We start from the raw sequence: 72,089 nt of genomic DNA, 5'->3' as shown, positions 1-72,089 counted from the left end.
GGTGCGTGCTTGTATTGAGCTGTCAGAGGAGGTGGTGAGAGGGGTGGGGGGGGGTCCAATTACAATATTTCCACTGGATCACTGATCCCAGAGATTGGTTAATGTTTCCTCGTGTATTATTTTGATTATAGCTTAAATCAAGCAAAGGCAATAAATTGTGACAAGCATGTTAAACATCATAGCATTAACATGACTCAGCACCAAAAGTTTTCCTTCCTGAATGATAACATCACTGGGGACAGATTCAGCAGAGATGGAGAAACTGGGGTATTGGAATCAAGTCTGTGAAGCTGTGAGGAAGTGTAGTTGAGGGAGCTGTGAAAGTTGCTGGGTTTATAAAGATAATTTGGAGATCTAGAAATGGAGTCAGAACGTTTAAGGAGGGGAACAGAAGCGTCAGAGATGATCCAAAGGATAGAAACAGATTAACTGTCATACTTGAAACACAAGGTTGCCAATGACTTTATTCTGCTATTAACACCACCTGATTTATATCTATGCTTTATCTTTCCTCTACAACCATTAATATTCCTATTGTTCTATGACACCATTGATTTCCAATTTCTCTTATCCTTTTACTTTTCCCCATTTTCCCTTCTGTTCCATTTGCTTCATTTTGAACCCCATAAAACCTGTCACGCTTCTGCAAAGTTCCTAGGAAGCGTCATATTGGACTCAAAGCCTTAACTCTTTCTCTCTCCAAAGTTGTTGCCAAACCTATTGAGTTTCTCCAGCACTTTGTGTTTTAATTTCAGGTCTCCAGTATCCACAGTATTCCTGGGAGACCCAGCAGGAATCCTGTTTGAAAGACAATTAGGACAACACTCTGAAGACTATTCAAATTCTCGAGATACGGGACAAATGTCTTTAACAAAGCAGAGGGGATGAAGATGGTGTGTAACTGATATGCAGCAGCAGAACCTCCGAATTTGTGTGTAGGACAGATTTTCAGGCTTAAGGAGCCTTATATACAGTGAACATAATTACCCACAGAGCTAGTGTGTAGTCAGCCCAGATGCGAGACAGTGTAGCAACGTTGAGGAGGAACAGAAGCCAGCATACAGAGCTGAACAGTACTCCAACTGTGCATGGAACATGCTCCAAAATAAGCTCAGATAAGGAAGGGTGGAATACCATTGTAACAATTAACACACTAATAAACAGGCAAGATTCCAGCACATTCACAATGGGTGGCTCAGTGGTTAGCGCAGCTACTTAACAGCGCCAGGGACCCAGATTCGATTCCACCCTCAGGCAACTGTCTGTGTGAAGTTTGCATATTCTCCCCAGGTCTGCATGAGCTTCATCTGGGTGCTCCGGTTTCCTCCTGCAGTCCAAAGATGTGCTGCTTAGGTGAATTGGCTGTGCTAAGGTGCCCATAGTGTCCAGAAATGTGCAGGCTAGGCGGATTAGCCATGGGAAATACAAGGTTATAGGGGAGGGGAGTTGGATGCTGTTCAGAGGCGTGGACTCAATGGGCTGAATGGCCTGCTTCCACACTGTAGGGATTCTATGATACAACTCAAGAACACCCAAGTGTGAAATCTGTATCTCTGGAAGGTTGCACCCTCCTACACTCCAAAAGAACTGTCTATATTCATTTTATTGGCACTTATTTTTTATTTCTGTCTAAATAGGTTTGTGAATAATGTATGTATATTTTCAACTCAGGAGTTTGTAATTTTACCTTTGAACAAAAGGCATTGGGTGTTATTGCTATAGGATCTGTGTTGCTTTATGAGTTGGATACGCTGGTGAACCACACAAGCAGGCAGAAACAACATGAAAGACAGCATTGCAGAAACAAGCTACATTTCAGACACATACATCGTTACGTGTAACTGCTAGTTGCAGTCTGAGCTGCTAAATAATCCTGTATGAGATTGTCAAGTAAGCTGAATCCAATCTGTGTAATTGACCAAAACCGCAACAACAAAACACAATGGACTATCATAATTTCCAGCTTTCCACAGGTCATTCCATTTCTGTAGCAAGCTTTGACATGAAATGAAAAATTCTTCTGTGTGCCTCTTTTCAAATTTTGGGATGGCTTTGGGAAATTTAAACAGCTCAGCACCTTGGCCAAAGGTCGGGTCGAACCTTCTCAGGGTTCAAGGGATCCTATCCTTTTAGTCGAAACTTTTGAAAATTAAAATGCCTTTCATCACTTTTACTTTTCCTCTCAAGCTATACCTGTAGCCTGGCTTGTTCCCTTTGCCAGTGCTACAATGCTTCCAATTCTACATTCCTGTTCAATACTCAGAGTTTTGGCAACTAATGTTAGAATTAATTGTTTCTTAACATTTGATCCAAACTCTTCCTTCAACTCCCTTTGTCAGTAAACAATGTATTTAAACTGTTCCAATTTATTCCACTCTGTTCGAAAGATGTAATTACCTCAAAATTTGACATTTTGACTAATATAATTTCACTCTAGTACAAATGAAACCCATACCAGTGTTTTTAAAATTGATGTGCCCCTCTTTGTATTAGTAAGGTTTGTCTGTGGATTCAGTAATCAGTGGAAGCACTCAAATATTTGTTTTAAGAGCAACTTAGAAGGAGTGAACTGATTCCTTTCCCTGTCTAACTCCTTCCCAGGTTATAACGCTGTGTGAATTCAAAGGGGTGGTGATTTAACAACTTTTCTGACTACATACAACTCAGTATCAGAAGTGGGTTGGTCAGGCTCCTTAAGTGAGAAAATCCACAAGAGTCTTCAATGTGTTTTGGTCAAGTAGCACTTAAATTCAGGGGAAAAAAAACATTATTCACAGGTTGTCCAAATGTTATTTTGTATTTTGCATATAAGTTGCTGACACTGGAGCAACTTCCTGGATCAGTTATGACTGGCTGAATTAACTTTACTGGAGACAATGGTAGAGATTTTGCATTTGCCATTTGAAGAAAACCTCCCTTGTGGTGATGAAGCCTTCCAGTGAGTTTTATTTTTCAACTCACACACTTTAATAAGAGAGATTTCAGACAAGTGGAAGAAAGGGGTGACAGTTTTTGCTCGGGGCAACTTATCTCCCTGTGTTCAAATCCATTTGGTTTATTGCACCCACTAACACTAAATATTTACAAGGATGACACCAGGGTTGAAGGACTTGAGCTATAGGGAGAGGATGCATAGGCTGGGGCTGTTTTCCCTGGAGTGTTGGAAGCTGAGGAGTGACTATATAGAGGTTTATAAAATTATGAGGGGCATGGATAGGGCAAATAGACAAGGTCTTTTCCACAGGCTGGTGGAGTCCAGAACTAGAGGGCAAAAGTTTAGGGTGAGAGGAGAAATATTTAGAAGGGACCTAAGGGGCAACTTTTTCACACAGAAGGTAATGTGTTTATGGAATGAGCTGCCAGAGCAAGTGGTGGAGCTAGTACAATTACAACATTTAAAAGGCATCTGGATGGTATATGAATAGGAAGGGGTTAGAGGAATATGGGCCAAATGCTGGCAAATGGGGATTAGATTAATTTAGCATATCAGGTCAGCATGGACAAGTTGGACCAAGAAGTCTATTTCCGTGGTGTACATCTCTATGGTTCTCTGACTCTAGGAGGAAACTCTTCAAAGCCTGTCCACCATCTACAAGGCATAGTCAGGAGTGTGATGGAATATTCCCCACTTACCTGGATGGGTGCAGTTCCAACAACACTCAAGAAGCTTGACACCACTGAGGCCAAAGCAGACTTCTTAATTGTTTGGGTCAAAATTGTTTGGGAGGCATGGTGGCTCATTGGTTAGCATTGTTGCCTCACAGCGCCAGAGACCCAGGTTCGATTCCAATCTCGGGCAACTGTCGGTGTGGAGTTTGCACATTGTCCCCGTGTCTGCGAGGGTTTCCTCTGGATGTTCTGGTTTCCTCCCACAATCCAAAGATGTGCAGGTCAGGTGAATTGGCCATGTTAAATTGCTCATACTGTTAGGTACATTAGTCAGGGGTAAATAGAGGGTAGGGGAATGGGTCTGGGTGGGTTACTCTTTGGAGGGTCAGTGTGGACTGGTTGGGCCAAAGGGCCTGTTTCCATAATGTAGGGAATCTAAAATCCTGGCATTCCCTCCCTAATGGTACTGTGGGTCTACCTACTGTAGCAGCCTCAAGAAGACAGCTCACCACCAGTTTCTCAAAGGCAATTACGGATGGGCAATCGAATGCCAACCCAGCCAGCAACATCCTAAATTGTTTTAAACAATCATATCCAATAACTTAACTATTCCTTCTACCTCAAAGGCACAGCAGCATCTGTGTACTACTTACAAGACGCACTGCAGCAACTCACCAATGTTTTGTTGACAGTTTTCCAAACCTATGACTACTGCCAACTTGAAGGGCCAGGGCATCAGAGGCATTGGAACAGAATTACCTGTACGTTCCCCTCAAAGCCACTCACTATCCTGACTTGGAATAATATCATGGTTCATTCTGGGTTAAGACCCTGAAGCCCCTCTCTTAAACATTGTGGAATGGCCCTACAATGGTGGCTCAAGGTCACACTGCCAGGTTCAGGAAATTAGATGCTACTGTTGTCATGGCAGCCTGCTTTCATAGGAAAGTTGGTTTTACCTGGAAAACATGCTGGAAGTATCAGAAACAGCCATACTATAACTTATAGAAAAGATCCAGGTCACGCCCACTGTGATTTTGACAGGTCTAAAGCTCGTTCAGGGCTCTGAAATCTTTGAATGTGAATAAGAGAGATAAGGAAGCAGGAGGTGATGTTATTGGGAAGGAAGATTAAGAAAATAGACTCAGAGAGCAAGTAAAGCAATACAATGGAAGATGTACTTTTTGAATGTGAGGATAATTTGGTCCCAACTGGATATAAAATTAGATTAATGGGAGGAGACAGAGGGTGATGGTGAATGGTTGGTTTTTAGACTGGAGTGGTGTTTCACAAGGATTGGTACGGGGTCCATTTTTGTTTGTCATTTATATAGGTGATATAGATGAGAATATAAAAAGTTAGTAAGTTTGTGGATGACACCAAAATTGGTGGTATGGTGGACAGTGAGGGTTATCTAAAATTACAACTTGATCAACTGGGTCAATGGGCTGAAGAGTTGATGGAGTTTAATTTGGATAAATGCGAGGTATTGCATTTTGGCAAAACTACCAAGGGCAGGACTTATACAATTAAAAGTAGGGCCTTGGGTAGTGTTGTAGAACAAAGGGACCTAGAGATTCAAGTACATACTTCTTTGAAGTTTGCAGGTCAGGTGAATTGGTCATTCTAAATTGCCCATAGTGTTGGGTGCATTAGTCAGAGGGAAATGGGTCTGGGTGGGTTACTCTTGGAGGGTTTGTGTAGACTTGTTGGGCCATAGGGCCTATTTACACACTGTAGGGATTCTAATCTAATCTAATATAGATAGGGTGGTTAAGAAGGCATTGAACACACTTGCCTTCATTGCTCAGACCTTTGAGTATAGGAGTTGGGATGTTATGTTAATGTTGTATAGGACATTGGTGAGGCCTCTTCTGGAGTACAGTCTCCAGTTCTGGTCATCCTTTTATAGGAAGGATATTACTAAGCTACAGAGGGTTCAGAAGAGATTTACCAGAATGTTGCTAAGAATGGAGGGTTTGAGTTATAAACAGAGGCTAAATAGGCTGGTACTTTTTTTCACTGGACCTTGGGAGTTTGAGGGGTGACCTTATAGAGGTTTATAAAATTGTGAGGGGTATAGATAAGGTGAATGGTAGATGTCTTTTCCTTAGGGTCGGGGATTTCAAGACTAGGGGCATAGTTTTTAAGGTGAGAGGAGAAACATTTAACAAAGATAAGAAGGGCAATTCGTTTTACACAAAAAGTGGTGTCCATGTGTGGAGTGAACTTCCAGAGGAAGTGGTGGGTACGGGTACAGTTACAACATTCAAAAGACATTTAGATAAGTAGGTGAATAAAAAGTATTTGGAGAGACATGGGCAAATGCAGGCAGGTGGGACTAGTTAGTTTGGGAACATGGTTGGCATGGACTGGTTGGACCAAAGGGTCTATTTCCATGCTGCATGATTCTATGACTCTAATATAACAGTCTCATCACTTGCCGTTGGTTGTGCTAAGAAGAGCAAGGTCTCCCGGATGGGAAGGATTTAGTTCAATATATGGTTAGACTGGGGCTGAGTCATTTAGAGTAGGGATCAGTAAGAGTACGTTTGATATTGACCAAAGTGCTAAGGGAGCACCAAGTGGTCTTTGAAAGGAGGATCCACTGATTAAAGCCATCAGAAAAGCCTCATGTGAAGATGGAGGACAACTTAACAGCCAATATTTGCAAGCATCATCTGCAAAGTTTGAATCAGTAAGCAAAGAGCTGAATAGATTAGAAAGAACACAAGCAATTAAGAAGGTGAAAGATGGGTCATATTAAACGTAGTCATTCAAAAATTGGATGGCTCTGTTTGGACTAGTGGTGATTATAAACGAACAGCAAATAAGGTGATCAGCCAAGAGACTGACTAACTGCCTACCAGGAAAGACTTCTTTCCTGATCCACTCACATCTTGCACATTTCCATTTCGAATTCACTGCCAAAAATTAGAAATTGCTTTCTGTTCATCTATAGGAAGGGGTAAACCAGTATGCAAAGTCCCTGCTTGGGTGGTATCTACAACTTCTGCAGTGTTCCAGTGTATCCTAGGTCAAAGACTGAGTGGGGTTAAAAAGGAGAGGGCTGTTTCTCAAATAACATTCTCATTAGCATTAAAGGGCGAGCAACTGTGTGAGATTGAACAAGTCCCAGGTAAGCTTGAAGAACATGACAAAGTCAAAAAGCACAAGCTTCGCTTCATGTGGTAAAGTGTAACACGCCTGAGCCACAACTAGATATCAATCCAATGTAGAAGATCAAGGGGGTTTTAAAAGCTATGCGACCAGAGAAAGAAAAAACATTGGACATTCAAAGGGATTTGTTGTGAGTCATTTCAAGTTATACTGCATTTAGCTAGTACAGCCTCGTCACTCTATAAGCTACGATAAGATGGAATAGATTGTGAGTGATCTGGTGAGGGTCAGTAAGCAATGGAGAAAATGCTGACTGATAATGCTATTTTGATCCATGCTGGAAAACAAGTAGGTTTAGTGGCTGATGCCTTACCACGGGGATTTGGTATGGTGTTAGCTCACATAATGGAAGATGGTGTGCAGTATGCTTCAGAGCAAAATTGTGCCAATTGAGAAAGAATCAACGTGTCTGGTGTTATAAAGTTCCACAGATACTTGTACAGTAGGGAATTGATATTGTTACCCGAAAACCTTTGCCATCATATTAGATTCAAAGATCAGAGTACCATCCCTGGCAACAGCACAGTTTCAGAAATTGGCCCGAGTTTTGATGGCCCATCAGAACACTATGAGTACCATAATTCAGCAGACTATGCTCATGTGGATGTCAAGACTTCCCATGAAGACTAATCCATGATGACATATAACCAAATGACATGCCTGAGTCTGTGAAACAAAATCACTGAACTCACAGGGATGTACTGCTCAGTAAAGTGTTCAATTATGTCATTAACAGCTAGTCTAAAAAGTGCGCGGATGAGAAATTATTGGTTTCTCTCCCCCTGTGAAAAGTGATTCAGGACTTGGAGAGAAATTGTTTGAGCAACTTAATGAACAGCACACAGCAACAGTCCTTATTGAAAGCAGCAGCAACAGGCTATTCCTGGTATCCTAAGGCAGAGACATTTATGAGTTGGTGAAAGGTAGTGAAGGTTCCTTCTAATCCATGGCCAAACACAAGAAACTGCTTATTTCTATTAGGTGGAAGGAAAAAAAATGTCTCTTAAGGGTCAAAACTTAAGAGCAAATGGAAGTTAATATGTTGAGTCTGCTCAATACCACAAGTGCTAAAGTTATTGAGGCTTTGAGATTGGTCCACAGTTTATGGATTGCCAGAGGTTTTGCTTCTGGACAGTTTGAAACATTTCTGAGTCTCACTGGTGTCAAAATACACAACACTTAAGGGGTCTGCAGAAAGAAGTGTCCATGTTTTGAAGTCTTCGCAAAAACACTTGCTCAGTGACAAGCTGGGCTGTTATTTCCATAACTTCCCATCCATCACAAATTAGACAGTTTTGAAACATCAGTGAGTATTTGAACACACTCTGGAGACAAAATTGAAGCCGGAAGGCATTTTGTTTTCTTTAGAAAAGGAAAAGGTAGATAAATTCTCGATTGAAAAGGAGGTCCAGGGGTGAGAGGTTATGGGGAATAGGTAAGAACTCAGATCAGCCATGGTCTTATTGAATAATGGGAAAGGTTGAAAGAATCAAGTGGCCTGTCGTTGCTTTTAATTCACATGATTGTAACACAGCAAAGTAATAGTAAGCAAGACAGGTAAAGAGGAGTCATGATTTTTGAGAGCTGAAACTTAGAAAGTTCAGTGCTGGTCAGTAGGTCATGGTGAAAAACATTGAGGTACTGAGGAAAAGTATGTGCGTAAAGATGTATTGTTACGAAGTTGAAGGCATGTACTGTACCTTTACGTGAGCACTTACAAGCACCTGTGTGTATGATGAGATGGCAGTCCCAGAGTATACTGGAAAATTGAAAATATGTAACATTTGGCTGTGAAATGGATACCTGAGTTTTGGTTGCTGTTTTGACACAATTTGAATTTGACCAGTTTAAGTTATGCCCCAAGATACTAAAACCCAATTGAGTTTGAATTTGTTTTGCCAACATCGAACCAATGAGATGATCTGATGTTGGGGGGTTTGAAATGCAGACCTTTTGAAAATTGGTCAGAGAACAACTGCCGTTGAGACAGAAATGCACGAGAGCTAACACCTTGCTCTCCAAAAAATTAGGAAACACTCCCTATCAAAACATACCTTTTCATATGAAGCATACTTGCAGTGAAAAGAAGTATGTAAAGCACTTAGCAATGGAAAGGGATAGGTATACACCAGAGGCCAAGAGATACAGCTGGGGCAAAGGCAATTACGATACTATTAGACAAGATTGAGGATGTATAAGGTGGGGAAGGAAACTGCAGAGGATGGGCACAATTGAAATGTGGAGTTTATTCAAGGAACAGCTACAGTGTGTCCTTGATAAAGATACCTATCAGGCAGGGAGGAAGTTGTTGAGCGCAGGAGCCATAGTTTACTTAGGAAGTTTAATTTCTTGTCAAGAGCAATAAGAAGGCATATGTTAGGATGAAATATGAAGGCTCAGTTAGGGCACTTGAGAGTTACAAGGTAGCCAGGAAAGATCTAAAGGGAGAACTAAGATGAGCATGGAGGGGTCATGAGAAGTTGTTGGTGGATAGGATCAGGGAAAATCCTAAAGTTTTCTATCGGTATATACAGGATAAAAGAATGAGTATGATTAACGCCAATCAGGACAGTTGTGGGAAGTTATGCATGGGGTCAGGGGAGATAGGGAAAGTGGTAAATGAATATTTTTTGTCAGTATCCACACTAGAAAGAGACAATGTTGTCAAGGAGAATACTGAGAAATAGCCACTAGACTAGATGGGATTGAAGTTCACAAGGAGGAAGTGTTAGCAATTCTGGGGAGTGTGAAAATAGATGTCTCCTGGGCCAGAGGGGATTTATCCTAGGATTCTCTGGGAAACCAGAGAGAAGATTGCAGAGCCTTCAACTTTGATCTTTATGTTGTCATTGTCTACAGGAATAGTACCAGAAGACTGGAGGATAGCAAGCGTTGTCCCCTTGTTCAAGAAGGGGAGTAGAGACAACCCTGGTAATTATAGACCAGTGAGCCTTACTTCGATTGTGGGTAAAGTGTTGCAAAAGGTTATAAGAGAGAGGATTTATGATCATCGTGAAAGGAATAAGTTGATTGGAGATAGTCAAGATGGCTTTGTGAAGGTTAGGTTGTGCCTCACAAACATTATTAAGTTCTTTGAGAAGGTGACCAAACAGGTGGACGAGGGTAAAACGGTTGATGCAGTGTATATGGATTTCAGTAAGACATTTGATAAGATTCCCCATGGTAGGCTATTGAATAAAATGCGGAGGCATGGGATGGAGGGTGATTTAGTGGTTTGGATCAGTAATTGGCTCGCTGAAAGACAAAGGGTGGTGGTTGATGGGAAATGTTCATCCTGGAGTTCAGTTACGAGTGGTGTGCCACAAGGATCTGTTTTGGGTTTGCCATTGCTGTTTGCCATTTTTATAAATGACCTGGATGAGGGCGTATAAGGATGGATCAGTAAATTTGTTTAGACACCAAGGTCGGTGGAGTTGTGGACAGTACTGAAGGATGTTGTAGGTTACACAGGGAGATAGATAAGCTACAGAGTTGGGCTGAGAGGTGGCAAATGGAGTTTAAAGCAGAAAAGTATGAGGTGATTCACTTTGGAAGGAGTAACAGGAGTGCAGAGTACAGGGCGAAAGGTAAGATTCCTGGTAGTGTAGGTGAGCAGAGAGATCTCAATGTCCAAGTACATAGATCCCTCAAAAGGTGCCACCCACATTGATAGGGTTGTTAAGAAGGCATACGGTGTATTAGGTTTTATTGGTAGAGGGATTGAGTTTCGGAATCATGAGTTCATGCTGCAGCTGTACAAAACTCTGGTACAGCTGCACATGGAGTATTGCATACTGTTCTGATCACTGCATTATAGGAAGGATGTGGTAGTTTTGAAAAAGGTTCAGAGGATGCTTACTAGGGTGTTGCCTGGTATGGAGGGAAGGTCTTCTGAGGAAAGGTTAAAGGTCTTGAGGCTGTTTTTGTTAGTAGGTTCAGAGGTGACTTAATTGAGACATAGAAGATAATCAGAGGGTTAGATAGGGTGGACAGTGAGAGCCTTTTTCCTTGGATGTTGATGGATATAGGACAGATGTCAGAGGTAGTTTCTTTACTCAGAGAATAGTAGGGGTGTAGAACTCACTATCTGCAACAGTAGTAGACTCGCCAACATTAAGAGCATTTACATGGTAATTGGATAAACATATGGATGATAATGGAATCATGTAGGTTAGATGGGCTTCAGATTGGTTTCACAGGTCAGCACAACATCGAGGGCCGAAGGGCCTGTACTGCACTGTAATGTTATACGTAAGACGATGCAGGGAGATCTCCAGCTGGAATACGACAGACACCGAAGCAATGGCAGCTATGTGGTTTCGAAATTAGGTTGATGTAATTTTAATCAGTGTTTTATTGGAACAGTATAACAAGCAGTTAAGAGAAAGCGGGCTTAGAGCTGTGAATAGTTGTTTAATGTTCACTTTTAAAGTTAAAAACTAAATTGATGTTATTTTCTTTGAATAGTGGCATTTGGGAGTTCTCTGTCACTCATATTTTAAGATTACAAGGCAAGGTGAGCTTTTCTGGGTTTATGTTTAATTAACTGAGGGTTTCACCTGTGTCATAACAGTATTCACATATTTTGTTGAGATTGGAGTCTCCGTCAGTATCACCTGGCTTGAAAAGAGGATATCCGACAAAGGGACAGTACAAGAACTCCCCCGATGGTCAAAATGCCTCTTACTGTCCCAGGTGGAAGTCAGAAGAAACCCAGCATTTGCTGGTATCATAGAATGCATCATCAAAGCAAACCCAGCCAGGGTCTTTGATGACGACACACCAACCCATGCCAGTTCAAATATTAAGTGAAGTTGGTTGACAGGGCTGGCGCATTTCAGAGGTGGCACAATCAGAAATGGTGAGAGAGCAGATTAAAGTTAATTGGAAATAGCACAGGAAGCCTAGGTCGAAAGAGAAATGAATCTGAAAGTAACTAAGCATGTGGAAAGGAAGAAAAACCGTTCATTATCATTTATCAAATAATGATATTTTGTAAAACACATATTGGTACAATTTACTAGGGCATGTTGATTATCTCTGTTTTGGTTGGGATTTCAGTAACAACGCATAAACAACTGATTCAGCTAAAGTTTCAGTGATTTTTGAGGTTGGTTTAGTTACATGGTATTCTGCAAAATGATATACAATCACCATTCCACATTTTAAATGTACATGATTTTATGTGGGAAGGCAGTGAAGTACACTGTACAAAGATGATTGAGAGGTGTACATAAAGTTGTTCAAGAATGACACAGTCTGCAATTGAACATGTGTCTTATTCAATGCAATCCACAAAACTAAAGGAACTAGCGCAGAAAGTTGCCTCATTAGTGTAGTGCCAATGGTTTACAAGAGGCATCTTTTTAAATAAAGCACACAAATAAACTGAAGCACCAAAGGGAATTGCCAGATAGTGATATAGTGACAGTGAACATGAAACTTTTATTTAGTACTGATGACCTAATCCATGTATTGATCCCTAACTGTGACATTACAAATGCAATTGCAAACATGGTACAGATCAGGTAAAAAAAAAAGTCTATATTTTACAAGTAAAAAATAAGTTCTGCAAAATACAAATATGTTAAAGCTGGTTTAAATCACACACATGGTCCAAAAAGTGACTTGCGTTGTATGTTTCCTTTTGATCACCCTCTATGCTCATAGCACCAGTATAAGATTACCTTAAAGTAACATTTATTTACATTCAAAATGGTTACTTGTTGATCATAATAGTTTATACATTAAAAGAAAAAGAAAAACTGAATGGGTTAGGTCTCAGTATGAATGCAGATTCTAAAGAATTCTCCTAGAATAATTTGGTGCTCCATAGAGCACACACTTTGTTTTCTCTGTCTACACCTTCATTATACAGAAATCTTAAATAATCTGTTTGATAAGACTTTTTTCCTCTATGAAAGCATGATCTTCCACAACGCACATAATCGGGCAGGGTGAGTGAGGTAAAGATCAGACCCTGAGGACCTCGCATTAATACTGGGGTCCCGCAAGTCCAGACCCGCTGAATAGTGAAGTGATTATGGCAGGATCTGTGGTTCTGAAGCACATTAACATGAACATACTTGGGAATAATTGAGACCCAACAAGTCTTGACACCTTCCTGCACAGAAACACCATCTAACCTCCTGCAATCCCTTCTGCCTTCACAAGAACATCCAAATGTCCCTCGAGTTCCATTTATACACATCCAACTGTCCCTTTTACCTCATTTTTAACTATCTTTTTTAATGACCTTCCCCAGTGCTTATTACCGATCGAGACATAGCGGTTGTTATTGCACACTTTTTAAAAAAAATCAGGAGCTGTCAGTTTCTCTCAGATATTTATGTTCAGCTCATTATTGACCAGAATCATTTTAGGAGAATGGCTTAAACTGCATGTGCACTGCCACTGGCAGATTTAGATGTTTAGGTGGCCTCTAAACTGCTAATTGCTTAAATCACACAAATCAGCCTTCCTGCTTCTTTATTCAAAGCCCAAATAGCCTTAAGATCATGTAGCCTGAACTCATACCACATGACCTGCGCTCGGCGGCTCGTAGAAAATCTGATCGTCAATGTCCTGAAAGGCATGTCGACTCGGGCTGTGTTTCACAGATGACACAGGGACAAGCATTTTTAACTGGGGTGCTGACACAAGTTTGCAGTACTACAACACAGATTGGCAGCGATCTAGTGGAATAACTGTTGAGCTGCTGGTTTCATATTACGGAAGTTAGTTCAGTGCCATGGCCCAGTAAGTCAGCTCGCAGTCGTTCCTTGCCTCGCCTCAGTTAGTGTTAACCTTCTCCTAAAGCAGTTCACTCCAAGATAAGTTGTGCACAGAATGTCTCATCAAGGGTCACCAAAGAGTTTGGAACCCATAGGGACAACTAGAGAGAGGCCTTCCTATCATATCTTTTGCTTCAGATTCTAAAGAATGGTTGCAAAAGGGAGTGCACAATGAGTAAATGAAGGATCGTTTGAGAAGGTAGCAACGGCAAGGCCGCAGGCTTTAGATATGTTTCGTAGGCACCTCAACAAGGGCGTGAAGGCTCCAAGTCAGGGATGAGGCATGTCTGGGCTTGGAGGACCCAAGGCCTCACTGAAATCGGGGCACCCCTGCCAATATCCCCGGGTGTCGGCCTCTTTGGCAGTTTCTCACTGAGGTGGGGGAACTTGGTGAACAGCAGTGATCAGGGTGGGGGACCACTGGCAGAAGTGCTACGAACTTAACATTCTCGGAGGCAGACATGTAGTAGGCCACATCTGTGCCAGGAAATCCCGAGGCTAGAGGGCTTATGCTGCTCATTCTCTCTCACACACACACACACAGTAGCCCAGTTTCTCAGACAATTACCAAGAGCAGGCCTTTCACTGACAATTTGTAAGGGGGCTGGAAGCTGACCAGTCATCTCCCTGAAAACGGCAAAAAGGGGGCTTTTTGCAGCCATTCAGTGAGTACTGCAAAAATGGTCAACTCCCCATCCTTCCCCATGCCCCCATTTTAGGGTCCAGAGAACAGGCGTAACAATGGCCAAAGTCCATCGCTATCGTGATTTCTAAGGAATTCAAAGGCTATCAACAGGAACATGTGAAGGAACCCACATGGACTCACCTAAACCTCGGCTGGAGCGCCTTTTTGCTGGCTGCAGTAATGGAACAGCAGCGAGGAGGCAAGGTTGATGTACCCCCCCACGCGCTCCCACCCTAATCAGAAGAGAGCCCAAGAGGGATACACATGGAAGAGGTGGGGAGTGCGTGTGGGGACAGTGGCCGGGGTCACAGAATTCCCGAAAGCAATTATACATCCTAAGAAAGCAACTTCCCAAACGATAGTAACCACCTTAATCGAAATGCGTAACATACAAGAGAGAGAGCTTAGAGGGGGCCGGGTGCAGGAATTTCTCTGTTGTTAATCAAGTGACATTTGCTTGGTGACTGTTTGGTAAAACACGCCTTTCAAAAGGCTGGGGTAGTCCTTCACCCGGAAAAGATGGCGGGAGCCGCGATCTACATCATAGTCAATGGCTGTGCCTGATACCAAGGCCCGCAGATTGTTCTCGTGGACCTGATCGCCTACCGCTATGACGTAAACCTCAATGTTACGGGCTTGGGCAGCTTGCGCCTGCTTTTCTATGTTGTTCACCAGGTCTCCCTGGGACCTGCCGTCAGTGAACAAGAGCAGCTTCTTCCTGACGTTCCGGCCGCTGCGCTGGAAGTGGGTGTTGACACCCTCCAGGGCACGGCCCACATCCGTGGCGTCGTTCATGAACTCCATCTGCTCGATCCGATCGGTCACCTCAGTGTAGTTGTCCGAGAACGGCACCTCGATGACCTCGGATTTGCTGTACTGAATCACTGACGTGCGCACTGTGGTCCCACGGGCACGCTTGGCATTGAGGAAGCGCTCGGCCAGCCGCTTGACAAAGGTCTTGCTCGTCTCGAAGTTCTTGCTCCCCACGCTGGTGGAGCTGTCGAGCATGAGGGCGATGTCTGTCGACACGTTGAACTGAACTGTGGAGGAATCGGATGCTGTTAGCCACCATCACAACAGATAAAACAATGGCTGCTGCTGAATCTCTGGGATGCCAAACTAGTACCCACGGGGTGTTTGGCAACCTGATCTACAAATCTGAGGTCCCTCGGCTTCTGTCTCCTCTGTCCCGTCGGGGACGTGAAAAGTATTTCAGATTACTTAAAGAGAAAGGGCACAGATGAACTTTTCAAAATGGCTTCCACTGCCAACCCAAGGAAGGAAGGAGCCTACTAATTGCAGCAGGGGATAAACTACATTTATTGGAAGAGCTGAACTGAGAGAGGTCTCCTTGTGGTCCAGCAAGGGGCAGGAAAATTCATTACCCTTCAAGCCCCACAAGGGGTTTAACAACACGACAATGGCTGTACCTCAGCATTTTACACTGTGCCCCACAATGCTAAACGGCCCTGCCATGGATCAAGGTCAGCCTCCCTGAGTCACCATTCATAACTGGGAGGCCCAATGTGTTGTCTCTGTCCTATTCCCATTTCCCCAAAGGCTTTCTAACAACATTATTTGATTGTTGGCAGAGGATACAGATCACATCATCCAAGAATGTCCCCTCCTTTCAAAGCAGCCGGAGATGCCCACAAATTGACCATAGGCCTGGGTGTCTACCGTGGGGAACTCTGCTCCAACATGGCTGAACCGACAGATGTTAGCATCTCCGGGTCTCCCATGTCTCCAGGGCTGAGCCCTTAACTACTAAGAAAACATGTTGGAAGCAAACTTACTTGGACAGGAGTAGTCTGGGCACTTCTTTTCTGCAGGAGAAAATGCATAACATTAGCAAAAAGACAAGAGGTGATAAGTGATTGTTTAAAAACCTAATTGAGGTAAAGAGCCTCAGGCCATTCTCTCAAGAGGAGGCTGGTTGGGGTGAGAGCACTGTCCACTTACCTCTGCAGATGAACTGAGTGACGTTCTCAAGGAAGGCGTCCTCCAGCAGCTCCATGAAGTTGTCTCGTTGCAAGCTGAGCCCAGGGGTTGGAGCCGACTCACAGGCAATCTGCCTCAGGCTTTCGGCGGCGGGCTGGTTGCGGAAGATGTCGCTCACACCAACCGAGACAACCTGGAGCACAATGAGAAGTGAGTGAGTGGCCTAGGCAGAAGCAGGGAGCAAAGCCCGGTCTCTCTGGGTGGACCAAGAAAGCCAATGTCAGTTACGAGAGTCAGGAATGAAGGAAAGGAGCCGTACGTTGGCTTCATTGCAGAGCGACGACAGCGACTTGGGGTCTCTCGAAATGTCTGACCGCCCGTCAGTCAGGACCAGGGCGACCCGGACTTGGTTAAGTGACCCCTTGAAGGCTGTCTTCGACCAGTCCAGCGCAGTTCCAGTGAAGGTACCTCCTGCAATCCACTGGAGGTTCTTGATTGCACTGCGAATGGAAAAAATAAAGAATTTCACCCCTCTGACCATGCGACTTTCCACCCCCCCCCCCCCCCCCCCCCCCCCCACCCCACCCGCCCCCAACCCTGAACATACTTCTGATTGTCCCATCTGCTCCTCACGCTGTGCCGAAGGCTAGCGTTCAGCTTCATGGATACAGCCATTCTCCGATGTCATACCCAAGTGGGTGCTTGTTCATTCCCCCCACCCTGCAGGCTTGGCACTGGGAGGGGCGGGTGTGCTGGCAGAATGCCCAATTGCAGAGGGCTCCACCATCACCTCTGGTTGGCTGTACAGCGGCTCAGTGGTTAGCACTGCTGCCTGGCAGCACAGGGACTCAGGTTCGATTCCAGCCTTGGGCGACTGTCAGTATGGAGTTTGCACATTCTCCCTGTGTCTATATGGGTTTCCTACCACAGACCAAAGATGTGCAGGTTCGATGGATTGGCCATGCTAAATTGCCCTGTAGCATCAAGGGTTGTGCAGGTTCGGTGTATTAGCCATGGGAAATTCAGGGATAGAGTTTGGGGGGGGCGGGGGAGGGTCAGGGTCTGGACAGGAAGCTGTTCAGAAAGTCGGTATGGACTCAGTAGGCTAAATGACATGCCTCCACATTGTGGGGATTCTATAATTTTTTGACAGCCCCAGGGGACATCCAGCAGTAACTGAGAGTCGCACAATGCCACCCTAGATGGGCAGATGAGGTTGGGAATGTAAATGGTTCCCCATTGAAGGACCGCCTCTGGGAATAATGCTTAATTGTGCTTGGGTCACCTGAAGGGCTTGTCACGTGAACATGTGGAATAGCAACAGAAGTAGACCATTCGCGTCCCTCGCAGCTCCTAACCCCACACAAACCCTGCTCTACCATTCAGTAAGATCACAATTGATCCATTTATGGTCCAGTTCCACACTGCTGTTTGCCCCCTGAGAACCCTTCATTCCCTGCCCAACAACATTCCATTTATCTTTGCCTTATAAATATTCAATGACTGCACCCCCACCCCCTTCTCAGGTACAGTCACACTACCCTTATAGGGAATAAAAGTCTCCTCTCTGCCATGCAAAGGTAACCTCTGGATTTTTAAACAGTGTCCCCTAGTTCTGGACAGTCCCACAAGAGGAAATATCCTGTCCACACCTACCTTCTTCAGACCATTCAGGATCATGCATACTTCATATCAAATACCACTCACTCTCCCTCTCTCTCCAATAGAAACAAGCCCAGTCTGTCTGACCTATTCTCAAAACGCCAAGCCACTCGTTCCAGGCACCAATCTAGTAAACTTCTTCTGAACCACCTGTAATACATTCATATCCTTTCTGAAATAAGGAGACCAAAACAGTACATAGTCTCTGTAATGCAGTCTTAGTGATGCCCTGTATGACTGAAGCATGACGTCCTCATATTTTATGTTCCAATTGCTCTTCTAATTCCCCTAGCTCGCTTCAGATAGCCCAGCTTTCGTGTTGACATAGTTGGCCTTATTTTAGGTTGAAGTGCTAGTTCTAGACCCATTCTTCTCCCTTTCAGATGGATGTAAATTCATATTGTGGTCACTGCTATCTAAGGATGCCTCAACTCTGAAGTTATTAATTAATCCTGTCATAGTACACAATGCCAAGCCTAATATAACCCACTCTCTGGTCAATTCCAAAACGTGTTGCTCGGAGAAACTCTCTCTAAAGTATTCTATTTGATACTCCTGCTAATCTGATTCCTCCAGTCTATAATGCAAATTAACCCTAACATTAACTCCGGGTGCCATTTAAATTGACTGTCCTGATGAATTGACATCTTACATCGACAATGGCTGTACCTCAGCATCTTACACTGTGCCCCATAATGCTAAATGGCCCTGCCATGGATCAAGGTCAGCCTCCCCAGAGTCTCCATTCATAACTGAAAGGCCCAATGTGTTGTCTGTGTGCTATTCCCTTTTTCCCCCAAAGGCTTTCGAACACAATATTTGGTTATTGGCAGAGGATACGTATCACACTGGCATGTTAACCGCGGAAGCGGACCACCAATCAAAACGCGTGACACGTACACTTTTAGTTCTGGCAGAGTGTTAATGTTGGGATCAGTCATTGAGACCAACTCCTCAGTCCCTGCGTGACTGTACTGGACGACTCCAATGTTGGACTCCTTGCCATCAAACTACAAGTTGCAAACAGAGAGAAGAGTTGGTACGCAGTTAGTACATAGAACACAGGGTCTCTCAAATCCTTTCTTCTGCAGTTCCTAGCTCCTTGCTATTTCAGAGATTTACCTTCGCTTCAAAACAGGCTTCGGCCACTAGGCTTAGACAAGGTTAACATGAACAGGGTACGCGCAAGATACAGTCCAATGAGTGCAGGGGTGAGGCCTACCATATTGGAGTTTCAAAATGGCAAGGCGCTAGGAAGTGTACAGGAAGAGGTTTGAGGGTCACCAATCATTAAAGGCCAGCTCCACAAATCAGAAAAGGTCAAAGGAATGCTGCCAAACAGGGGCACGACAGGCAGAGGGCAGGAGGTTCCACTCCACTGGTATTGATGCTCACCAGGAGATCGGCTTTCAGTCCTGGTCACTAGGACCTGCTGTCCTTGGAGGGAGTGCATTGCAGGTTAACCAGATTGTTCCTGAGGCTTAAGAGAATTAAACATGATGCACAGACCTATATTCCCTTGAGAAAAGACAATTCAGGGCTGATCTAATGAAACATATCGAATGTTAAGAGATTCAACAAGGTTAGGGTTAGATAGCGGGGAGAATTTACCACTGGCAGGGGAGAGTTCGGTCAGCCAAGAATAAACTTGGGAAGCATTGTTTTCTTTCTGCAAGGTCGTGCAGGTTGGACAGGCTGCCACTGCCTTCCTCAGATTATAGTCTTAAAACCATTGACTGGGTTTGAATGTAATTTGTTTTCAATGTTTTGTTAAGGATGACTTGCTTCCTGACCATAAGGGGCACATTTTACATTCCCAACTCTGTTCAAAATTACTGTTAGATCTGTTGGCAGCATGTATCATGTGAGAAAATATCAATAAATTATATAAAGCCAGAAGGTGCCAGAGGTTGGAAGGTTTCCTCTGTACTGTTTTTCATGTATTATTGCTTTGAACCTGCTTCATATTTAACTAAGGCATAGAGAATAACAGCTCACAGCTATAAAATGATTTAACAACCCTTAAAAGAACATTACTAGTATGCTGGACATTATAACTACCACCTTCACTTGTTGTCTGAAGTAAATCCAACAGTGTGCTTTCCTTTATATGACATCCAAATACAATTTCACTCAAAGACTTGTACAACTTCAAACCTAAATCTGATCCCACCAGAATCATAGAGTATGGTGCTGGAAAAGCACAGCAGGTCAGGCAGCATCTGCGGAGCAGGAGAATCGACATTTTGGGGAGAAGCCCTTCATCAGGAATGAGAATGAAGGGCTTATCCCCAAAATGTCGATCCTCCTGCTCCTTGGAGGCCACTTGACCTGGTGTGCTTTTCCAGCACCACACTCTTCGACTCTAACCTCCAGCATCTGCGGCCCCCATTTTCTCCCACCAGGATCACCATTTCCTAGCTTTTAGCTTGCTTTCCCTCAGTGCCTTAATATTCAAACCTATTATTAGCCTCCTCAATAACATGGTGGCTCAGTGGTTAGCACTGCTGCCTCACAGCGCCAGAGAACCTGGTTCAATTCCAGCCTCAGGCAACTGTCAGTGTGGAATTTGCACATTCTCTCCGTGTCTGTGTGGGTTTCCTCCCACAGTCCAAAGATTGGCTAAAATTGGCTAAATTGCTCATAGTGTTCAGGAATGTGTAAGTTAGGCACATTAGTCAGGGGTAAATATAAAGGTAGGGGGAATGGGTCTGGGTGGGTTACTCATTGGTGTGGATGTGTTGGGCCGAAGGGCCTGTTTCCACACTACAGGGATTCTATAAACTGCCTATTTGTGGTCTGTTCTGTATTTAACACGTGTACCATAATTGAGGTTTCCTTTTCTCATGTCTTGTGCAGTGCACTTGGAGATGAGACAATCCGGTTTCAAATTAAATTGCAAAAATGGCAGCAAGGAAAGGAAATTCATCTTGGTGATCACTGTACTGCCACCCTCTCCCACTAAACTTTGGTTTAATAGAGAGCTTGCACAACCGCTGTGCATCTTGGGATAGGCTCATCTCCATGATCATCTCTTGCAACCAAAAGAAAAGCACTCATTCTTCATACCATAGCTGGGAATCCTTTCAGGGAAAAATAACTACACCTTATTCCTGGATTTGGATTGTGGCTTTGTACTCATTAGCATAAACTAAATTCAAGTCGATTTGCTCCATTGATGGAGGGATCGGGATACAGATTTAAGGTAAGGGCAGAGGTTTAGAGGAATTGTGAGGAAAAATATTTTCACCCAGAGGCTAGTGAGAATCTGGAACTCACTGCCTTTAAAGGGTGATAGAGGCAGAAACCCTGGGAATGTTTCGGAAATATTTAGGACATGCAGTTCTGATGCCAGGATAATGCAAGATTATGGGCCCCGAGTGCTGGGAAATGGGATCACATTGGTGCGGTGGCTCTGAACAGCAGAGATGCAATGGGCCAAAGAGCCTGTATCTGTGCTGTCGATCTCGGAGGCTCCATGACATCCAAGGAACAGGGTGAGGGAGGAGAATTCGCCCTCTTTTGAAAACGCACGGATTAGTTAATCACTGGGCAGCACGGTGGCTCAGTGGTTAGCACTGCTGCCTCACAGCACCAGGGGCCCGGGTTCAATTCCTGCCTCAGGCGACCGTCTATGTGGAATTTGCACATTCTCCCCGTGTCTGCGTGGGTTTCCTCCGGGTGCTCCATTTTCCTCCCACAATCCAAAGATGTGCTGGTTAGGTGAATCGGCCATGCTAAATTGCATATAGTGCTAGGTGCACTAGTCAGGGGTAAATGTCTGGGTGGGTTACTCTTCAGAGGGTTGATGTGGACTTGTTGAGTCAAAGGGCCTGTTTCCATACTGTAGGGATTCTAATTAATGAAAAGGGGCAAAATCCCTTTCCAAGCTGCTTTTATAGTCACTCATTCACTGATTTTAAATTTAGTGCTAATGCTCACTATCAGGACTGCATCTAACTATGTGACTTTGCCGGAAACGTCTATTCTCCCGCTCCTCGGATGCTGCCAGGAGCTGCTGTCCTTTTCCAGCACGATCCTCTCGTCTCTAACCATGCCCTGTTCAGCTGGGACTGTTTAACACAATCCCTCACTTATTTGCGGAACAAATTTGCACAACAATAAAATAAAGCTGCATTGCAGATGACTCCTTTTGTTTTAAAAATACAAAACACAAATGAAGCAACATCAAAGTCAAAGATTAACATCTGCTCAACCGGGAAATCCAGTCGGCCCGTCAGTCTTGTTGGTAGAAGAGCAAACTTAAAAGATTTTGTTCTCACCCTGATTTTCTCATCTCTGCTCAGCCTCTCGATCACCGTAATTATGAACTGCTTGGCTAGAGCGAAATTTTGGTCGCCGATACTCTCTGAGCTGTCCACTACAAACAGGAGGTCGATGGGCCCACACTTGCACTCTGCAAAATAGACAAGGTTGGGTGGATTGACTGTGTTAAATCACTCATAGCGTCCAGGGGACGTGTAGGCTAGATGGATTAACCATGGAAAATGCTGGGCTACAGGGATAGGGTAGGGGGTGGGTGGGACGCTCTTCGGAGGAATGGTGTAGATTTGATGAGCCAATAGCCTGCTTCCGTATTGTGGAGAATCCATGGAAAAGTGATCCGTACAACTCCCCATGAAGTGGCTTGCAATCATCTTCACCTTTCTCATTTCTCCCACGCCTTGGGTGCAGCCTGGATCTTCCACTGATTTCACCTCAGGCGTGTTAGTGCTCTGTATTTCTTAGGGGGGACTTCAGTTTTTCACCATTGCTGTAGGTGCTGGACATGCAGCCAGGACAAGTAAATGGTATTAACATACATTAGCCAAGATCAAATGGAATATTGGGATAGGGTCAAGGGGCTGAATGGCTTCCATCTTCCTGGGTAGACAATGATTAATGGAAGGTGCCGTGTTCATTAATCCTCAAAATGGCTGACTCCCCTTATCACATCATTCATTACTTTAGTTATAAATCTCAGTCCTAAAATTGCCCTGGTGTTTGGAAAAACAGGAAATAAGCTCTCTCAGTCACATTCCTTTGTAAATTGACCATGTCAGTGTATTATCTTCAATGTACCAGAGTTGTTTTGTTTTAAAATGGTCTCAGATGTCCCACGGGTCATTGACCTTTCTATGAAAGGGACTCCAAACAAACAGCAGAAACCTGTTTTTGAACCAGCATTACAGAGCATTGAGCTACGAACATGGACAAGGAGTTACTCTGTTAGAATCCTGAAACTTTAATGATGGTTCTCCCACCGCTGCTAATAGATCGCCATCTTTCAGGGCACTGTCTGAAACAGTTCGGTTCACACTGCTTACACGCTAACACAGACTGATTGGTAGGGAATGTCTTTAAATTACTGTCAAACCAGGGTGAAGCACTGACACTAACTAAAGTGAGGGAACATCAACAAACACTCAGGCTCAAGGGGAAAGTCAAGTAAATTTGACAAAGGATAGAGTTTTCAAATATGCAGCAATCATATCAGGTTTATCTGTATCAAATAAAACAATTTACTCACCACAGCAAGCTGTGAAAAAAAGGAAAGATAAAAGCGAAATCAGCAATAATTGTTCAAGGGATTACTAATAAGTTATTCATATTTTAAAGCATTCTGCATCTAGTCATATAGTCACCTCAAGGTTGAGTCTTGTAATTCTGCATACATTTTTCTAATAAAAATAATTCATTCACAGGACGCCAGTGCCAATCCCTAATTGGCCTGGAGAAGGCGATGGCGAGCTGCCTTCTCAAACTGCTGCAGTCCCCCCGTGGGTAGGCATACTCACAGTGCTGCGTGACAGTGCAGGGTTAGGAAGGGTAGCTCTACAGTTTGAAAAATTACCCCTGTGCCTTTTTGTTGAACGTGAATAATTGATATGGCACTTTGGATGTGACTTAAAGAATTTGCCGAATGCCCCTGCTGATGCCATCCTTTGTCACACCAACGATTGCAAGGTTGCTGTACAAAGGCTGGTTAAGCAGTGACCATGGGTATTTGGTTCGCTGTGCCGAGCTGTTTGGCACATGAATAAGGAAGGATGGAACAAATTTGAAAAGTCCAATGTGACAAAGCAGTTGTGGGCATCCGATCACAACCTGAACGGGAATCTTAGCCGACCCGTTAACTGGTTACTCAAGTCAACTGGAGGATCCTTACTGCCACTCTGCCTGAGACTCAAGGTCAACTGAGAACCAGATTAGACCAGCGCAGCTTTCAGCTGAGCCTGGACACTCAGACCTCAGAACCTCCAAATGACGGTGTATTGACAACCAATTCGCTGCTTTGAGAAGGTCTGCCTGATGGTTCACTTACAGCACATACGCTTGATGATGTCCAATATTTCACATTCCTGTTAAAGAAGAAGAGGAGGGTCAGGAATCTTAGGCCATACGCTCCAACCCCCAATTCCCTGGGGGCTGTTCAAATCTCTCTGTTGGTATTAGTGTGTCAAAAGCAGTTCTCTGCATACATACCGAAGGCCCGGGAAGTCCCGGGGGTCCAATGGGTCCCTGAGGGTGAAACAGAACAAGTAGGATGGTTATTATTTTGTTGGCTTTGAATTTACACACCACTTTATCCTTGAGGAATGAGAGGAGGGGGACTATTAGTGTTTCAATTGGATATGTCCTTTGAGCTTCCTTAAAGGAACCAGGGAGATATTGGCGTCGAAAGGGGGAAACAAATGAAAGCAATGTGAAAGTAAAATAGAATGGATTCAAAAGGCAGTCTTCCCCGAAGCCACCGTCACTGGATCAAACGTGCACAAGTTCTCCCACTGTGATTAAACCCCACGCTTTGCTTCCTAATGACCATGTACCTTGGCGTTTGGATCCTGCTTAAGTTTACAAAGTGCCTTTCATATGGTGCTTTGTGGTAAATGGCAAGCATCCTTCCGAGGAACCACAAGCAGCTGGAATGTTGAACTAAACCGGCCTCCATGGATTTCAGTGGGCTGAGCACCTGTTTGCATTATGGGATGGCTTGTACCAACAAGGGGTGATGGGAGTTGAGTGATGGTCAGATGCGACTGATGCCAACACCCAACGTCAGCCCTTTAGCCTATGTGCTGCCTCTGCCCATACCAAGTACATCTTTCCCCAACCAATCTAACGTGCCAACATCCTGGCACGCACTCTGCCCTGGCACACATGCAGTTATTTATTTTCCTTTGACTTTTCCCTCTTGGCCCTTGCCCTGTGGCAGACGCACTGAAGGCTCAGGAAAAGGGGGCCAACAGTACCTTGCCCTGGAAGAAAACAAAAATCCACAGAGTTGGCAGCCACCATGCTCAGTCAGCTCACCTGGAGCTGAACTCGGGAATTTCGAAAAGCCACAGGTTGCTGGTCTAAAAGCAGAACGGCCAAACCAGCATTGCTCCTTCATAAGTGCGTTCAGGAAACCAAAGACAGCACTTAAAACCTAATTGCTATCTTTTGCTAACGCCAGCGAATCTTCTGCAACATTGCACATCATCAGCAAAAGGGGAAGCAAGGAAAATCATGCAGATCATGGTTCTGTTAAGCCGTAGATTTGAAGCCTGTAACGTCAACCCAATATTAATGAAACTCCTGGCAACTTTGATCAAAGGGACATCGGGGGAGTGAGACGAAGGGTACTTTTAGATAGAGCTCTCAGGGAGTCACAATGTTCACAGCCTGCAGACGTTGTGGTCCATGAAGGACCTTGTGACATGGCGGGGCAGCTTTCTGACCAATCGTCCATTGAACCCTGATGAACACTTCCAAGCTGGGTCAATTTGTATTCTCAGGCAGCAACTCCACCAGCGATGGGGAAGGGAGGAAGTGGCAGCTGCTGTGGGCTTTGAATGGTTACAAGTTCTTAGAGGTCCCCCATTCCTTTGGCTTTGATGTCAAGGATGAGGCTGCCTCCATTGTGACGGGGTCACCGGGAGCTTAGGGCAAGCTGCTCCCACCTCCACCCACCCCCTTTCTCAGAGACACTCGCTTCAGCAGAACCCACTGGGAGGAGGAGGAGGCCACCTGCTGCAATTGCAGGCAATCCCTCACACTGAGGAGGCACTGTCAGAAAGTGAGGGAGGGTTTACTGCCATTGGTTTTGGGAGGTTGGGTTGGGGGCACACAGGCCAATTTATGGAGTGTGGTGGGGAGATGGGGGGCAAACACAAAGCACATGGAGGGTAGGTATCACCCTTCCCTCATTGGGAATTGCAACTAGTGGTATGTGATGGGCTTGGGGGTGATGTGTGTGGCTACTGGACTGTTGGTGAGGTGGGACTAAGATAGGGGTGAGGACTGATGGAAGGCAACACGTCCTGAGCTGGGGGTGGAGGAGGTGGGTGGGGCAAGGTTTGTGGATGGAATGACTGTGCGATGGAAAACTTAAACTGGGTTGGAAGAGACTACGGGCTACTGATGTAAATGCAGAAAATAAGCAAGGGCTAATGCAGAGAAGGAACCTCAGCCAAATGGCCATGGGGTACGGGGTGGGCAAGGAATTGGCTGTCATTGAGCTGACTTGGGAAAGGAATTGCAGCAATTGGGAGACCATGGATGGAGAAGGAGGTGCTAGTATGATGGCTAAGTGGGCCAATGGGAATTCTAACCAGCTTCTGTTGTTTCTGGAGCACCATTGACTATTGCATGCCGATCAACCTTCGAAGCCTGGGAAAATCTCCCCAGAAATGGCGGATTGACGTATACACTGGGTATAAAGGTGGGGCTACCATTAAATGAAACATCCATTTGGGGTGGCATGGTGGCTCAGTGGTTAGCACTGCTGCCTCACAGTGTCTGGGACATCCCACAGTCCAAAGATAAGCAGGTCAGGTGGATTGGCCATGGGAAATTACCCAGAGGGTCCAGGGGCTTGCAGGCCAGGTGGATTGGCCATGGGAAATGGGGAGTTATGGGTAGTGGTAGTGGGTCTGAGTGTGTGGGGAGTGTAGGTCTGGCTGGGATGCTGTTTGGAGGGTTGGTGCAGACTCGATGGGCTGAATTCCTTCGTTCTGCACTGCAGGGATTCTAGATTTGAGAGGTGGGAAATGGAAGCTAACTATAGGTGGTTCTTCCATAAGATGATGGGGGCATTCTTACGCAACCCTGCATTGTAGAAAAGCCACGCTTTAGAAACAGTGCTTAAAGTGTTGGCCATCTAATTGTGTTACAGTCAACACACGTTTGCACTTTAGAAACAGCGTCTCCAATTCAACAATCGCATTACAGTGAATTCACGTTAACAAAATGCACGTTACAGCAGAACGACCTGTACTAATATGTGAAGCAAGTTATGGCCAAAAAATAGAGAGGAGATAGTGGGAGTTTGATTTATACACCAGCATTTGCAAAAGCTGGTCTTTTGGATCAGAGGAAACAGGGTCTCCTTATACACTGAGAGGACCTGTTCATCATGATTTAAAAAGTTATTATTTAATTTGTTCCTTTCCAGTCTTTCTGTTCCCTCTCCTGGGTCTCCCACGTAACATTCCTTACTATGCCTGTGGTCAATCATCTTGAAATCAGTTGCTTCCCATTGCCAATAAAACAGATTTCCTATGATGTTCTCTGCCTAGCTTACTTTGAGTATTCAATCACAGCCCCGGGTCGTCGGCCAGCTGTTGTCAGACATTTATCAACTCCCTCAACACTCCCCATACTCTGGGAGTCAGGCATGATGGGGGGAGCTCCCTTCATACCCCCTGGATTGTAGTCACATTAACTCTCAAAACTTCAGAGGCCTAGATCTTACCAAGCAATGTTAGAGCAAAATGTTCCAGGAGAGAGACACGGCCAGAACTCACGGATGAGACGACTCCGGAGTTGCTTCCTGGCACAAGAGTCCGCACTTTTTAAAAATTTATTTTTAAATTAAAGCATTTATTGCACATCCCTAATTGCCCAGAGGGCAGTTCAGAGTCAACCACATTGCCCTGGGTCTGGGGGCTATAGGTAAGCAAGACTGAGTAAGGATGGTAGTCTTCCTTCAGGGACATTACTGAACAAGGTGGGTTTTTCAACAATTCAGTCATCATTAGAGTCTAAATTCTAGTTTCTTTGTTAATTACTGAATTCAAATTTCACTATCTTCATTGGTGGGATTCGAACTCGGGTTCCCAGATCATAAGCTCGGTCTCTAGATTCAGTCCAGCAATAATACCACCAGGCCATCGCTTCCCCCATTCCCTCAGAAGGCAAAGCAAGCATCAAACCTTGCACTGGGCACTTAGGAGTTGGTCGACTTACAGATGAAGAGACAGACAGACATGACAGCAGAACTGATGTGCTACACAGGATCAGAGACAGGAATGACCAACATCAACTTATCAGGGCAACAACTGAAGGCCAGAAATGTAACGTCCCGGTGAATTAGGACAATGGGACCATGAGAAGTATACGACTTCATCCCCAGAGCTCTATAAACCTGATATAGGGAACCCTGTTTAAGGTAGCAGGTAAGGAGTTTTACCAACAGCAAATAGGTCAAGTGGGGAAATTGGCATTATAACTGTACATTGCTGAAAAGAGAGGCTATTTGATCAGGACACACACAAGAATGCCAAATTTCAAACAAGTTGGATTTCCCAGGAAGACTGTGGCTCCCTCTTTGTTTCCTCCATGGCAATATCTCAGGCAATTAGAGTCAACTTACCAGCAATCATCACGCTTCTCTCAAATTCTTCTGATGGTTGGAAATTTGGTGTTCTTGCATTGGTCCTGACGCAATATTTCATCAACGCGCTCCACTTTTCAACAAGGCCTGTACTGCTGAGGGACCGGATGTGTATTTTGTGACAATAATAAAGTACACAGCCACTGAACTGCCCACAGTGAGCTGGATCCAAGGGATTTTAAGAACACGAGCCCTGGTTGTCCTGGGATAAGGGTCACGGTGGCCACTGCCAGTGTGCACCCATATCCAGGGGACTTACAAAGACAGCCAGGTGCATCAACAGACCTCCAAGGTGGGCACGGATGAAGGAGATGTTACCAGTTAGAGTCCATCCTTAGCAGAATTGCTCACTGGGCAACCTAAAATTGAGGAACTGGGGTGCTTCACTGGACACGCAAGACTGATGGGTCCCAATAACAGTTGGATCTTCGGCATTGGCATTCGGGAGCATGCCGTGCTGTATAGGTCAGAGATGGCAATCTATCAGGCCGTGCGTGAGACCTCACACGGTGGGCAATATCACCAATGGCTGGGCAGAGCCACCCCCCCCAACAGCCAAAATCAAATGGAGTGTCACATGAGCTTAGTACCAAAGAGACATCAGCTACAGTGCGCGGAACAGCATCAAATCCCATCACCCGTTTACTGGGCTGCCGTTCTAACATACTCAGCTGAGGTCCAACAGCGTGTCCAACTCCTTACCGGTTGGCCCTCTGGACCTCTGTAACCCTTGGCTCCTTTGCGACCTTTCTCACCTGGAACATCGTTCTGAGGAAGTAAACACAGAGAGGCGAGTTTGCACAGTCATCGGTATATATTTTTTACTCTACAAATAAAGGCCACTGAGATGAATCCCTGTTGCTTTTGTAACAAATGCAAATGACTCTGATGTCTAGAGACTAAAACAATACTTCTGTATCCCCTCCAGCCTCGAAACGGTTTTCTGGCATGTAATGCAGGTAACCAGACAGCTTGCGATGGGAGGGCTGTATTGTGCTTGTATTATGGTTTAATCAGAACGACCTGGGTTCAAGTCGCAACCAAAGGACTCAATTACAAAATACAGGCTGACCTGCCACTGCAAACACCGAGGGAGTGCTGCATTGTCAAAGACACTTTCTTCAGATGAGGCATTTACCCAAGGTCCCCTCTGACACTGTTTTGAAGAAAAAGTGCTCTGGGCAACATTCATCGTTTGACCAAGATTGTAAAACACGTTTCTGCTCGTTACGGCGCTGTCTGCGGGAGCTTGCTGTGCACAAACCGGCTGCTGTGTTTTCCACATTACATCAAATGGGCTTTGTGTCCGTAAAAGGGGACAGTGGGAAAAAAAGGGGGTCTTTCCTCAAATTTTCTAGGACGAGATAAGCCCGCACCTAAATTCGCATTTCCCTGTGTGAGCTCTCGAACAGAATATGCTCATTGCCTTACTGGGCTGGAGTACACTGTTGAACTTCTCACCCCATCAATTTTCAATCCTGTCACATTCCTGGTATTTCCAAACAGGGCTTAAAACATCATTTGGCGCTCACTGCGAAGGGAGGCTGTTTAAAAACTCAGGGCTGATCGTTTATAGAGCTGTCACCACAGTACACGCATTTGGGATGTTATACATACAGCGTGTGCAGGTTGCTTTGAGTTATTGGTAGTTTGTGCGTCGGTAAAAGTAGATTAACTGGACTAATATTGCTGCTAGACTGCCCACGTATCACAGGCCAGATTATCAACTGCATTGACACTGACTGGGGACTACCTATGGGCTCAATGGGTTCTTAAAAGCCAAGCCTCCAAAACTGACGTTGAACAATATTCCAGTGCTTCGATGAATGAGGAGTGCTGACTAAGTTTCAGGGAAGCCACCAAGTATTAAGGGCTTCCAACCTTCCGAGAGTTCACAGTGTCTTTTGAAAATGCCATGTGCACATTCGGCCAAAGTTCTGGAATTCTCTCCCAAAGCCTCCCTAGTTCTTTATCTCCCTGCTCTCCCTTCCTTTGACCAAGCTTTCAGTCACCTTAAGAACACCGTTCGTGGCTCAATGTCAAAACGTGCCTGGAAATGCCCCGACCACCCCCCTGGGGTTTGGTTTATGGCACTCAATGGCACTTGGGGAATGCAAGGCGAGTGAGCAAACATTAAATTAGTTAAAAAAAAAGCACTGTCCTTTTGCGACATAAGGAGACCAGTTTCCAAGTGAGCAATGGAGCTCTAATTTGGTCAACTTTTCGCAAAGCAAGAGTTAAAACTGGCCAATGACGAAAGGGGACAGAGCAGAAACAGCTGCTTAAAATGATTCACTTGATCCGGAGAACATCTGGTACATGCAGTTTCTGTTCAGAACTGTCAAAGAGTTGTGGGGAGCAGTGATCCTAATTTTGTTTTGCTAAGGCTAGAGGACTGTCTGGGAACAAAAGGTCGATCTCCTGGGAAGAGCTCCGAGGCTGACGTGGCTTTATTTAAAGGAAAGCAAGGGCAGTTCAACCTCACTTTGGCCAACTTTCCTCAGTCAAGCAACATCACAAAAACAAAACGATCCGGTCATTTATCCCACAGTTGGCCGAGAGGCCTTGCTGACCACAAATTGACCTTGGCACTTCCTCTTACAGCGGTCAGGTAGTTTGGGACTCAACAAAGGTGAAGAAAGACATGAGGAAAGCTATTTCCTTCCTTTTTGCTCCAAAGTGGTGGGATGGACAGATCTCAGCCGATTGTTCATTCGACAAGCAATAGCCAACAAGGGGACTGCTAAGTAGGTGAAATAAATGTTTTTTTGGGGGGGGGGGTGTTGGGGTGCAATCAAACCAATTTTATTAATCCACTTCTGGTTTAGAGTGCCCATAGAAACATGCCCACTGCTTGACGGGCCATTGCCTGGCATCAGGAACCTTGGATAGTGTCCTTGTTCCCCTTGCTTTTCTTGGCAAAGCGATACCAGTCAAGATTCACAGAGGTAAAAGGGAGGACGGCAGATGCTGGAAATCAGAGTCTGGAAAAGCACAGCAGGTTAGGCAGCAGATTCACTGAGGTCCTGAATCTGGTAACCAGGCACTGGATAGTAGACAGAGGCCGGGGAGGGGGGGGTGGAGGAGGAAGGTGGAGGGATGTGAGGGATGCAAGTTGAAGTGATTGTTTCTGGCCATGCAATGATTGTGGAAAAGAGAGAAATCTTTGGACTGTCCAGCCTTCTGGGTCAAATGGCTGGGCCGAAGGAAGGAAATATGTTTTTTTTCTGGAATCCAGCCTCCTGGAGCCAAGGCAGAGAAGCCAATCTGGGACATCTCAGCTGCTTCATCTCCTTGTTTACAGCTAAGAAAAAAAAAAAGCAAAGTCCAGGTCCAGTTTTTGGGGCCCACTGGGCCTGGTGCTCACAACCACCCCCTCATGGATGTGTACGCTACTGAACCACCCGTGACTGATCTCAGCCAACAGCTGCACTTCACACTTTGGGCTTCTCAGGAACGCTGCCCGACCAAAGACAGACATTGGGACACATTATTGGGAGGCAGGACTGTATGCTGAGGCAAAGAGCTGGCTTTTCACAGAGTCTTCAAAGGAGGAGAGAGGTAGTGAGAGGGAGAAGTGGGGGCGGGGGGGGGGGGGGGGGGGGGGGGGGGCAGGGGGAAACAGGGATAGGGTTTAGCCTTAGACACCAGGTCCAGGCAGCTGAAGGCGTGGGCACGAAAATGGAAGGAGAAAGGAGATAAGGGGTGCACAACAGGCCAAAAGGTAAGTCCAGCTCTCAGAGGGTTGTCAGACAGTAGTAGCTAAGGTGAGATTACTTACAGTGTGGAAACAGGCCCTTTGGCCCAACAAGTCCACACCGACCCATCGAAGCGCAACCCACCCAGACCCATTCCCCTACATTTACCCCTGCCCCTAACACTACAGACAATTTAGCATGGCCAATTCACCTGACCTGCACATTTTTGGACTGTGGGAGGAAATCGGAGCACGCGGAGGAAACCCACGCAGACACGGGGAGCATGTGCAAACTTCACACAGTCAGTCGCCTGAGGCGGGAATTGAACCCGGGTCTCTGGCGCTATGAGGCAGCAGTGCTAATCACTGCTGCCTCACAGAGTTAGGGCTTAAGTCATACGCTCCCCAATTTGTGTCAAAGGTGGTCATATTGGGAGTTTGCCACAGCCTAAAGAGGTCTGGGTGTAGGATAGAGTCCTGAATATATGTACTTTTACTGTATTCACTTGATCTTGATGTGACGTTTTGAGCTCTATTATTACTACCGGCTCCACATTCCAAGTTCATCGCCTCCCATTAGCTGAGAAAATACTTAATGTTTGGGTCAGACGTGGAAACAAGTGACATATTAGACCAACACCACCACCAGCCCACACCTCTAGCTCAAGATGGGAGTCTAATTCCAAGAAAACGGAGAGGGCAAAAGGATGGGGACAGCTGCACTCTCAGGAAACGTAAATAACCCAGTGACTGTCAGTTGGCTATTCCACTGGGGAGCTGTCACCACTAAGCACAATTCTCACCCTCCGCTACCTAGAGTTGCACTGCTTGGCTTCTCTCTGTAACTGAATGTTTCTCACTTCAGTTCCCATTGGAGACTCTCAGACCCAGTAGGGACCAGTCAAGTCAACAGGACTCAGGTACACACCAACCAAAGATCCGATTGAGTGACTGGTGATGCCTGAATGGCCTCCTCCTCCTGTACCTGTGACTGGACATTAAGCCTGGATTTGTCCGCTCTCTTATGGTGGACCAAGATGCTATTGGACCCACTGGTGGGAGCCCGAAAGATGCAACATTTTGATCAATGAAATAATCGCAGAATTATTAAACAGCGCATTTTAAAACAGAGGCACAGATCTTAGTAAACCCACAAAACATCTAACCACAGCAAATCTAGCCACAGATATCTCACGCTTCATTACTTCTCCTGAAGAGTTGTCGATTTTAATTGGTCACATTGTCAAAGGTAGCATCACTTCCTGTCACCATCCACCAGTCAACACAAATGCTTTTGGAATTAATAAATATCAGTGATAAATAGAAAACAGCACACACACACACACACACACACACACACAGACACACACACACACAGACACACACACACACAGACACAGTTGCTCTTTTCTTCCTGAGGGCTAAAAATTGAATGCCTTCTTTCAGGCATTATGCAGCCTCCTTAGGTTACAAATGGCTGCATAAAGCCCCAAACAGGCATCTAAGCAAATCTCCGGGCTACAGTCACCACACACAATCACTGTCCCCAACAGAATTGAGTTAACTACTCTCTACACCCCCTGCCCGAGTTAAACCACCACCTTCAATTTAGACCAAATGACAGTGAGGTTAGAGTGAAAGTCCTCCCCCAGTGAAACAGACAGGAGGCAAAACCACTTCAAGGCATCACTTACATCAGCGCCAGGGTCTCCGGGCTCACCATCATCACCCTTCGGACCTGGGAAGCCTTTTGTTCCCTACGTGAGAGGAGCAGAGATGGAGAGAAAAAGAAACATGAGACACGGAGGTGGCCAAATCTCCAATTCCATCTTTGGAGAGGAGTTTCTGACTGCCTGATGGAGTCTGTCACTTTACACCTTGAACTTGAGGCAATTAGCTGTAAGCAAGTAAGGGGAGTCGGTGCTTTTAGTACTTTTCACCTTTTATTTTGTTTGTCGTGAAAGGGTGGGAGAGGGGAGGGAAACAAATGGGCTTAATGTTCCCATTCCCCTTGGGTTGGGGGAGGCGGGGGACGTTGGGGAAGATTAGTCGATTCTTAGATCTTGATGTTACTCCACTGCCTGATGGGCTCTCATCTTGGATTTGAAAATCTCCTTGTAAAGCTGGAGAAAATAAATTCTCAATTTTGTCACAGGCAGGATCTGGCTGGCATCCATCAGGCAGCAGTGGAGTGCTAATCCCGATTCACTACACCCCGTCCTTGAGGGCAACTTGGGGTGACCAATGGGATCTTCCCAACAATGAACAGGAACACACCCTCCATCTGGGCTGAATCCTAGCCTGTGTGCTGGAGCCAGCCTCCAGGAACATCGGCTAAAGGTGCCCCATTGTGGGATGGGTGAGGCGCCAGTTTTCGTTGATGCTCAGCCTCCTGACTTGACTTACTCTCTGCTTTCTTCTTGTTTGAAGAAAATTCCAGAGGGATTGCCACCAGGCTTCAGGAAGATGGCCAAAAGTTGGGAGGGAATTGCGTTCGCTGTCAGTCTACAAGTGCCAGTCTCCCTCAGCTTAATGAGTTCTGGTGTGTAATGGAAAGACCCAAACCCTGGGGTAAGGCAAGCAAAAGGGACTGGCTCCTCACCGTTTGTCTGGGGGGACAAGGGGTATGTACTTGACCCAACATCACTGGGCCAATTTCACGCCAGCTTTGGTCCCCTGCAAGGAACGCTGGGATACCCTTGCTTTGCCCTTTAACTGCTTTTGTTTCTCTTTTGATCTCTTTCCCAGACATAAAAGATGGTGTTAACTGACTGATGGGATATCAAGGAGATATACAACACTTTCCAACAGTAGCCGAGGAATTAGGAAGGACGGCTTACATTAGATCCTGGAACTCCTTGGATACCGGGAATACCCTATCAGGAAGGCAAACAAAACATTTATTAGATTTACCACTTTACATTAAACTGTACCAACACAGAAAAAGACTATCTCGTCTAGTATTCAGGTAGCACACGTTTAAACTATTCCCATTTCACATTACGATAGATCAAAGGAAGAGTTACATTTACCAGATGTCTCAAAGCTCTCTACAACCAAAGAAGATACCTTTTCTTTTAAATCATGGTCACTGCTATCACGCAATGTATGCACAGGAAGCTCCTATTAACAACAAGGTGATAATCGCCAGACAATCTTCTTTTTGTGATGTTGGGTGAAGGAAAAATATCGATCAAAGCACTCAGGGAAAACTCCCCTGCTCTTCAGTCAAAATAGGTTCAATATTACATTAAACCCAAGCAGGCAGATGGGGTAGGTTTTGTTTAACTTTTTCTCTGAAATACAGCACATCTGATGGTGCAGCCCTCCCGAGGTAGAATTTGTGGTGTGTTCATGTTCAAGTCGGGACTTGAACTCAGAATCTGCTGAGTCAGTAGTGCGTTGTCTCAACTCTCATTCAATGCTTGATGTAGATCAATAGGAGACCTGCCAGTTGGCAGAGGAGGCAGCACTTCTGATCTGGAGACACCGTGAGTTGTAAAGGTTTTATGGACCTCACCTACCCTCTATCATCAGATCACTTCCCCAACAGCCAAGAAACAATAGTAAGAAGCTGTGACACCCCTGAAGACCTAGCATGTTTATCCAACCAATAAGTGAACTGATCCAGACAGGGATGTCCCATGTTCGATCCTTGACTCATACAATGTCGGCTGGCCTGAGAGCAGCCAATTATCTGGAGCAGGACAACAGGCCTTGGTGCTCCTGAGCTAAGGGCAGTGGGGAGTGAACTCCACTGCTGAGGAGAGATAGGTTCTACAGTGTGTGGGTTCATTCTGTTCTGTACCTGAAGTTGTCGTCATCGTCGTCGTCATCATCATCATCATAGGCGGTCCCTCACAGATGACGATGACTCCCATCCACTCTCATGGTGGCTGTACAGACCAACTCCCATCGGCTCTGTTACTCTTGGGGCAGAAGGTGGTCATGGGAAGGGGTGAGCGAGGCATTGGTGTGGCCGCGCGCTTCATTCACCAGGCTTCTGCTTTTCCCCAAAGGCAAATCTCGAGGTGCTCGATGCCTTCCTAAATTCTCCTCCTCCGTTTTAGACGATTTAGGGCCAGTAATTCCCAGGTGTCTGTGGGAATGCCACATTTCACCAGTATCCCTGAAGCGCTTGCTCTGTCCCCTCCCAGAGCTGGGCGCCACGATGGCACAGTGGTTAGCACTGCTGCCTCACAGCGCCAGAGATCCGGGTTCAATTCCCGCCTCAGGCAACTGACTGTGTGGAGTTTGCACATTTTCCCCGTGTCTGCGTGGGTTTCCTCCGGGTGCTCCGGTTTCCTCCCACAGTCCAAAGATGTGCAGGTCAGGTGAACTGGCCATGCTAAATTGCCTGTAGTGTTAGGTAAAAGGGGTAAATGTAGGGGAATGGGTGGGTTGTGCTTCGGCGGGTCGGTGTGGACTTGTTGGCCCAAAGGGCCTGTTTCCACACTGTAAGTAATCTAATCTAGAGCACCCACTTGGGGAGTCTTGTGTATGTCATGCAGGCAACACGCCCAGCCAATCAAGGGCCTCAATGCCAGGGATGCTGGGATACCTGGTGGTGGCCAGGTCGACAACATAGAGCCGCACGTTCACCTTTTCAGGTAAAATTTGCCGAACTAGTTCACTGGAAATGAGAGCGTGCCAGCCTAAACTGATCCTCAATCTCAAGAATACTTCCCCACAGTTGAACAGTGTTGAAATTTTATGGCTACGACACATAACAGTCAGGGATGTATGTCGTGACACTGTGGCATCTTCAGTGGGAAGATGGAAATGTTCAAATATGGAAAGGAAACCATGACCTATTCGTTCCCTGTCAGATTTTTTTGACCAGGAATTGCCAGATAATAAATTGAGAATGTGGGGGAGGTTGTGAAAGCAACAGTGAATCAATTAACTCAGGCCAGAATTCAGGCCTGACATCAGCACAGAACAGTGCCTTCATCCATAAAGACATGAGAGAAGGAGATTAACTTCAGTGAAATAGATAAGCAGTGTGTCAAAACATTTAGCAGCTGGCCATCTTTACCTCAGAATCAGAAGATCATGTGCTCAAGTCCCACTCCAAGGCTCAGCCAAGGCTGACACTCCAGTGCAGTACTGCAGAGGTGCTGCACTGTCAGAGGTGCGGCCTATCGCGCAAGATGTTAAACTGAGGCTCGACCCGTGCGCCAGGTGGATGTTCGAGACCCTGCAGCGTTTCCCCAAAGTACGGAGGAATTCTCCCTGGCTGCATTCATCAACCCACATCGCTGAAGCTAATTAACTGGTCGCTCCCAGGTCAATGCCTGTGGGAGCTTGCTGCGCACAAACATTACAACAGTGAATTTCCCTCCAAAGATCTTCACCTGCTGTCCTGGCATCATGAATGACACCATCAAAACACAGCACTTTGACAACCATATTCAACAAATATTGAAGTAATGAAACCAAGAGATAATGCAATAATAATGACGCTGAATGAAGCAAGTAGTTTCAGCCACTTACAGGTAATCCAGGCGGGCCCCTGGTCCCGTTGCCTGGGCTACCAGGATCGCCCTGTTATCGATAAAGAAAAAAAGGTGAGAGAGTGTTAGAAAAAAAAAGAGCCCTCTGTTCAAGTAAAATATAAATGGTTTTCAAGTGAAACATCAATTTAGGTCAAGTCAGAGACTGACCTGACAATCTGGTCTGTGTTTGTAGAGTGTTACACTCCACCACTGAGCACTTCAAGTCACATTTCTGTCCAACTGAGGTACTTAGTCTAACCCTGTGCTTCTGCTTGCTCTCCCAAGCCCTTCAATAACCCTTTTTACCCACCGCCCCCCACCTCCCCGCCCCCCCCCCCCCCCCCCTCCCCCCACTCTGCTCCCCGAGAGGATTTCAATTTTAAAGCATTGGAATCACATTCTACCTGATCTCCCTAAGCTGTCTCCAAATTCAATTTCTGGCTTAGCACCAAAAAAGCACCTTCTGGGCCAGTTCCCAAGTGATTAAATTGCTGAGTTCCTGCTTGATTGACACGAAATAATTGGACACATTGACAAATTTGTTTTGTGCTCGTCCTAAAATATGTATGTGCCGATCTATGTCCCAACTGACATGCAGGCTCCTTTACGAATGTTGCAATGTGCTCACAAACTTGTGACTTCATCTTCCTGAGGTAAGTCATTAACAGTGTACTGACTAGACTCAGATGTACAGCACAGAAACAGACCCTTCGGTCCAACTCATCCAAGCTGTCCAGATATCCTAAATTAATCTAGTTCCATTTGCCAGCATTTGGCCCATATCCCTCAAAATAGGTACATTCCTGTTCACATACCCATCCAGATGCTTTTTAAATGTTGCAATTGTACCAGCCTCCACCACTTTCTCTGGCAGTTCATTCCATACACGTACCACCCTCGTGTGAACAAATTATCCCTTGGGTCCCTTTTAAATCTTTCTGCTCTCACCTTAAACCTGTGCCTTCTATAAGTTTTATACTTCCCTACCCTGGGGAAAAGACCTTGACTATTCACCCTATTCCTTCCTCCTGATTTTACGAACCTCAATAAGATCACCCCTCAGCCTCCGATGCTCCAGGGAAAATAGCCCCAGCCTATTCAACCTCTCTCTCCAACCCTGCAACATTCTTGTAATTTTTTTCTGCATCCTTTCAAGTTTGACAACATCTTTCCTGTAGCAGAGAGACCAGAACTGAACACACTATTACAAGCGTGGCCTCATCAATGTCCTGAACAGCTGCAACATGACATCCTGACTCCTATTCTCAATGCACTGACTAATAAAGGCAAGCGACTCGTTACTTTCTCCTTCTAACTGCTCTGTCACTTTAATCTTCCACACAAAGGAAGTAATCTCCCATTTCCCTTCCTCCCGTAGCTCTGCAAACTGCCTCATGGCTGATGTGCGAATCTCTTCTCAGATTGCTTCTGAGATTCCCGACGTGGGGATCCTGGTCTCCCTCGACTGATTTCTTGAGGCAGGAGGGAAGATGACTGTACTCACTGCACAGCAGAGCTCAGGACCCCAGCAATGGGCAGGGCTGCAATCCAAACTGCACTAAATCAGAAGGGTGACAGGATGAGCCTCCACTTGCTGGGAAGAGTGCAACACCGTCCAAGACAAAGCAGCTTACGTGATTGGCACCTCAACCAATGCCTTAAAAATCTAACCTCTTGACTGGAGTGTATCCCACTGACAAGATGTACTCCCCAAAGGCTCCCCTGGCAGCCCTTCCCAAACTCGGCGAGCTTCACAACTTAGAAAGTGGAAGGAACAACGTGATGAGTTTGCCTATGTCCCAATGTGACATTCACATTCCTCTCCGAGTGACATAACATCCTCCGCTCAAAACACGTGATGATTCCTTCACCATTGCAGGGTCAAAACTCTGCAACTCCCTCCCTAACACCTTCACCACACTGGTTGAAGGAGAACGGTCCAACAACTAGCTTTGGAGGGGCAACCAGAGATGGACAATAAACACTGACCTTGTAATCTATCACCACATCTCAGAACAAAAAGGTGGAAAAAAAGCAGATTTTGTATTAACACACAGGAGCCTGGACCTTTCATATTAACAGGCCCCGCCCCCCCCCCCCCCCCCCCACCCCCACTGCGAGGCTGTTAATTCTGCTGAGGTTGAAACATCTCTAGCTGAGAAATGAACGTGACTTTATCCTCTTGGGTACTGACCAGCCTCAGAGGTACGAATGGCATTTAATGCCTCTACGACTGGTTACTGTGCATTTTCTTACCATTTCTCCCATTGGGCCTGGGTCTCCTGGGTAGCCCTTTGAACCTCTGGGTCCCCTCGGTCCCTGCAGGAATGGATGAAGCATCAGTAAGCCCTTCACGGTCTCGATTACAAATTCAGAAAAGGCTGAACATCACAAAGGAAAAGATGGTTGGAGAGGTGCCACTGACTGCATCGGTGGTGACACTGGTCTTCAATGGGTTTGTTGCCCATAACGTTCACTCAGATGTTAAGTTACTCAGGTCATGGGCAAGCCTGACTTTATTGTGCGTCATTTGGCAAACATTCCCCTCGTTCTGCATTGGTGAGGATATGTTCGGTTCAACACTGGATGATTGATATGCCCCAGGGTGCACAGAGGTTCAGGATACTTCTCCCTGTACCCAACATCCTCTGTTCAAGAGAGAGCCAGCCAAGTGGCACTAAATCAAAGGAGAGGAGGTTGGGGGCAGGGTTTGCGACAGAGCACAACAACAACTTACATTTGTATGGCATCTTTCATTTAATAAAACAACAAATGCGCACCATCAAATAAAGTGCAACAGCCAAACTCGAGATTTAGAATTAGGTTTCATTGTCAGGTGTGCTCAGGTACAGGAGTACAGTGGGAAGTGCCACACCACGGCACCATCTTAGGTACAAAGGTGATAAACCTTAGGTACCAAACTAGATTAGGAACAAAACTAGGGAAATAAAGAAAAAAAGGCTGAACATTTTAATTACAGCTCTTCATAGCATAAATTAGGGAAATAAGCTCAAAGTTCTAAGAAGATGGTATTTGGCGAGCGATCCAAAACTTAATCAAAGGGGTAGGTTTTAAGGAGACCCTTGAAGAAAGAATGAGAGGTTGTGGGATGGGGAGGTTTAAGGATGGGCTTCTTGAGGTAGGTGCCCAGGTGTGGCCGTCAATAACAGAGTGTCCCTGGTCAAGCATGGACATGGGGCCAGATGGAGAGGACAGTAGGTTATCTCAGAGTGTCACAGGACTGGAGGGCATTAGGGAGAGATTGGAAGCCATTGACAGATTTAAAAGCTGGGAGCATTTGAAACTTGAGGTGTTGCTCAACCAGGACCCAGTCAGCAAGCACAGGGAGGTGGACCTGGAATCGAACGCAGTGCAAACTAAGACATGGGCAACAGAGAATGACTCCAGTTTATGAAAGGCGTAGTTCACAACCAGGAAAAAACACAAAGTGGGCATTGTCACTGGAGATCTGAGGCATTCTCAAAGGGGTCAGTGTGTTTCCCAATGCAACTTACAGCTGTTAGCATCTGGCCCAGATGTAGGTATGTCCTCGGGGAAGAGAAGACTTGTGGCCGAAGGGCAGCATGGGTCAGCAGTCAGTCCATTAGTAACCCCGGGCTGGTCTCTTTGGGGGAAAAGGAACTGAACCTTTCAAATTCACAACACAGGTAAATGTACCTTCAGATTCTATTTTGAACATGGTCTAGGCCAGTCCAAAAATAGCAATCACTTTTTCTCGCATGTGATCGGGCTCCGATCCGTGTCTGAGATGGCTCTAAGTGCCTGATCCACGTCACAGACAGGTCTAAGCACCCTATTCGTGTTGCATGCTCGGAGTGACCACTGCAGACACTCCCCACTATCCCCCCCCCCAACTCAGAATCCAAGGAAGGCAGCTGCCTGAAAACTCACCTCCTAGTGTTTGCGGAAAACAGGTCAGAATAATTCATGTTCAGGGACAGGAGCAGTGTGACCATCAGACAGGCTATCCCCTGCCATAGTACACGAGCAGGTCCACTCACTGAGATCAGGCCCCACATTTCTGGGGGCCCAGCAGCAGACTCCAAATACTGTTCAAAACCTCACTTTGGTTTAAACTCTGAACAAAGACAGCACAAACCTCTTGTCCTGGGCGTCCCATGTCACCTTTAAATCCCATAGGTCCTGGTCGGCCAGGTTCACCCTGAGATTAAAGAAAGGAATATGCTAAGGAATTGCTGGCAAGCACAACACAGAATGATCAACAAGAGTCATTAGTAGTAACTCTTGTACAGAGTTAAGAGTACCACATTGATAGTTCAACACCAACTTTCTCATGGGCAACTGGCAGTGGGTCATAGATGGCCCAAATCCTGACAATACGTTCGTCAACATGGGGAGACTGTGACCGATTGTTCCAAATCTCTCTAACGCTGAGTCGAATCTCAGCACCTCAAACTACTACACCTCTCAGTTCGCCATCCCCACGCTGACCAGATACTTACACAAGCAGAACTGCCTCCCAAATGTCAGAGATGTAAACATCTTAACAAATCGGGAACAGAGGGCAAATTTAAATACAGAAGAAACCGCCACCACTACTAAAAATCCACAATCACTGAGTGACATTGTTGACTCTTACAACCGCCTTCTTGAATTTCTATTAAAAACGTACTGCTAATAATTTTGGCTAACATTTGAGCACATCCGCTCCCAGAGAGTTTTGTGCATCTGGTGTGCGTTATGCTGTTCAAAATTCCAAAATGGTTTGGTTGCTATGGTTTCTGGTCATAATTTGCCTACGGTGCTGTAAATCATATTTAAATACAAGAGAGAGAGATCTATTCTTACTAGGTCATAGAGGTGGTGTCGGGTACCCTGGGGGCAAGCGAGGATTCTGGTCCATTTTATGTGTGGCATGCCTTACACAGTCTCACCCACCCCATCCCCCCTCCACGGATAATGAGGCACAAGGCCTAGTTGAATCAGGGGCTTGTTTGAAATTATCTGGACAAGTGCTGACTAGTATAGCAGTTCACATACCATTGACAACTCCCACCTTCAATGGGTGTCAGAGTTCTGCTGTACAGTGAGGCTACAGTACAATAAAGGAACAGCCAATGTTGGAGATCTGAAATGACAACCAGACAGCTCTGGAGAAACTCAGCAGGTCTCAGCGTCTGCAGAGAGGGGGAGAGAAAGCAGAGTTGATGCTTAGAGTCCAGCTCTGAAGAAGGAGCACTGAACTCAAAATGTTCCTCTCTCCACAGACCGGCTGGGTTTCTCCACTTTCGGCTTTTCGTTTCGGGCCGCGCTACAACTTTCTTCCCTTGGCCGCACCATCAAAATCAATTTCCCAGAGGAAAAGAGCAGGAGTCCATAGGGATTCGGAAGCCCGCTGGAAAGGCTTTTCCCAGAAGGAAGAGCCAGTAAAAGGAAGAGCCACCATGGGATGGCCCGGTGGCTCAGTGGTCAGCACCGCTGCGTCACAGCGCCAAGGACCCGGGTTTGATTCCACCCTCGGGCGACTGTCTGTGGAATTTGCACATTCTCCCAGTGTCTGAGAGGGTTTCCTCTAGGCGCCCCAGTTTCCTCCCACAGTCCAAAGATGTGCAGGTTGGGTGGGCTGACTATACTAAACTGCCCATAGTGTGCAGAATGGGTGGGTTAGTCAGGGGAAATGCAGGGTTACAGGGATGTGGTCGGAGATGGGTCTGGGCTAGATTGTCTTTGGAGGGTCAGTGTGGTCTCAACGGGCTGAATGGCCTGCTTCCATATTGTAGCGTTTCTATAATACTTGTGAAGAACACATGCTGGTCTTATATACTTCAGAGCAGTGGATGGGTACATTCATTTCCATACATTATTGTTTTTTTTGTGTTTTTTTTCCCTGTCAGGATTGGGTTGGGTTGCAGCAGGGCAGGAGAACGAACTCTGGTAGGTGAGAAAGTTATCTATCTAATGGTGTTAGCGTACAGCCTCCATTTTCCTCACCACACATTAACGCCGGGTGGGAACCTGAAACGATAATGCTCATTTGAGAGCCACAGTGGGATGCGCTGGTGAATGAGGACAGCTCCCATCTGATTAGCCCTCTACTCCAGTGAAGGCTGCATCAGCCAAGAGTATACTTACTGGTTCACCGCTAACTCCGGGAGGACCCTCGTGCCCTGGCTGTCCATTGGACCCGACGTCCCCCTGTACAGGGAAACAAGAAGGAAAACACATCATGTTGCTGCAATTTATACCAGAGCCGAACCCCCACTAGCTCTCCTTCACTATCTCTCCCTGCCTTCTGTTATCCTTTCTGAAGAATGACATAATGCCAAAGAGGAGGGAGGAAGGAAAAAGGCTTCTCTCTGTTACAGAGATAATGGTAACCTCACCTGGATTAATAAGCTAACAAGCCAGGTTAACACCCGGGGACACTGGTTCGTTTCTCACCCCGGAATTCAACACAAGTCTCAGCAACTGTGAAGCTATCTTTGACTGTTTTCAAAACGCACCCAGTTCACAGATGCCCTTCACAGAGGGAAGTCAGACCTCATGTCTCTCTCCAGTGCACACATGGCTGACTCTCAACTGTCCTCTCGAATGGCCGAACAAGCCAAGGGCAATAAGGGATGGGCAACAAAACGTTGACCAGGCTAGTGGCGCCCACATCCCACGCAAGAACACGAGGAAATGGAATGGGCAGGCCCTGTTTCTGACCAAAGGATGGAATGGTGACATCCATCGCCAGCTCCTTAGCACCTACATTGCTAACTCGTTAAAGTCTGTGGCAGCCAGGCCACATGTTCTTTGAGATACCAGAATGGGAACTCCCATTCAACCCATTATCCACTAATGGAAACACGAAGGAAGGATGAAGGCCGAATGAGATAGCAGCAAAGGGAATGGTCAGCCATAACCTGTGCGACAGAATGGCTGCAGGGGCTGAAATGGCTTTCCCTGTTCTTTACCATCAATTCTTTCCAGTTCCTCTGAATATTCGTTACCTTAGGTCCCCTGTCTCCTCTTGGGCCTTGAGGACCAGGCAGCCCTGGTTCGCCTGGAGGACCCTGGGGAATAGCAGAAGTGGGTTACAAGAACAATTCAGGCAAGTATCTTGGACGATTAAGTATGACCATTGTTTGTTCATCTGTACATCAGTACGTCATTAGCCCAGCACCTTCCTACCCCATCTCAGTATTGAACATGTAAGGGTACTTGACTCAGATTATTTGGGGAAACTTCTGGAAATCGCACAAATTGCCTCTCAGAGAAACCCAGCACTAAAACCATTAATGGTTGAATCTGCAGTGGGAGGTTTGGACTAGACTTCAGCTTGGTAGCAGGGGTGGAAAAGCTTGTGGGGGCCTCATCTTAATCCTTTCGTTTTCTATTCTCCTCAGAAATTGACCACTGCTCCTCTGCAGACCTCCCACAAGCCCCTTTGCAGGTATAAATCTCCCCGGCTTGGATTCCGTTGGAGTTGAGGGGGTTGGGAGATGGATCTCATGGGGCATCTAGGGAGGTCATGCATAGTGACCTCCCCACAGCCCTTTACTCAGTGTTGGAGAGGTGAATAGTGGAGTTTAATCTCAAATGGAATAGAGTCTTGACAACACCAACAGGAAATACCCACTTTCAAGCCTTGGTCTCAATCCAAATTATGTTTATGCTTAAATGGATGGATCAGGTGGGACTGGGAAGGGGTTGGTCGAAGCAGACAGCACCTTTAATGTACAATCAGACAAGACCGATTTTCCAAATGGAGTTTTCTAAGTAAATGTTTCCTACACAATTGTTTAAATTCCTCCAGACAAGACTTCTAAAAACCACGGCCATTAATCCATTTTATATCCAGTGTGGCGTGTGTTAGACAGCGCTCTGAGGGTATTAGCAAACACACATGGAGAAATTCACTTTTGTACTTGTTCTTAAAAAACAGTTGTTTCCAATCGCTTATGGGAATGCACAAACCAGTGTACTCTCAGAGGTAATTAGACTCCTTTGGCTACATATCATAAATAAACTTCACAATTTCTTCAGAGGACAAAGATTTGTTCTTATTGTCAATTAAGAGATTTCCAGAGAGTCCCTGCCAACTAACACAAGGCAATACACAACAAATGTGCAAAATCTGACATTGAATTATGGGAGGAACTTAACATAGAGAAAAGGACAAATCACTTTTGCAAACAGAAAGTCAAAAGTTTTTGACTGTCAGTGTTTATACAGTTCTCTGTGTTGTATTACGCAAATATACCAGGGATTGATCGAGTTGATCCTTTGGTCAAAGGGCTCCTCCATGTATGCAAACAAAAATTCCAATTACCTCCTCGCCAACGTCACCATCATCTCCCGCAGGTCCCTATGGAGGAAAACAAACATTCATCAACAGCAAATCGTGCGATTAGGAACTAGAAAAGAATGAACTGACCTTCCTGTTTGTGTGCGGCTCTTGCTAATTGTGGTCCAATGATGGTTTTTGCTGTCCTTTTTATCTACACCCTCTTCCCAAGTCGAGCCTGATCAAAAGGCCTGTCCACAATTCCTCTCACAGCCGTAAGCGCTGGCATACCAGTTGTAGGTCAGTTACGGCAACACAACTCCTTTACAATGGACCCACCAGACTGGACAGTCATCCAGGCTGGAGGTCAACCCAGCATTCTGAGCAACTGGGGCCAGTCTGGTGATGTCCACTGAGGGCTCTAACTCTGAGACACTTGGGGCTTAAGCTCACCCCTGCTAAAAATCAGCTTATTTTTATATTGTCACCTTTTATTCTGACCATGTCGGTCATAGAGTTCGTCAAAACTATACCAACAACACTACAGGATCTCAATGTTTGGCATGGTGGGTTTCAAATTTCAATTCCACCTCCGCCCTCCCCCCCCCTCTCCAATCCCCACACCCCCACCATTCCCTAAATCCCCTGTTACTAAAGATAGGGTTCATTGGTATTAACAACTCCCCAGTGGCCAATGGTGATCAGTACAATCGCATATCATCAGTCAGACAACATGCAGCTCTAACCCTGGAAGATCACAAACACAAGGCAACTTTGAGCCAGGATTCTCTTCTCCATGGCAACTCAGGAAGTTGAAAAGAAGCATGTTAAAAGGGGAGAAGTTACTTACTTCATCACCTCGCTCCCCGAGATCTCCATTACTTCCTCTGGGGCCTGGATTTCCCTGTGAAACATCAAACCGCCATATCTCAGTGTCTGCCGCAGTTCAACACCGTAACAATCCTAATCATTAGTTTAGCAACCTTACAAATCTGCTGCTGAATATTCCCTCAAAGGCCAGGAGTGAAGCCATGAGCTTCAGGAGGTTGTAAATCAAGAAAGGAAATGACAGTGTCATAGGGACTGGGCTTACTTTCTCCTCCTTGTTAACCAATCAATTCCCTTCTGCCTGAGCTCTCAGTCAGAGACCCATCAGTCCTTGGTATTTAACACTCAGGGCAAAACTTCAGTCTTAATCTGCGCAATACTGGCTACTTGCCAATGACAAGAGACATGAGATGGTAAATCCTCATGCTCTTAATGCCCTCTCACTAACAGCAAACTGTTCACTACACGAATAGGGGAAGAATGACAAGATGGTGAACAAGGCGTTTGGCACGCTTGCCTTCATTGGTCAGGTCACTGAGTATTAGGAAATGAGATGTCATGTTGAGTGACCATATAGGACATTGGTGAGGCCCCTTTTAGAATTCTGCGTGCAATTCTGATTGCCCTTCTCCAGGATGTTATTAAACAGAGAAAGGCTGTTGGCAGGGTTGGAGGATTTGAGTTATAAGGAGGAAGGGTTTTTTTTCCCCCCTGGGGCGTAGGAGGCTGAGGAGTGACTTTATAGAGGTTTATAAAATCATGAGGGACATAAATAACATGAACACTCAAGGTCTTTACCCTAGGGTAGGGGAGTTCAAAACTCGAGGGAATTGGTTTAAAGTGAAAGGGGATTGATTTAAAATGGACCTGAGGGGCAACCTTTTCACACAGAGAGTGGCCCGTGTATGGAATGAGCTGCCAGAGGCAATGGTAGAGGTGGGTACAATAACAACATTAAAAGACATTTGGACAGGTACATGGAGAGGAAAGGTTTAGAGGGGTATGGGCCAAATACTGGTAAATGGGACTAGTTCAGTTTAGGATACCTGATCAGCATAGATGAGTTGGACCAAAGGGCCTGTTTCCTTGCTGGTTTTGTGCGATACAAGGCAACATGGGATTTTGGAATCTTCCCCAGTGCTGTCACCAAGGGCCCGATTTCAGCTCCACTACGATATTGCAGAGGCAAGTGCAGCCTCAACTATATGTCTCTGTCCTAACAGATCAGAGGATCCCACATACTCTCAGAAAGAGTATGTCTGCTCTCTCTGAAACAGAACATCAAATCAGTGCCAATTAACAGCACTTTTAAGCCATTTTAAGCATATTCAAAGTGACCAGGCAAGAGGAATAAACCAGCCTCAGATTGTACTGTATGAAGATCATAAGAAGCAGGGGCAGGAATAAGTCATTCACTCCATTGGAATTTCAGGAATTTCTGACGAAGAGCTAATGCCCGAAACATCGACTCTCCTGCTCCTTGGATGCTGCCTGACTTGCTGTGCTTTTCCAGCACCACACATTTCGACTCTGACTCTCCAGCATCTGCAGTCCTCACTTTCTACCTGACTTGAAAGGCCAGCCTCTGTCGGGAACAGAAAGAACAAACCTTATCGCCTGGTCTGCCAATATTTCCAGGTCGGCCTGGTTCCCCATCTAAGCCGGGTTCACCCTGTATAAAGAATCAAACACACAGTTATTTCATAAGCAGACTTTTGTTTTTTCTGATTTAATCATTGTGCATTTACAAAGTAGGTTAGCTTCACACGACATGCTGATTTGTTGAATTTATTCAATGCAGAGAGCTAAACCTGACTTCAACTGGATCACTTCAAGATGGGAGGCAAGACCCCATTAATGTTAGTTAAGACCACAAGGATCTGGACTAGCTTGGGTCACCTAAGTGGTCAGCAGTGAGAAATTTTCCATATTTTATTCCTTGGAATGGGCTCAGCTTTTAAACAATATTCTTCAATTAATGCAGAGAGATCCACAATGTAGCAGACAGTCTCTGTGCTGTGATACAGAGGTCAGCTATGGGACAGGTCTGGATAGGTAATGCATTGTTTTCTGACTGTTCCTGTAGCTAATAAAATGGTTCTGTCCAAACGCATCACAAAGGCTCAAACTGACAGCAGTGTGAAGTGAACACAAGATGATTATGTCAATGCCTGCTGTACCATCCAACTCGGGATTTCTATTACCTTTTAAAAACTTCCTTCACATTATCGACAATCTCTAAGCCTCTCAATATCTCCAACTACACCCTCATTCTCACAGCATTTTCATTATCCCATTTTCAGAATTTGATCAGCTCTACTCAGCCTCCCTTCAGTTGGGTGGATTGGGAAAGCTGGTGGAGCGGAACGTGGGTGACACTCAGCAAATCCGTAACATTTTCACACAGTGGCTTGGCATGAAAGCAGTCACGCCTCTAACTGTCCCGCATTAAAAGACTTTCAAGATCCTGTAGTTTGCAAATCGCTCCATTAGTGCATGCAACGGCCCTATCCTCCGTCAGTTCATTCAAATTAGGTTTATTCTCATGTGTACTCAGGTTACAAAGGAACAGGCCTGGTGCCCGGGAGCAAGCAAGGGTGGTGTAGAAAGGGCTGTGTAACAATCTCCCCAAGGAGATCTCTCATCCTTTAGCTTCATTCCCAGCATCTCATGGGGGTTAAGGTACTGGGCCCATGCTGTCAATGTCGACTCAAATGGTGGAAGAATAATAGTGAATCCATGACCACAAGTCACTTGGGATCCCCCATCATCACCAGTGAAGGAATAAAATGACTCAAATTTAAATAACTTTGCAACCAGATGAGGTCAGGTTTTAGGCAGCTAAGACAACAGTTGATGACTGATCATATTGAAGACATTGTTTTCCAACAATATGCATTATTCTCCTCTTAGAAACATCGTACCTTCTGTCCTTTACTTCCAAATGGGCCTGGATCACCCTTAAGGCCCTGGAGTCCAGGTGGTCCCTATGAGGGAAAAGATTTCAAAAAAATTTGCAGTCAATTCCTCTTTTGCTTTTAGATGACTGGAAAACTAGTACCACACTTCAATTTCCATTTGTTTAACTCCATGAGAAACAGGAAACACAGCAATATTACGGAGATAAATCCAGCTGGACTTAACAAGATTATAAACTCCATTTTCAGGAGGTTTCATCACTTGATCTCAATGCTCAACCTCCAGCACATACCTATTGGTCACCTCATATGTCCATCTTCATGAAGCAGCCAATCAGAAAGTGAACAGAACTCGATGACCTAATAGAATGATTCTTGACTTTGACCACCTTCTCATCTTTGATATTTCAATAGTTAGCAAACTAAACACAAATTTCACATACACTTTTAGCATTCCTATGGTTTTTCTTCATGCAACAGTGCCCTAGATATTAATCTCCAACTCCTGGTAACACTCGGGCAATCCTGGAGGTCAGGCAACTCTCATATCAATGTGTAAATGCGTTCTTGCTGTATTTCTGAGCACAATCCTTCTTTCAGATACAAGGGCTTGAGATGCTGCTGCTTGACAATGTTGAACCTTAAACTTCAAGATGGCTTCCCAGTCTACCACACAGAGGAGGATATACCTCCTCTGTGGACGGTCAGTGCGGGCCCAGTGAACTCTGGGTAATGTTTGGTGTTCAACAGATGGGAGTTATCCCTGGAAGCTTAAGTATGTTTGACAGGGCTTGACAGCATGACAGAGCAGACTTCAGTGTCTGCACAGAAGTGTGAGTTATGATTGAGCTTTTTGGGATGGAGACATTAGCCAATGGTGACTTTGCAAATGTCAATATGGGTCTTGTATCCTAAATGAATTGATGGAGGAGAGAGACAGATTGTACCCTTCAAAATTCACATTGCCCAAGCGGAAGGTCTCTCTATGGGGCAGTTAATAGTCGAGTTGTTTTCCCCAAATTGGCCAATTAGTCCCCGTAGTCACAGTCAATTTAAGCCTGGACAGAGATGGAGCCTGTACTTCAGGCAAGGGGTGTGGGTTGGGAGCCAAAATCTTGAAGTGGGCTTTACATTTTAAAAGCATTCTTCTGTTGTTAAATGGTCACAGGAATCAGGACACCATTTTGGGAGGGATAACAGCTGAGGGCAAGGATGTGCTCCTTAAAATTCTTAACGGCATCAAGGGATATGGCATTGAGCAAGATGATCCGCCATGATGTAGAATGGCAAATCAGGTTCGAGGGGCCAAATAGTCCACTCCTGCTGCTATGTTCTTTTGTTTCAAATCCTGCCTGTAGTGCTGGTTCTTTGGTCTGCCACCAGGAGCCCACATTAAGGCAATTGTCCTTGTCCCTAACACCTTGAAGGGACCAATGGCTGACTGCATCAATTCAGCTGCACTCTGGCAATAGGCCTTCATAGGCCAATTAGCCAACTGCTTGCCACTTGTGGTACATACCTTCGTGGCAGACGCTCCTCCATGCAAATTGCCAATGGGATGGGGCACAGGATGGAATTGACACAAAACTGAAATTGGATGGAATTGGCACAAACTCGCCTCCCTACCCAGAATCCACCTGGAGGGGCATTAGTCCTGTGCACGCTCTCCGGACCATCAGCCCCAGCCAAAAGCTGTTTTACAAACCCAGCATGGCCCAACTTTTCCTGTCACTGGGGCAACACCCAGATGTCAAACAGGGGCCTGGATCACATAGCACAGTATTGAGGTCTTTATTCATAGGACTGGAGTTCAACTATAGCTTGGATGCTGCTTTTAAATTCCCCCACAGGCAAAGAAAATGTGATGGGCGGGCAAGAGAAGTAAAATAAGTATTTACCAAATCCCACAGATGTTTCCACAATAGAACAAAGTAGAGTACAATACTTACAGGAAGTCCTGAAGATCCAGCACAGCCTGGCAGGCCAGAGTAGCCAGGTTCACCCTGATCAAAGAAAGAGCATGAAAAGGTTCAACACCGTGTCGTAATAAATGTTTAAAAAAACAAAATCGCTCATTCCTCATCGCGAAGCTGGACCTGACCTGTCAGACCGCAGTTGGTGAACGATTTGAATGACACTTGACGGTTTTGTCGTGATTTTTAAGGGTACTGACATTTTTTATGCCGATTTTGAATTTCCAAACAGCAATGGTGCGGCAGGGACTGCCAATTCCCTCAGATTGGTCATTCAGGTCTCCGGATTTCTAACTGCCACTCTATCACGTGTCACTTATTGCACAGCGCACAGCAGGATCCCAAAACAGTAGTGAGCTGAAAGGCCAGCTCATCTTCGTGTTAGAATAAGAAGCTTTGCCAACATCCTTAGGCAATGGGATTCCCTAATGTTCATCTGATTTAACCAGCAAGACACTGGTTTAACATCTAACACTAAAGAATGGGTTATTCCAGTAATGGAGGACTCAGTCAGTATCAGGTGAAATTAGCTTCAGTCCTGAACAGAACAACTGGCCAGATGCAATTGCAATTTCTCATTCCAAGTCAAGTGGACCACCCCTCATTATCTAATGTCTACAAGAGGACTTTTTCTTGTAAACCCATTCACAGGATGTGGGTGTCACTGGCTGGCCAGCAACTAATTACCGTTAAGAAGGTGGTTATGAGCTAATTTCTTGAATCACTGCAGTCCTTAGGGTGTAGGCAGACCCATAATGCCCTTAGCAGCAAGTTCCTGGGTTTTGACCCAGTGGCACTGAACAAACAGCAATATATTTCATGGTAGAATGGTGAGTGTTTTGGAGGGGAACATGTTGATGACCCTCCAAATACTTGCGGTGTCCTTGGATGGCAGAAGTTATGGGTTTGGAAGCTGCTGCCTAACAAGTCGTGGTGAGTTTCTGCAGGGCGTGCTGTACGCAGTACACACTGCTGTTATTAAGTGTTGGTGGTGGAGGGAGTGGATGCTTAAAATGGTAGATGTGGTGCCAATCAAATGGGCTGCTTTGTCCTGGATGGTGTCAAGCTTCTTGAGTGTTGTTGGAGCTGCACTCACCCAGGCAAATGGGAAATGTTGCCACTGACTTGTGCCTGGTGGATGGTGGGCAGGCTTTGGGCAGTAGTGGGTGAGTTACTCACCGCAGTAGTCCTAGTCTCAAAAACCTGCTGTCGTAGCTGCTGTATTCATATGGCGAGTCTAGCCCAGTTTATGGTCAATGATAATCCCCAGGATGTTGATGATGGGGGATTCAGTGATGGTAATGTTTCAACAGATGGGCAGCTTAGATGGTTTTCTTACTGCGAGTGGTTTTAAGGCTGATTGGAATGTTAAACTGGGCAAATGCAATTGCGACATTCCACTCAATCCCAGACTGGGTTAGGGTGAAATATTTCTCTCCACTTACGCAATTGTTCTGATTCTGTCCTCCTAGAAACATATTTAGGTGGATTCTATGGGTTGACAGAATTGGGAGGATTATAACAGCGTAGGAAATTGATATAACACACAATATGATGCGTGCTGTGCATCATAATACTACACAAATCTGACCTGCCTAGAGAGTAAAGAATGCTGCTTGATAGTCAGTGGGCTGACCTTATCGTGAAATGCAAAACATCAACAAATTTAAATCACAGTTAACTCTAAAAGGGGATCTATCAAATGCAAATCTCTTTCTCTTCAGCTCACAGTCACTTCTAGAATCAGGGCTGCTTTTAATTAATGCATCGACGGTGAACCCGGTCTGTAAACACTGGCTGGGCCTCACCGACAGTCAGTGGTTCTCTCAGAATGGAAACATTCGATGCTTCAATAGTTCTTCTCTCTTACCTTCTGACCGTCTTTCCCATCTCTTCCAGGGAATCCCTTTGCACCCTAAAATCATCAGGCAGAGAAGAATGAGATATTAGTGAGTGGTGTACAGGATAGACACTGGAGAAACTTCCAAAAAAAATTCTGACTCAAATTGCTCTTACCTTGGATCCTTTGTGTCCTCTGTCACCCTGAAAAACAAAAGATACGATTCAGCAACTGTATCCGTGTGTTTGTGAACTGCCATTTTATTTCATATCCTGATGGGTGGAACACTTTGCCATAGATACCAACTCTCTCCAGATGATATAGGCCCCTCTCCCCTGCCAATACTGAGTTTCCCCCACCCCCTGCTGATACTGAGCTCCCTTCCCTCGTATTTTGGGATTCCCTACCCCTGGGGAGAGTGGATTCTGCGCCTCCTCTGGTGATTCCAAACTCTCACCTTCTTGGTAATGTGAATGCCCCCTCTCTTATTCATGCCCAGACCCATAGCACATCTCCCTCTGTCCAGTTAAGGTCAATTACAAGACCTTAGCCTTGAGTGAGGGCAGGATTTAGTCTCTCTGCCTGATGGAGACAGGCTGGCATTGGTCTGCAGATGGCAGTGGTTCACCCTTAACATCCCCTTTACGTTAGCACTTCCATCATCACCTTGGGCAGAAGGGTGGGCAGAGGTGCTGCCTGGTTTAGACCAAGCACCTTCATAACACAGTATACATGAGAGTGTCACGAGCTGGCAACCTGGAGGACAAATGAATGGAGCATAGACAGAGTGAGGCAGGCACGTCCCTCTTCACTGGGAATTTCATGACGGAACCATCCTCACTACCTGCTGCACTTGTAAATCATGGAGACAGGGAACACTACTGGGCCAATGCGGCCTGAAGAATAGGTCATTGTATAATGACCCCAATTCGGGTTCATGAGAAAATAGAAGCACGCAGCGCAGAAGGTGGCTGTTCGGCCCATTGTACCTATTCTGGCTCTTTAAACGAGGTCCTCAATTAGTCCCACTTCCCTGTTATTTCTTCATGTACTTGCTTTCCAAGTGGTTATCCAATTCCTTTTCTGTAAATCACGCCTGGCACTCCGTCCCACTTCATAACTCGGTGCGTATTAAAAACAAAACTCCTCTCTTTCCCCAACCCTTCTGTTATTCACCTTAAATCTGCGTCCTCTCATCAGAAACTTATTCACTGTCAACATCCTAAAACCTCCTCAATCTCTTCCCTGCTCTTTGTTTTATTCCAATTTATACTTGGAATATAGACTAGAAACTCAGACTGCTATATACGTAGAAAGATTATGTTTTATGTGCTCTTTAACATCTGTAGTGAAAGTTCAATAGACACTAAGAATGAAATTGTGATTTTGTGATTAAAATCAATTGGCAGCCTTACCTTTGGACCACGGTCTCCTTTGTCACCCTGTTGGTTTTAAAAAAAACAAAGGTTGTGTTAGTGAAGACAAGGCTCAGGTGTCACAGTCAGTAATCAGTTATATCACCGTAGCAACGTAATTCAGATAGTTACCTTCATACCCGGATGACCAGCTGGTCCAATGTCACCGGGTCTACCCTGAAATGAAGAAGAAAGAAATTTGTCGTCAGTGGCAATGGAATAAATTCAAACTAATAATCAGCAGAATCAAAAGCAATGAACTTAGGACGTTCAGCTAAGAATGACGACGTAAGTGACAATTCAATATGCGTCGATTCAAAATACACAAAGACAAAACATTTCTCCGAATGTAAGAAGGCTGATGAACAATGCTGAAAGAGAAGGGCTGTTCCAGGCTGAGTGGACATATTCTGTTGACAGCGTTGTTACAGAGGAAGCCACAGAGTAGACTGAAGCAGTTTCTGTACTTACCAAGGGACCGGGTGGACCTATAGGACCATGAGAACCTCGACGTCCTTCTGAGCCCTATGTGGAGGAACAAGACATTGTCCATTTAATCTGTCAACACAGCCACTGCAGAATGCAACACGTCACTCAAAATGAGAATTACACTGTTCACGTGCACTATGTACACCCTATTAAATGTGAAATCACTTCCAGTGGTTGGGAAGCTGAGAGGGCTTTCATGATCAAATAGGGCTGGCACTTTGTCACATTTGATTGATTTTTGACTGCATCGATCTTTTGACATGTTACATCTGATATTTTCAAATGGCTGAGATATGAGGGCTTTTGTACTCTCGAACACTGGCAACGATGCAGTAATCCTTGAATCAAGATGCTACTTTTGCAGTGCCAATATTCTAACTGTTTGGCAACCCATGCTTACTGGAGTTTTTTGAGGATATAACTAATAGAATAGATAAGGGGAAACAAGTAGATGTGGCGTATTTGGCTTTTGATAAGGTCCTATAGAAGAGGCTAGGGGGCAAAACTAAAGCTCATGGCATAGGAGATAGTACATCAGCATGGAACGAGAATTGGTTGACAGACAGAAACATGAGTGAGAACAAATGGGTGTTTTTCCAAATGGTGACCAGTGGTGTACTGCAAGGATCAGTGCTTGGGCCCCAGCTGTTCACGATATATGTAAATGATCTGGATGAGGGTACCAAACAGAACATTTCCAAGTTTACAGATGAGGCAAAGCTCAATGCAGTTATGTGGAGGATGCAAGATGGCTTCAGGTTGATGTAGACAAGTCGAGTGAGTTGGGCAAACACATGGCAGATACTGTACAACGTGGCTAAATGTGAAGTGTATACTTTGGTGTGAAAAACAAAAGGGAAATATTTTATTTAAATGGTGATACATCCGGAAGTGTGGGTGTCCAAAGGGATCTGGGTGTCCTTGAATACTAATCAGTTCAAGTAAGCTGTCAGTTGCAGAAAGCAATCAGGAAGGTATATGGTCTGTTGGCCCTCATCACAAGATGATTTAAATTCAGAAGTTGTTATGTCTTACTGCAGTTATAGAGAACCTTTGTAAGACCACACCTGAAGAACTGTGTGCAGTTTTGGTCTCCTTATCTAAGAAAGGATATACTAGCCATAAAGGAAGTGCAGAGGACGTTTCTGAGTCTGATGCCAGGACTGTCCCATGAGAAGAGATTGGTTTGATTGGGCCTGTATTCACTAGAGTTTAGAAGGATGTCATTTAAACATATAAAACTGTAATAGTGCTGGACAGTCTGGACGGAGGAAGGTTATTTGGCCTTGTTGGGGAGTCTAGCACCAGGGGACACACTCAAAGGGTTGTGAAGGTGTGGAATTCTCTACCACAGTAGGCAGAGGAGACCAAGTCACTGAATACATTCAAGAAAGAGATTTTAAAGACATCAAGAGTATGAAAACATAGTGGAAGTATGAGACAGAGGATAAGCCATGCTCATATTAAGGAACAGTGCAGAGTCAAAGGGCCAGATGGCGCACTCCTGCTCCTAGTTTTTATGTTAGCTCTACTTCCATTCGCTGTATGCATCAAATAACCTGTGACACTAACCTTTTCTCCTGGATCTCCAGGCAGCCCAGGTGATCCTCTTAATGCCTGTAAGACAGAGAAATAAAACGTTTGTGTGTGTGTAAGTTGGTCCCCTTAAAGAAATGCAGCAGAAAAATAATGCTGAGATTGCAAAGATGCTTCTCTTGAAGGCAACTTACATGGCACTCAAAGGAGCAACACTGCGGGTCGAAAAGAAAAAGAGAATGAATACAAGGTCATAGCAACACAAACTACATGCTCAAAAAAGCCCATCAAATAATTTTGAAATCAAGTTTGAGTTCATGCAACGTACCACTGGTTCCACTTCACCATACTGTAAGGAAGAAAGAGAAGAGATTAGAACTCTTTGAATATTTAAATAGAGTTTATAATACATTGAACAAAGGCAAATTGGTGACCCCATGCATTAGGTTAACATAAGGCCAGAGTCCAAAATGATCAAATCTTCTGGTTATATATTCTGGATTCTGGAATCAAGTATTTGGTTGCCTGCCTTTGCTCATTCTGAAGCAGTAAGATCGAAAACATTACAATCACCTCCGATCCCAATTTCGTGTGAAATAATACGCTCTTTTCTCTTTTGGAATGATTGAATAATGGACTAGTTGATAAAGCCAATAATGAAGATTGGGCATGTTGAAATTACTAAACTAGGAGCCAGTATGTGTAGAAAAAAAATGGGTATACTTGACAATGAGATTTGCAAACATTGGGAATGGCATTAACAAGGCCTATAAATGGCTTATCGTGATAATAACACGTATAATGTTTAACATATTGATTAAAAATTTGTCTATCTGCTATTTTTACATGGGTGAGATCACGTGAACAGATTAACATTGCTGCTGAAGAGTGGACAGTGGAATGCATTAAGAATGACATAGTTAAGGTGAACTCCCAGCCAATAGAGTCTTGAGGGCATGTGCCCTTGTAGAGGCTTCATCCCCATTGGCAATCTGTGACACTGAATGGTCAATGAATAGCGATATCTTATTGATTAGATTACTTTAGATTAGACTGGATTACTTACAGTGTGTAAACAGGCCCTTCGGCCCAACAAGTCCACACCGACCTGCCAAAGTGCACCCACCCAGACCTATTCCGCTACATTTACCCCTGCACCTAACACTACAGGCAATTTAGCATGGCCAATTCACCTAACCTGCACAGCTTTGGACTGTGGGAGGAAACCGGAGCACCCGGAGGAAACCCACGCAGAATATCGATCACCATGCACTCAGCAACGGCACATCAAGACCCTTTGAAAATGAAGTCCAGCTCTGTCGCCATGAGATGAGAAAAGTCCATCCACTTTGGAGGAGTTGATTTTCTGAATAGGCCCTGCCAGGAATCTCAATGGGAACTTACTGAGAGCGCTTAGTTATTAAGTCCAAACTGAAAAGTTCTGTGAAATATATTCACCAATGTTGTACAGAATGTGATACTCACAATATCTTGAAGGATGCTATCAATGGTATTGTTCAGTTCCACATCGTTGGGAATGGTTGCTGTGAAATTCCGTCGATATTTGGGACTACTTGCAATCAAATTCAGTCTTGCTTCCTAAAGAAAAACAACATTTAGTTAGGAACGGAAGGGAATGAGATATTGATGGTGCGTTGGAGAGGAGTTGGCAGGTCGAGCACAATATAGGAAAAGATGAGATTTCTCACTTCGGTGGGAAGGATGAAGAAAGCACAATTTCAATGGAGAGGGGTTTTGGAACATTGCACCACAAAAGCATCACAAGCGCCACACCTGCATGTCACGCAATCTAGGTCACTGCATTCAAATAGAGTTTACAATATATTGAACAAAGGCAAATTGGTGACCCCATGCATTAGGTTAACATAAGGCCAGAGTCCAAAATGATCAAATCTTTTTGTTATATATTCTGAATGTGGTTGCAATGTGGTTGCCTCTACATTGAAGGAGCGAAGCAGTACACCTACACTCTGCAAAAAAAGGAGCCTGAGCTTCCAGTTGCCTGCAACCTCAACAACACCCCCCCACCTCCCTGTTCCCTGGCCAACATCTCGGTCTCAGGCTTGCTGCAGTGAAGTACCTGATTTTCTGCTGGGCAACTCTGCAGCCTTCCGGACTCAATTTCAAGTTCAACAATTTCAGGACTTGATGCATCTTCTGCCATGTCCTTACCCCACACACCAGGCCTTATTATCACATGGTCTACTGTTACACACAACCCACCTGCTGCAACTGATAGTCCGCATTCGCAGCTGCTCACTCTCCCCAGCTGACCGTTATCCACTCCTTTGTCTGTCCAATATTCTTTTCTCTCTTTGGGCTCTACCTCCACCTATTGTTTCTGCCTTACCCACTACCCCCTCCCTGCCTTCTGCATAAAAACCAACTTCTTCCGAGCTACCATCAGTTCTGAGGAAGGGTCACTGGAGCCAAAACACTAATTCTGATTTCACTCCACAGATGCTGCCAGACCTGTTGAGCTTTTCCAGCAATTTCTGATTTTGAATCAGAGTGTTTTTGTAAGGAATAGCAAGGAGTTAGCTTGTGGGCACAGCACATCATTAGGAAGGTGAATAGAATTTTAGGCTTCATAGCTGGGGGAAGGTTAGGTCTAAGTCTAGGGAGGGATATAATTGCATCGCATGTAGTTTAGGGGAGGTTCACTGGGCTGGAATAAAGGAGCTCTCTGGTGATGAAAGGTGAAGCAGGTTGGGCCTGAATTCTTTGAAGCTTATCAAAATGAGAAGTGAAACACAAAAGCTTCTGACGGAGGGTTTGGAACGGGTGGATGCTGTGAGAGTTGTTGAGGAAGTTAGAACCGGGGCCGCAGTTTCCAAAAGCAGATGTCCCACCTAAAAAATGGAGCTAAGGGGAGATTTCTTCCCTAATAAGGTCTTTAATCTTTGGAATTCTCTCCTCCAGTGAGCAGTGAGGGCTGAGAGAAGACCCAGATAAGAAGTCGAGATTTCAATCTTGCAAAGTCGCATATTTCCATTCATTCATCTTTCATTACTTGTCCTTGGAAGCTTGTATCCTCTTCCTGTTTACAAAGTCTCCAATTTACATCCGGAACAACTTTAGCACGCAGCCCCTCAGGCCAGTTGAAATAGTGTTTGTACTGGACCTGCATCTCATCTGTAGCCAAGCAATGGGTCCCTGTTGGCACATTCTGACCACAACATATGGAGCCCATGTTTCCTTTGCTAAATGGGAAACCAGTGTTCTCCTGACAAAGTATTAGCCAGGACTCCAAACACAGTATTATATGTCATTGTCTCAGTGCATGGGAATTAGCACTTGATATCCCAAAGATCCCTCTGCCGGCTGCCAGGAACTGCAGTATATCTTGTGAGTGCAGCCACCGTCAAGCCACCAAAATCAATCACTAGAAGTTTCATCTCACAGCTAGGCTGAATCCCTCCTTTACACATTGCCCAAAAAAAGACAGATGAGGTTATGGCTTTGTACCCTACACTTGCAGACCTGACTGGGGGTTAATGATGGCAGGGGTGCTAGCTGGGTTTAACATCCTCCTGGTAGGTTTTACATTTATTTCTCCTGTGCCATCCAGAAATCACCAGATTTATTGATTTTTTAAAAAAAAACTGTCTGCCCACACCCGATCAGACAGGTTAGCGTTTGCCTTGAACGCTTTGTGTTTGTTTCCTGCTTTATCACATCTTGCCATACCATTGCTCTTCATTTATCACTAGTATGAGCGAGCACATTTAAGACAGTTTTAAGACTTTCAAGAATGATACCAGAACTGAGAGGTTATAACTCTCAGCGAAGATTGAATAAGCTGGGGCTCCTTCAAAGTAAGAATACTTAGGGATGTGTTAGGTCTTTAAGAATAGGTAGGGTCTGATAGGGTAGACTATTTAGAAGTAATTTCACTCGTGGGTGGGTTCATAAATATAAGACAGTCACTCATGAATCTAATAATTCAGGAGGAATTTCCATTACCCAGACAGTAGTGTGAATGTGGAGTTTACTACAATGTGCTTGTGGTTGTTGGCGGTCAGTCATCTCAACTCCAGGACATCTCCACAGGAGTTCCTCAGGGTAGTGTTCAAGGTCCAACCATCTTCAGCTGCTTCATCAATGACCTTCCCTCCATCATAAGGTCAGGAGTGGGGATGTTCACTGATGATCACACAATGTTCAGCACCATTCACCACCATTCCAATACTGAAGCAGTCCATAGCCAAACGCAGCAAGATCTGGACAATATCCAGGTTTGGGTTCACAAGTGGCAAGTGACATTTGTGGCACCCACGTACCAGGCAACTCAGACAAGAAAGAGTCTCGCCATCTCCCCTTGACATGGCATCACAATTTGGTATCCTTAACTATAACAGCCTGGCAGTTACCATTGAACAGAAACTGAATTGGACTCACTGTATAAATACTGGAGCTACAACAGCAGGTCAAAGGCTAGAAATCCTGCAGTAAATAACTCACTTAATGGTTTCCTAAGCTTGCCCCATCATCTACAAGGCACAAGTCAGGTGGGTTATGGAATACTCCCCACTTGCCTGGATGGGTGCAGCTTGACAACATTCAAAAAGCTCAATGCCATCCAGGACAAAGTAACCTACATAAATGTCACCCCACCCATTGCCTCAGATATTCATTCCCTCCACCACAGTGGCAAGCACTGCATGTCATCCACATAATGCACTGCAGAAACTCCCCAAGTAACTCCAAAACCTGTGACCTCTACCACCAAGAAGGAAACGTCACGCAGATGCATGGAAACACTACACATTCACATCCAAATCACAGACTATGTCACCATCCTTCACACCTCAAGGACTACAATGGTTTAAGAATCATCGAATCGCTACATAGTGTGGAAGCAGGCTGTTCAGCCCATTGAGTCTATGCCAACGCTCTGAAGAGCATCCCACCCAGAGTCAAAACGTGTGGTGCTGGTAAAGCACAGCCAGTCAGGCAGTATCCCGAGGAGGTGCAGAGCCTATATTGCGAGCATAAGTTCTTCATCAGGAAGAGCTTCAGCCCACCAAGGCCTACCCTATCCCCCCTACTCCTGCATTTGTGGGTGGCACGGTGGCACAGTGGTTAGCACTGTTGCCTCACAGCGCCAGAGACCCGGGTTCAATTCCCGCCTCAGGCGACTGACTGTGTGGAGTTTGCACATTCTCCCCGTGTCTGCGTGTGTTTCCTCCGGGTGCTCCGGTTTCCTCCCACAGTCCAAAGATGTGCAGGTCAGGTGAATTGGCCATGCTAAATTGCCTGTAGTGTTAGGTAAGGGGTAAATGTAGGGGTATGGGTGGGTTGCGCTTCGGCGGGTCGGTGTGGACTTGTTGGGCCGAAGGGCCTGTTTCCACACTGTAATGTAATGTAATCTAATCTAATCTAATCTAATTTCCCAAGGGCAATTCACCTAGCCAGCACATTCTTGAACACCACATCATGGCCAATCCACCTGACCTGCACATCTTTGGATTGTGGAAGGAACCCCATGCAGACGCGGGGAGAATGTGCAAACTCCACACAGACGGTCACCCCAGGCTGGGGAATCGAACCCGGATCCCTGGTGCTGTGAGGCAGCAGTGCTAACCACTGAGCCACCATGCCATCCAGGAGAGCAGACTGCCACCAGGCTATTAAGGACGAGAAACAATCGCTGGCCCAGCCATTGACTCCCGCAACCAATGAATAAATTTATTTTTAAAATAGAATGGTTCAGGCGTTGATGCATTTAAGGGTAGATGCTGAAATGCGTGTAAGTGTCTGGAGTCAGCAGCACAACAGAGATGGAAAGATCGTAGCGTGAGCAAATGCAGACATACCAGGTGATCTGGCATGATGGCCACTGAAAATATCTTTATCCCTTGATTCTTTGCATCGGATGCTGCACTGTCCAGGCCTCCGCACGGCTCCTTGTACCCCTCAATTGGGTGCCCATCTGTTACCACAATCATGTACTTGTTCTCTCGGTGATGTGAGCCACTGGAATGAAAGACATTTTATGCGGATTGTTTGGTTTTCATGATCATTCATAGTGTATTGTCTGTTCACCTATTTGTCAGCACAAAATACAGAGCAGCCTAAATCACCCAAGGCTCCCCTGAGCTGCCAAGCCATTTCCACCAGAACTCGTTAACAATAATTTAATTTGAAATAGAGACTTTCATAATGGAAGTTGAATGAACCATTGACAGACCATTGATGGGGTGGGATGGGGGTGAAGAGAGACAAAATGACCTCATCGCAAGGTGTCAACTTGAACAAACAAATCTTTGACCAAAATTTTAGTTCTTTAATCTTCCATGGGATGGACGTGTCACTGTGAAGGCCTGCCTATTTTGCTCATCTTCAAACTGGGTGGCATTCTCAGCTATATCAGAGGGTAGTTAATTGTCACGCACGTTGCTGTGAGTCTGGAGCCATATGTAGGCCAGACCAGGTTAGATTTCCTTCCTTAAAGGGCATTAGTGAACACCATGGCATATTAGAACCATCAATGATGGTTGTCATGGCCACCATTAGACAGACTAGCTTCATATTCCAAATTTAATATTTTGAAATGGCCCAGATTCTTGGAATATTTGCCAAAAGCAACCTGCGATCAGTTGGTAAAACATGTATTTCCCAACAATAATCTTTGTTTTTCAAATAGGAGGACTGTATTTGTCAGTATGGTTTAATCGTTCAGCAACAACAGAAACTTCAGCATGGCCCTTGCGGAAGTCTAAAGAAGGCAGCTTTCTCCTCCTTGCTCTTCTTTGCAATGCATTGTACAAGAAACCTTAGTAGAGTGGATGAGCACTTACAAAGGTGTTGAAGGAACAGAGGGGTAAGGATGAACCATTGCCTTCATGTCCATCGACTCAGTCCAACCCAGGAAAACATTCGAAAGGAATTTGATTGCAAGTTAAAACCATGAGGTGCCTAGATAAGGCGAATAGCAAGGGTCTTTTCCCTAGGGTCGGGAGTTCAAAACTATGGGGCATATTTTTAAGGTGAGAGGAGAAAGATTTTTAAAAAATGACATGAGGGCAACCCTTTAACACAGAGAGTGGCTCGTATGTGGAATGAACTGCCAGAGGATGTGGTGGATGAAGGTACAGATACAATGTTTAAATCTCATTGGGATAAGTACATGATTAGGAAACATTTGGAGAGTTATAGGCAAAAAAACAGGCAAGTGGGACTAGTTTAGTTTGGGAACACGTTCGACATGGGCTGGTTGGGCCAAAGGATCTGTTTCTATGCTATATTACTCTATGACTATATCATGAACTAGATCTCACTTGGAACATTCTGCCTTAAAAGGCCAATGTTACATCGAAGATGCTTAGAGAAAGTTGGCAAAGTTAATTCTGGGATTCAAAACTACAACAATATGAAAACTAGTGAGAGAAGCTTAAATTTGAGAAAATAAAACTTATGTGAGGATTGATTAGGCCATTAACAGTCTCGAATAATGTCAGTACATTGCTTAACTTTGAAAGTACTAGGGTGTAATTGGACTAACTCTTTGATACGGATAAAATGGTGCACTGGTTATAAGTTAATTAATTCCTTTAGCAAAGAGTATGCAGCTATGTGGTGGGAAATGGACTGAAGATCATGGAGCCAAAGACACAGAACAACATCAAGACCCACCATCAACACTCCCGGTCCTGATATTGATCTGATCTGATATTGGAACCCCAAGATGGACATAGCCCCAACACTGCTCATGGCAATAATAGCACAGTAACCGTTGGCTTTCTTTGGTACCAACACTGGTGTCAGTACCCCTCAGAATAAAGGCTTTACAGGTCAGATGTAACCCTTCAGACTCACTGACCCTCGAAGTACCAAAGGAGGTTATTTGTGAACGTCCTTGCTTTGGTTCCCTGCTTGGAGATATCTAAAGTACTCTCACCCGAGTAGAAGCTCCTCAGCTCCGTCCCGTATGGCGCAGTCTGTGAACGTGCCTTTGCCAATGTAATCCACTGCTCTGACGTTCGCAATCATCGCTGCCTTTTCATCGCGGCTCATGAAGCTGAGAGGATGGATCTTCTTCACCACATCGCTGTAGTGTAGAGCTCCAGCGTTCCACTGCAGTGTCTGGTCACATCGGTAATACCTGAAAAAGAGCGCCTCTACATCATTCACATCAATTCGATTCGGACAGTTCTATTGTCCCTTACCATACCTTCCAAGACGTGGCCTGGCCAGTGGCTTGTACAGCTTTAGCAAAACCTCCCTACTTTTTCTACTCTGTTCCCTCTGAAGCAAAGACTTTGTTATTGCCTTTCCTATTACCCGCTGAGCTTGGATGCGAGCTCTTTGTGATGTCGGTTGAGGGTGAAGCATTTGCCAACAAACTGAGGAGACCCCTCCTGCTTTTCTTTGAATAATACCTGGGCTAGCAGATGGGGCCTCAATTTAATGCCTCCGTCCAAAAATGGCAGTGCAGCTGTCCCCTTGTACTGCGCTTAGACCATTAGCCTTGTTTTACTGCTCAAACCTGCAGAGTAAAACTTTAGCCCACAATGTTCTGACTCAGAGAGGAGAGTGCTACAGGGGTTAAAGAAAGTGAAGGTAATAGGAGTTCACTACATAATCTCAACTGGTTATGCTCTAACTGAGCTCCTGTGTACACCCATGAACTCCTAAATGTTCGTCCGTGTCAGCCTTTGCTGTGTTCTGACTGGGTCCCAAAGGGGCAGACAGAAATCCAGAGCCTCTAAACCAAGAGATGGTGCGTGGCTTGGAGGGGATCTTGCAAGTGTTGGCGTCCCCATATATCTACTGCCATTGTCCTCCTAGATGGTAAAGATCACAGGGTTGGAAGGTGCTGTGTCAGGTGAATTACTGCAGTGCAACTTGAAATGCGACACACTATTGATAATATGAATTGACAGTGGAGGGACTAAGTGTTTAAGGTGATACATGGATGCCAATCAAATGGAGCTGCTTTGGCCTGGACAGTATCAAGTTTCGAATGTTGTTGGAACTGTACCTCTCCAGGCAAGCAGGGAGCATTCCCTCACTCTCCTGATGGAATGTGCCTTGTAAATGATGGACAGGCTTCGAGGAGTCAGGAGGGGAGTTACTCAACTCGGAATTCACAGCCTCTGTCCTGCTCTTGTAGCCACAGGGTTTAATATGGCAATCCAGTTCAGTTTCTGCTTAACAGCCAACGTATCCCTATGAAGCTCCAAAATGTTCCTCTAGCTGATCAGTCTCAGAATCTGGGGTGGAAAGTTTCCAAGAACTGGTGAGGATAGTAATCAAATCATGACAACAGTAACGTTGACACATGGAACATACTCACTGGTCTTCATTAGAATTTCAGTGCGTTTATTTCCAACTCAGCTTAACACCTCACCCGATGGACAGCACCTCAGACAAATCTGCATTTCACCTGTACTCCACTGAAGTGTCAACTCAGACCTTGTTGCCAACTATACTGCCCAGTGTTTAGACTTATCATCTTCTAAGTCAAATGCTCGGTTGCTACCCACTGTTGGGACCTGGATACTGGACTAATGCAGCGTTCACCAATTGGTGCTAATGGACCTGAGCGTCAAATGTCCACCCTGAGGTCAAGACGCTGACATCAGGAGAATTCCCAAGATTCTCAGGCACTGATCACCGTCTGACACTCATTGTAATTTTTGAAGGGATGGACTATTGGAGCTGAGCACACCATTGAATCATGGACAGTGAGTGGGCTTCCAATGCTGGAGGATCAGTAGAAAGTCCGTCATCAGCAAAGGTTGGGCAGCCTGACTGTGAAAGTTGCCCTGTCTGCCAGCTGGAAGAAAAAGCTAGTCTAAAGCAAAAAAAAAATGTGGCCTGGTGAGCCACACCAGCATGCCCCCGTAGGTAGGAATTTGCCAGAACACCAGGACTCTAGCCAGAGTCCGAAAACTGCGGCTCCCCCTCGACCTCCAATCCCACCTAGTCAGGGAGGAAATTTCTTCCCTGAAGAATCTTTGATCCCAAGCCCTAAGTTAGATAGTTGTGACGATGGTAGAGAACTGATGCAATGATCTGAGGCTGTACCTGATACCCCTAGAGCAGAAGCCCTCTGGAGAATCAAGAAATTGGATTACGGACCAGAAATCTATCTCCACCCACAGTCAGATTATAACTCACTACACTATACTTTCCACATGAGGTAATATTGAGGGAGGGTTCATGCAACCTCACTTGATTTAACTTGTTCAAGAACAGTATCACTGTAGAGGTTGGTGTAGTATTCGAAAATACTACAGATAGGTATTGATGTAAAATTGTCTTGTTCGCCCTAAATGGAACAAGGATTGCGTCCAAAGAACAAACCTTCCTCACACAGCTGCATCACTTCATATACAGGAAGATGCTATCTGTGGCTCCTTTGACAATCCTCTTGCCCACAGAGTCAGAAGCTAGGAGTCCAACCCCGGATCTCGAATGCCTAATCTTGGGTTGGCACTCTAATGGAGCGCTTAGTGGGTGCTGCACTGTCTGATGTGCCACTCCCCACCAAATATGTTAGACCAAGAAACCCTGTACTCTGCTACTGTGCAAGATGTTCTGGTAGAGTTTGTCCCAGTCAATATTCATCTCTCGATCAACAACACCAAGAACAGACTTTGATGATCATTATGAAATTGCTGGTTTTTTTTAAACCAGTGGGCACAGATTTCAAACAATTGGCACAAGAACCATACACAAAATGTGAACATGTTTATTGAATTTTTTTGCCTTTTTTTTAAGCTGGAGTGCAGTGGGACCAGATTTAGTGGAAACTTCCCAAAGAAAGACTTTCAGAAAGGTTTGAACGAGACTTTGTTTTTTTAAAAATGCTGGGCTATCAGGAAAAAGCAGAGAAATAATCTAATTTTTCTCAGAGCTAGCATGGACAAGATGCGGTGAAGGTCTTCCTTCTACATTGTATGATTCTCGGAATACAACAATGAATTGATTATCCCTTAAAAAATAGTATGTTATTAGAACATAGAACAATACAGTGCAGAACAGGCCTTTCGGCCCTCAATGTTGCGCCAACCTGTGAACTACTCTCAGCTCGTCCCCCTACACTATCTCATCATCATCCATGTGCTTATCCAAGAATTGTTTAAATCCCCCTAATGTGGCTGAGTTAACTGTATTGTCAGGTAAGGCATTCCACGCCCTTACCACTCTCTGCCTCTGACATCTGTCTTAAAACTGTCACCCCTCAATTTGTAGTTATGCCCCCTTGTACAAGCTGACGTCATTATCCTAGGAGAAAGACTTCCACTGTCTACCCTATCTAGCCCTTCGATCATCTTGTATGTCTATACAAGGGACAATAGGACGTTCAGAGAGACTAGCTAAAATACTGGGTCATTCCTGATGAAGGGCTTTTGCCCGAAAAGTCGATTTTACTGCTCCTCGGATGCTGCCTGAACTGCTGTGCTCTTCCAGCACCACTAAACCAGTAGCTAAAATACTGACCCTGTATTCTATTCAGTAACTGTACTCATTGTATTTGATAAAAAAAACTCAAACTTTCACTGCAGCAGCAACTTTCTTTGTAAATTGACAGAGCTCCAGGCACGAGATTCACTTGTCCACTTGCACAACCCTTCGCCCCAGCATTGGGTGGCCATGCGCTCGTTAACTCCCTCCCTAAACCATCTCGTATTCCCCCACCACCCCATCCTCCTCCGAGACCGAGGTCAGCGACCCTGATATTGCACCACGCGCTCGGTGCTAAAGTTTGTGGCCGGACCTTTGGGAGGACGTCGCCGCATTTGGGGGGCGCTACACAAATGCAACTTGGCATCGCGCCGGGCGTGTTTCTCGGGGGCCAGGAGGCTGCCCGACGATGGGACACCCCAGTTGCAACCTGTGTTAAGGGTGTACTGTACATGTGTGCAACTGGCTACAGCCCACAAAGCGCCACATATAACACGGTCAGTGCAGCACTGTCCCCCATGGGCTGACAGAGAGTTCAGTCACTATATAGGAAGGAAGCAATACAAAGGGAGAGGTCCCAAAAGGAGAAGGAATGGAAACATCTGAAGGCAGAACCAACTCAAGTGGAGCTCGCCATTCCCACTCAACCTCCAGCGCCACCTGCAGAGGGTCAGGGAATTACAAGTGGGGTCTCTTCACTTTGGTCGTGCATTGGAGATGCTTAGAATGACAAAAAAAGGACTCAAACAGTGCAATGATTACCAGTTTTCCAGCTTTTCGACGAAATTTGCAGTGAACGTCTTGACGCGATCGACCAGGGAGCCGTAGGGCTGAACTCTTAAAGCGACACTCTCAGATGTGTCCAGCACAAAGTACAGGTCAACAGGGCAATCTGAAACAAGGGAAATAAGACCACTCAAGGCTAGGCTTAATGCTAGAAAAGGCTACTGATTCGTTTCAAATTTGCAAACACAGAAGTTTCTCCTTGCAAAACCTGACTGTTTTGGATCACACAGGACAAGGGTCCCAGTAATAAACATACTAAGTGAGAATGAATAGCGGGCACAAGATTACAACACGGCGTTTTACAATATTTACTGCTTGAAGTCCAGGTTTCTGGTTAAAAGTTACACACTTCAAATAATCCCGCATCAACATAGTGCTTCACGCTGATCTCGCCAGTCACAAATATTGCAATTGAGATTTTTTTTTTAAAAAAACCAGCCCATCATTTCTGAAGAGAAACAGTTGAAAATTTCTCCGTGACATGCACGAAAGAATACCCACCTGAGTGATATCCGTTGTCCGGTTGTGCCTGTAAAAGGTTCCACGAGGAGAAAATCTCCAGCAGGAGAAATAATATTTTCAAAGCCATGGTTTTTCTCCCCCCCACCTCTGTCGTGTGCTCAGCACACGGGGACTGAGGGAGAAGTTTTTGCAGAGAGAGAGAGAGAAAGAGAACAGAGCAGCTGGGAACAGGAGGTTGAAGCCTGTGCGTCTTTGCCCCAGACAGAGACAACTATGAAGTAGGCTGGTCCTAAGCAGGAACTAGGGATGTGGTCCCCACATCGCTGTTTGACCCAGCCAGACAACTGCCTCACTCCCATAGGATCATTCAACACGATTCATACATACTGCTGGACAAGCTCAGAGTTTGCAAACACGTTTGAAGTCCACCAAGCTACGAGTTGGCAAAATAAATGTGAAAATGTTATAATTGATCTGCGAGAATTGAACATCGAGAGCCCCCTTTCTAAACCCCCTCCCTCCCACCAACCCTTGAGGGACACACCCATCAATTTTGGCCGCCTCTCTTGCAGTGTACGCTTATGCGTGTGGATTTACATTTAAACAGGCTATATTACATTGTGTGTGTGTGGTGTGTGTGTGTGACTTCGAATGGACCCCATCACTAGCCATGAATAGACTGAATGTATTTCCACAGACTGGTACCACAGGGTGGTTAATAATCGGATAATATGGATTTGAGATCGAAAAGGGAAGAGAACGAGAGGTTGAAGGAGGTTCTTTTCTTTATTTAGACAGTCCTTTACGAAAATTTAATTTTCAAAACTAAAGGGAGTTGGGTAGATGGTGAGGCGGGAGAAAAAAATGTACAGGGCTATGGGGAACGAGTAGGGGATGGGGACTGCTTAGGTAACACTTTAAAAGTGCTGACACGGACATGATGAGTCAAATTATCTCAATTTCTTCCATTTTCTCTCGCCAGGAAAATAGATGCATCGTTAGCCTCCTGTTCGCTCTCCTGACCATGTCATGCTTATTCAGACATTATACAGAAGTGATTCCATCTCTTCCAAATCGAACTCAGGAATTGTTTGCAACTATTCAAGCATTTACACCCCACATTAACTTCTTCCCACTTCTCTTCACCAGTCCCTGTGGTGCAGAATGTTTTAGCTATTTCTCCCCCTTACTGACTGAGTGTTTCCCTAACTGATTAACTGCAGCTCAGCTAGCAGCCCCCCCTCCTTTCGAGGTTTGAGTATTCTTAAGTTCGAGCTCCCCCTTCAAGACCAGAGCACAAAATTCAGTGCTGACGCTCCAGTGCAGTACTGAGGGAGTTCTGCACTGTCAGAGATGCAGCTTTTTTTTGGACGAGGTACCCTGAATGCTCTCTCATTTGCTTACAAAAGATCTCAGGCCATGAATTCAAACAGGGCAATAAGATCTAGGTTTGGACCACTCTCTGGGTAAAAGCCATTTTTTTTCTGAAATCTTTGTTGATTTATTGATAATTTTTAAAATTTATAGTGACAAGTTTCGGTCTCCCCTACAAGAGGAAATGCCTTCTTCACATCTACCCAATCAGTACCTCAATACCTGTATTATAAGTCCTGCTGAAATGGAAAAAAAATTGGCAAAATTGTGACTCTAAACAGTTCTTGGAAAGTATCAATAAGCTGTTATCAGCTGTGCACAGTCATATTTTAAAACAATTTCTATTCAGAAAATATGTGTCAACTAGCAGAATTCGCTTCACTCATTTGAAAATATTCGTAAAATGTTTTTCTGTTTTGGTTTCAGAATAGCAATGTTGCAACACAAAATTTGCATCAGTTCTAACCCAAGGGGTAACATCCTTGCCTTCCGGACCAGGAGGTTATCGGTTCAAGTTCCTCCCAGCCCTCGTTCAAGCTACCTCATACAAAAAACCTGAGTGGACATTCCTGTGCTGACTGAGGGAGAGTGGTACGCGGTGCGACTGTCTGAGAAGCTACCTTGAAGCGAAGTTCTGCCTGCCTTCCTAGGTGGTCCCACAGCCATCACTCTCTCCTGTTATCCTGACCAATGTTCTCTTCTTATCCGACTTACTAAAATAGGTTGTCAATCTCATCATGGGATCTTGCTGTGCAAACCGTGGGAACGAGAGTAGGCCATTCAGCCTGTTCCGCCATTCAGTGAAATCATGGCTGATCTGGGGCCTAACTCCATATAACTGCCTTTGGCCCATATCCCTTTACAAAAATAAATTATCTATCTCAGTTTAAAAACGAACACCTGATCTAACGTCAACTACTGCTTGGAGGAGACAGTTCCAAACCTCTACCTTTGTGTGTAGAATTGCTTCCTGACATCCTTCCAAAATGATTTGGCTTAATTTTTTAGACTATGCCACCTCTTGCTAGATTCTCCAACCTGTGGAAAAT

General features: G+C 45.2%; 1 protein-coding gene across 1 annotated transcript; it reads right to left on the bottom strand.

Annotated features, from left to right (window-relative positions):
* Nucleotides 1–12,214: 12,214 nt before the first annotated feature.
* On the bottom strand, nt 12,215–70,132 carry col6a1 (collagen, type VI, alpha 1). Its single transcript, XM_072578605.1, has 35 exons — nt 69,706–70,132; nt 69,181–69,310; nt 64,904–65,107; nt 62,820–62,979; nt 58,465–58,578; nt 57,308–57,328; nt 57,174–57,194; nt 57,016–57,060; nt 55,426–55,479; nt 55,087–55,131; nt 54,955–54,981; nt 53,716–53,742; nt 53,570–53,614; nt 51,676–51,729; nt 49,733–49,795; nt 48,418–48,480; nt 46,831–46,884; nt 46,026–46,061; nt 44,704–44,766; nt 43,841–43,903; nt 41,847–41,909; nt 39,983–40,045; nt 37,725–37,775; nt 35,069–35,104; nt 33,923–33,985; nt 29,234–29,299; nt 24,358–24,393; nt 24,197–24,233; nt 23,402–23,410; nt 22,155–22,288; nt 18,772–18,881; nt 16,529–16,709; nt 16,231–16,402; nt 16,065–16,094; nt 12,215–15,308 (listed from the first exon to the last, which is right to left on the bottom strand). Exons 1-35 carry the CDS (start codon nt 69,791–69,793, stop codon nt 14,707–14,709), a joined length of 3,030 nt encoding a protein of 1,009 aa, XP_072434706.1. The 5' UTR covers nt 69,794–70,132; the 3' UTR covers nt 12,215–14,706.
* Nucleotides 70,133–72,089: the final 1,957 nt, after the last annotated feature.

Source organism: Chiloscyllium punctatum, chromosome 10 (genome assembly GCF_047496795.1).
Source record: "Chiloscyllium punctatum isolate Juve2018m chromosome 10, sChiPun1.3, whole genome shotgun sequence".
Taxonomy (NCBI): domain Eukaryota; kingdom Metazoa; phylum Chordata; class Chondrichthyes; order Orectolobiformes; family Hemiscylliidae; genus Chiloscyllium; species Chiloscyllium punctatum.
Note: the sequence above shows the minus strand (reverse complement) of the source record. Positions and strands in the feature narration are given on the sequence as shown.

Excerpts from the sequence above, each read along its gene's own strand:
- col6a1 (XM_072578605.1), bottom strand. The coding sequence starts at position 69,793 with ATGGCTTTGAAAATATTATTTCTCCTGCTGGAGATTTTCTCCTCGTGG. Across the intron at positions 54,982-55,086 it reads CTGGTCATCCGGGTATGAAG|GGTGACAAAGGAGACCGTGG; the intron begins GTAACTATCTGA and ends TAAAACCAACAG. Across the intron at positions 33,986-35,068 it reads AAGGAGTTCCAGGATCTAAT|GGAACAAAAGGCTTCCCAGG; the intron begins GTAAGCCGTCCT and ends CCTCTCACGTAG.